The 72089-nt window shown below is 44.8% G+C and overlaps 1 protein-coding gene across 2 annotated transcripts; it reads left to right on the top strand.

Annotated features, from left to right (window-relative positions):
- Positions 1-47594: 47594 nt before the first annotated feature.
- DLK1 (delta like non-canonical Notch ligand 1) lies at positions 47595-57989 on the top strand. 2 transcript variants are annotated; one of them, XM_075615065.1, is made up of 6 exons: positions 47595-48089; positions 48291-48381; positions 52177-52240; positions 53485-53615; positions 55431-55572; positions 56764-57989. In XM_075615065.1, the coding sequence occupies exons 2-6, from the start codon at positions 48315-48317 to the stop codon at positions 57497-57499; spliced, it is 1140 nt and encodes a 379-aa protein (XP_075471180.1). In that variant the 5' UTR covers positions 47595-48089; positions 48291-48314; the 3' UTR covers positions 57500-57989. The 2 variants fall into 2 exon arrangements, with proteins under 2 accessions (XP_075471180.1, XP_075471181.1); XM_075615066.1 differs by lacking the exons at positions 52177-52240; positions 53485-53615.
- Positions 57990-72089: the final 14100 nt, after the last annotated feature.

The following is a 72089-nucleotide window of genomic DNA, read 5'->3' as shown; positions in this document are numbered from 1 at the left end:
TCAAAACACTTCCCTAGGTGTATATAACACTGCAATGCATCACAAAGCATAAACCCAAGAAGCACATCAACGAATATCAAGGCATTAATTAAATACATGATGTTTTAGTTAGTTCGGTACATACAGATGTAATAAGACCTCCTGCTCTCGGTGCTGAGAATGAACAAGCAAAAGTGCGCAGCGCTGGGGACAGTGTCTACCGTGATACAGCTGCAGGGGCTTCCCGCTGATTTATGTGACCCTTCCCCCCCCACAGCATTAACCCTTCAGTGTTGTGGTCATGTGACTGCGTGTGGCAGTGACACCGAGTACAGTAAGTCTTACTACATCTGTACATTCACGTAAGAAAGACAGCCGCCACTGAAAAACAGGAGAAACTACCGGAGAAGTCCCCGTAGGTGTATGTGATCATCTTAAAAAGGGACCGCAAAGGGGAGTTGGGATTAAGTCGTAAGTGGGTCCAGGCCAGGGCTGGCCAACTCCAGTGCACAAGGGCCACCGCTAACACGTCAGATTTTCAGGATATCCCTGCTTCAGCATAGGTGACTCAATCAGTGGCCATGAGAGACATTTAGCACCTCGCTTCTAATACATAAAAACTGGTCAATGCAGAAATATTTAGTAGGCAGACTTGTGCTGTGGTAATCTCCCGGGAGTATGGTATAGGAAGATAGGTGTTTGGATACCATTCATATCTATGATCTGTTTAAAAACCTTGGCTTCCAATGTGATTCACCCATGTAAGAATATTGGGTTAAAATCAATGGTGTGTGTATCTGTGCAGAGCTCCTCCGTCAGGAGTGAATGGATAGGATAATGCCCAGTCCTGTGCCCTTTGATACTTGGTTGTAGATATGTTAACAGTGTTAAATAACTTAACCACATAGAAATGAAAAGACCATACATTTTGCAGTTATCAATTTATCCCCATTTGTTAAATAAAAGCAAACAGTTTAATTGTAGTTAACGTCTATGTATGTCAAACTTGCGGATCTCTGTGGGAATGTCATACAGTATGTGTTTTAATTTGACAGCTGTTACATATTGTACACTATGAGGAAGAAGGCAAGCCACAGGAATTAAACATGTTCTGGAGCCAAACCTTATTCTATATTCTAAGATACGAAAAGAAATGTCAGTAATACCTCACATGCGTTATGACCCCTAACACGCTGTAGCAGTGGTGGTCAATTTCAGTCCTCAAACCCCCCCAACTGGTCATGTTTTAAGGATATCCCAGCTTCAGTAGAGGTGGCTCAATCAGTGGCTGAGTCGAAGACTGAGTCACTGATTGAGCCACCTGTTCCAAAGCTGGGACTGACTGTGCCATCTGTGCCGAAGCAGGGACTGATTGAGCCACCTTTGCAGAAGCAGAGACTGATTGAGCCACCTGTGCTGAAGCAGGGACTGATTGAGCCACCTGTGCCAAAGCAGGGACTGATTGAGCCACCTGTGCCGAAGCAGGGACTGATTGAGCCACCTGTGCTGAAGCAGGGACTGATTGAGCCACCTGTGCCGAAGCAGGGACTGATTGAGCCACCTGTGCTGAAGCAGGGACTGATTGAGACACCTGTGCTGAAGCGCCAAAAGTGTACTCAACGCTTCACAAAGAATACAGTACAGGGAATTATAATTATACAATAAGTGCAGCAAAATCAGACAACAGGAAAGGAAATCCCTGCCCTGAAGAGCTTACAATCTAAGAGGTTTAATGGGAAACTTACAGAGACAGCAGGTGAGGGAGTAAGTGCTGTAGATGGCAGTGCTTGGTCACAATGGGTGGTAGGAGTGACTGAGTGTGGGACAATAGCCATGAGTGCAGGCTATTGGGATGCTTGATTTGTGGGGTAAAATTTAAGGAAGGTCAGTGTTAATGAAAAGGTTAACACCATTTACAGAGAAAGAGGTGGCAGTGAGGCATGAGTGAGATCAGGTGTGTATGTCTGGCTTCAGGCTTAGGGGAGATCCCCAGCATCAAGGAAGGAGTAGATAGAGGGTGTGAATAGAGAATTTGTGTGGGTGTTTTTTTATAGACGGGTAAAGAAGCTGTTAGGAGACAGGTGTATAAATAATGGTGCAGTGGGGAGTGGGGAAGTTGGAGAGAACAGAGATGTTCACAAAGGATTAAGGAAACAGTAAACGGAAAAAGCAATAGGGAGGGCATAGTGAGATGCAGGAGGAGAGAGTTCCAAGGTACTGGAGGATAAAAGTGTACAAATTAATCACAGATGTTAAAAGTTAATGTCTCACAGTGGCTAAGTTGTAATGCAGAGTCCAGATCTTCCTCCAATCTTCACCTCCAATTTCAACTCCAAAATTAACTCTTGTAGACACTTTTGATGCACCCTTATGATGTGACACAGCCTTACCCTGAAAACCTGACCTGGTGGGGGAGCTTGAGGATTGGAGTTGAGCACCACTGCACTAGGGTCTACTTCAATCGACTAGACTTACAAAGTGGACTTTCTTGGTCAGTTGGCAGTAATTGGTGTTTCCACCCATCCATTGCTTGTCTTGTAAGTTTTTTTATTTATTGTTTTAGGAAGACACTGAAATCTCACTAGTGTAAACTAAAACCCACACAATAACCCGGTGCCTCCGCCTGGAGATTAAATACCCGAAGGCATCGGTTGTGGTTTTGTTCTTTCCTTCTCACCACCTGCTGATGAGAGGAGCAGCAAGAGTTATGTTTCCGTATTGATCTGTTCCTCTCTACTGATGTACAAATGTGTTTATATACTTACAGCCGTATCACTAAGATACGCCCGTTCCTCTGTTACTCAACTGCTAAAACTCTGACTCAGGCCCTCATTCTCTCACGTCTCGATTACTACAACCTCCTGCTGTCCAGCCTTCCTACCTCTCACCTGTCTCCCCTACAATCTATCCTAAACGCTGCTGCCAGAATCACTCTACTCTTTCCTAAATCTGTCTCCGCATCTCCCCTCCTGAAATCCCTCTCCTGGCTTCCAATTAAATCGCGTATCTCACACTCAATTCTCCTGCTCACTTTTAAAGCTTTACATTCTTCTGCCCCTCCTTACATCTCAGCCCTAATTTCTCGCTATGCACCATCCCGACTCTTGCGTTCTTCTCAAGGATGTCTTCTTTCTACCCCCTTTGTATCTCAAGCCCTCTCCCGCCTTAAACCTTTCTCACTTTCTGCCCCTCACCCCTGGAATGCCCTTCCCCTCAATACCCGACTAGCTCCCTCGCTATCCACCTTTAAGACTCACCTTAAGACACATCTGCTTAAAGAAGCATTTGAGTAGCACTGGATAATCATGGACACATGACACATAAAGCTTGGCCCCCTGCAGACGCACTTACTAGTATTCCCTCCTACTGTCTCTGTACGTTCTCCCTACCTACCAATTAGATTGTAAGCTCCACGGAGCAGGGACTCCTTCCTTAATGTTACTTTTACAGTATGTCTGAAGCACTTATTCCCATGATCTGTTATTTATATTATTAGTTATTTATATGATATGTATTACTACTGTGAAGCGCTATGTACATTTATGGCACTATATAAATAAAGACATACAATACAATACAATAAATCTGAAAGTTGTGGGGTTGTAGATGTGGCCAATCAGATTGCTCCGTATCCCTGCCCTGCCCCGCACGCCTCTCATTGGCCTGCGTGGCTCTATGGCTCTGACGTCACCCAACTGCCACTCTCTTCTCCTCCTCACCCAACTGCCACACACACACACACACAAGCACCCGGCCACTGTCCTCTTCACCCAGCTCACCTCCCCACCCTATGCCGCCCCCCACCCATCACCCCCCCAGCTCACCTCCCCGCCGGCTCCCCCCATCACCCGCACCACCAGGCTCCGCCGCTCTCTTCTGTCCCGCTCACCCCCTGCGGCCTCCTCCTTCACACAGCCAATTCTCGGTGAGGGTCGGCCAGTATGGAGCAGCTCGGGCCTGCTGCTGGCCTCTGGTTCCTCTGCCCTGCTCTGCTCCCGCTGCATGGCCGCTGTTCCCACTGCACTCTCGGCTCCTCCTGCCTCTGCCGGTGTACGTTGAGGATGGTGGCGGAGGAGGGTGGGGGGTACAGCGCCCGAGAAAGCTGCCGCTGAGTGCCGCACGGGACTGTGGGCGGGCGGGGCCTGCGCCCGAGAAATCCGCCGCTGAGCACCGCACAGGACTGCGGGGGGGGCGGGGCCTGAACCCGAGAAAGCCGCCGCTGAGCACCGCACGGGACTGTGGGGGGGGCAGGGCCTGCACCCAAGAAAGCCGCCGCTGAGCGCCGCATGGGGGGGTGGGGGGGGCGGGGCCTGCACCCGAGAAAGCCGCCGCTGAGCACCGCACGGGACTGTGGGGGGGGCAGGGCCTTCACCCAAGAAAGCCGCCGCTGAGCGCCGCATGGGGGGGCGGGGCCTGCGCCCAGAAAGCCGGTGCTGAGTGCCGCACGGGACTGACACCTCTATGTGTGTGTCTCACTGTTTGTGTGTGTGTGTGTGTGTCACTGTTTGTGTGTGTGTGTGTCTCACTGTGTGTGTGACTGTGTGTGTGTCTCACTGTTTGTAAGTGTGTGACACTCTGTGTGTGACACTCTGTGTGTGTGACACTCTGTGTGTGTGACACTGTGTGTGTGACACTGTGTGTGTGACAATGTGTGTGTGTGTGATACTGTGTATGTGTGATACTGTGTATGTGTGATACTGTGTGTGTGTGATACTGTGTGCGTGTGTGTGTGTGTGTGTATGTGTGTGACACTGTGTCCCCCCTCCTGTCCACTGTCCCCACCCCCCTCCTGTCCACTGTCCCCACCCCCCTCCTGTCCACTGTCCCCCCCCCTCCTGTCCACTGTGCCCACCCCCCCCCCTCCTGTCCACTGCCCCCCCCCTCTTGTCCACTGTCCCTCCCTCCCTCCCTCTGGGGGGGACGGGACAGAGAAAGAGAGGGAGCACAGAAATAGGGGGAGTGGAGGGAGCGGGAAATTTAACTCACGGGCCATGGCTGGTATATCAGGTAGTGCATGATATAAAGCTTAGCCCCCTGCAGACGCACTTACATGAACTCCCTCCTACTGTCTCTGTACGTTATCCCTACCCACCAATTAGACTGTAAGCTCCTCGGAGCAGGGACTCCTCTTCCTTAATGTTACTTTTATGTCTGAAGCACTTATTCCCATGATCTGTTATTTATATTATCTGTTATTTATTTGATTACCACATGTATTACTACTGTGAAGCGCTATGTACATTAATGGCGCTAAATAAATAAAGACATACAATACAATACAAAACCAGGTGATAGTACGCAGGCATATTGCTCGCATATTGCAGTGACAGAGTTTTAGGTACACAACATGAAAATAATTTAGGGGTCTCTGGGGGGGATTCACAAAGCTCTGGCCATCAGAGCTTGGTTGGCGTTAACTGCTATTCAAGTCAATGTCCATTAACGGTGATTGAGCTCCGATGCCTGTTATCAGAGTTTTGTAAATCCGTGTGTAGAGTGGCGGCCGCCCTGAGTCTAAAGCGGCCGCCACCGCGGGTAATTTAAAACCCCGTTCAGACACGGGCTTTTTTTTTCTTCTTTTGCCACCGCAGGCGCTTCCATTGTTCAGTGCATTAGCGCTGAATGGAGAAACAGGCCGCGCACGGCCGCAAGATGCAGCTGGCGCGCGGCCAATTCCGGCGTGAAAATTGAAAGAGCAGGGAAAAATGCGGGCAAGCTTTAGATTAAGCTTGGCCGCTGCAGTATGCATCAAGGATGTGATGCTACTCTGAAGCAAGATAATGCACCAGACTAATCAAAGAAATGTATATAATGTAATGTTTCACTGGGGGGGAGGGGGTTTGCTTTACTCTGGATCAGGAAACTAAATACAAATATGGAATAAGTATCTGACGTCTAAATGTAACTTAGGTTGAACTTGTTAGACATATGCTTTTTATTTTTCAACCTCACCCAATACTGTATGTAACTATGTACAAATATAGGATAGGTCTTAGGATAGAGATCAATAGGAGTTTTATTTGATACCTATGTTGCAATTGTTATGCCCCAAAATTGAGCCACTTTTGCTTTCGTACATAGACCTCCATAAAGTGAGTATTCCGTTTTCTGAAATAATACTGTACTGTAAACAATGCCACATAGCTAAGGATTGGCATTCAAGTAATTTAGGCTTCATTTTTTATGGAGGTTTCCTAACTTGGCATGTGTTTTCAGATGCCAGTTTATCAATATGTAATATGCAAATAGTTGAGCAATATTGCCCAGATATTTAAATCAGTTACAATATCTAAGGAACACATTTGTGGGCCAATCAATTAGTCGCAAATATCTGTAAGTGGGTTACCAAAAAGATAATCATAGTTTCTAGAAGTTGACTAAAGACAAAGCAATTACTGTATAAGAACATCTTTGGCCAGAACAAAGGTAATGGTAAAGTAAGATCAGGGTCCTTTTACAACAGGCCTGCACAACTCCAGTCCTCGAGGGCCGCAAACAGGCCAGGTTTTCAGGATATCCCTACTTCAGCACAGCTGGCTCAATTAGTGGCTCAGTATGACTGAGCCACTAATTGAGCCAGCTGTGCTGAAGTAGGGATATCCTGAAAACCTGGCCTGTTTGCGGCCCTCGAGGACTGGAGTTGTGCAGGTCTGTTTTACAAGGATTGGGTGCCAAATAGCAGCAAACTCTAATCAACCATAAGAATCCAGTTGCAGCAGATTTTTTGTGGAAGAAAATCACCCAATAAATAATAAAGCATATTATTTACCACAATTTGGGCCTCCAAGGATTCTGGAAGGCATTTAGATCCAAAACCACTCCCCTGAATACCGAAGCATTTGACTTTCGGCCAGTGGAGAGAGGCAGCTGTCCAAGGTACTGCAATGCGACTCACGTAGTGCTACAATGTATTCCTCACAATATCACCCTCAACTATCAAATGTCTAACCTAGGGGTGGGAAACTCCAGTCCTCAAGGGCCACCAACAGGTCAGGTTTTCAGGATATCCCTGCTTCAGTACAGGTGGCTCAATCAATGACTCAGTCAAAGACTGAGTCACCTCTGCTGAAACAGGGATATCCTGAAAACCTGACCTGTTGGTGGCCTATGACGGCTGGAGTTGGCCACTTCTGCTCTAACCCAACAGTACCACTTGTAATTAGCAAACAGAACAAGACTCATCTTAGTTTCCAAAATCAGCAAGTTAGGGGAGACTTTTCTGACTTGTAATCTCTCTGCAATATTTGTTTCCTTTTTCTATTTTTATCTGTCACTGGAAGATGTACTCTCACACCCCCCCCCCTCCCTCATCTCTCTCTGATCAAGCTGTATCTCGTCTCTCCTTCTGTCTAGGGACTTTGTGTGTTTGAAACTGAAACACCTGGCTGTGGCATCTCCTCCTTTTTTGTTTTCTCTCAAGTTATTACTGAAACCCTTATATACAGCACTCTGGCTTCCTTTATGAAGATGCATATTTAGCTCAAAGCCAATAGTTTGGTAACAATGCACACTCCACTCGAGTTTCTTTTCTTTTTAGATGGTGCCGGATTCAGAGAAATCAGCAGGCACCCTTTCACTACCATATATGCAATCAGGGCAACAGGAAAAGCTTTATCTGCCGCAAACAGAATACATTAAGGAACTATCCTGTTTGTGGGACAGAGCTTTTCTTGTTGCCAGGATGCATATTTATGTGAAGGGCGTGCAGTGGTTAAGACCAGCTAATGCCATGTGGATAGTTAACACTGTTAGTGCTGTTCTATGATAAAGTGGTCATTTTTACTCTAAATAGAACTTGACATTCTTGGTAACATACTGTACTGTATGTATGTTTGTATGTATGTATGTATATCTTTATTTATATACTGCCATCCAGGTACATAACGCTTTACAATACATGTGACATAATATTATAACACATAATGGGAATAACGTTCAGACATAAAACAATAGGAAAAGGAGTTACTGCCCCGAAAAGCTTACAATCTAAGTGATAAGTGGGGTTAACTTACAGAGACAGAAGTAGGGTATTCTGGTAAGGGCACTTACAAGGAGCCAAGGTCTATGCATGAGATGTATAGTATCTGTATCTCTCTTATATATACTGTATATATATATATATATATATATATATATATATTATATATCTAAAGGAAAAACAAACAGAAAACAGGTGCACTCTGTCACGACTGTGCTCGCCACAAACCTGGGTCGGACCGCGTGGCTGAGGTGGGGTTGTAAAAGCACCGACCTTAGACCACGCAGGCGGATCCGGATTGCGCAGTTCGTAGTCGTACGTAGCAGGATCAGGATAGGAGAAGACAGCATCGTCGGTGGACACACCAGGGTCAGGACTGGAGACATCAGGGTAAACGTTGTTCAAGCAGGAGTTCAGCAACAGGTAGTCAGGAGAGCCCCGCTTCAGCTTAGGAGCGCGGGAGTGGGTTCTGCGCGTGCGGCGACCATGGCCCATGGTACTGGTCTCAGGAGGTGGTAGACAAACCAGAGTAGCACACCGCCTAGCTGCACTGGTAAACCAGTGCTTCAGCGCAAGAGTCCTGAGCGGGCTGGGAAATCCTCCGTTTCAGCGCAGGAACCAGGACACAGCCTCTGCAATAGGGAAAGAGCAGCAGGCCCCAGGAACCAGGAAGCTGAAGAAACACAGGGGAAACCTCCGCTTCAGCACAGGCGACAGGAACAGACCGCTGCGTGAATATAGCAGCCGGTCACAGGAAACAAGGAGCTGAAGTAACAAGGAGAGTACTCAGCTTCAGCACAGGAAACAGGAACAGACCGCTGCGTGACACTAGCAGCCGGTCTCAGGAACCAAGGAGACAGACAAGACAAGGCTTATGGCAGAACACAGAGACATCCAGGAAGGACTATGCTCGGCAGGGAGCATTGTGGGAAAGCAGTACTTAAAGGTCAGAGAACCAATGGCAGAAGGGGCATGTGGCAGTATTGCTTTGGTGAGTGAATCCAGGCTGCAGTAAATATCAGGGGAAGTGTTCCAGGACTGCACAGACTGCAAGGTAAGGCAAACAGTAAACCAAGGAGCGGATTCCTTACAGTACCCCCCCTTCACGTGAGACCTCCGGGCGAACAAGACGACTCATAGAGTTGGGGGACCAGGAGTTGTTCCTGAACCGTCTAGGATTGGTGTTATAGTCATAGTCCAGAGACTCGTGGTCACTCCTTTGTGTACCCCCACCCCCCGGAGAGCACTGCGGCCAGACAGGGCCATCCATGGGTCTCGGGGACATCGAGTTGTTCCTAAAGATTTTTAGGCGGAAAGGGGATCCGTAAACGAGTAGTTCCTTGGTGAGTACTGCTGTTCTAGGATATGAGAGTGGTGGTAGAGATATCATTGGTACATGGCTCGCCCCGCGAAATGGCTTGGGAATCCAAGGCTGTGAAGAACCAGAGGGTTCCGGAGCAGAAACAGCAGAAGAACCCCCACTGGGAACCCAGTCTTTAGTAATGGGACCAGAATTTAGGATAAGCGGCCTTGATAGTTGATCGAATATACCTGGGCGACCTTCGGGACAGACAAAGTCTTGGCTGACCTCTGCATGTAGGAATTTGAGAGGGACTTCTCCTCCAGAGGTCTCCCAGGTAGTGGTCAGCAAGGGTATAGGGTGGATGGGAGCATTTCCCGGTATTGGTATGGAAGGTGACAAGGCAAGCAGTAAACCAGACATAGAGACCGAAATCTTGGGATACGTACAGAGTATTTCCAACTCAAAGGAAATAACAGGGGCAACAGAAGGTTCCGAGGGGGAAAACCATCGTTTCACAGAGGCAGAGAAGCACTCAGCAGTGGAGCTCCCAAATACTGGGGAACCCTCAGTGGGAGATAGTATTGTCTGGGGAGTAGGAATAGGCTTTGGGGCTTTAATATCAGAAACTTGAGAATCAGTCAGAGCAAGGGTAGCGGAGGGAGGGGAGCTAACCTCAGAAGCTGAAGTCTGTACTTCAGTGACAGGAACCTGAGAGACTACAAAAACAGCAGCGAGTAAAGGAATTGACTCCGGAGCTGGAGGCTCGGAATCCATAACAGAAACATCTCGCAAAGCAGGGGTACCGATAGGAGAACTAGCATCAGGAGCTGATGCCTGGGAATCAGTGACTGGTAATGGGAGAGTAATGATGGGAGTTAAAGAGACAATAAGCTGTAAGTTGGAACCGTGGAAACTCTCAATAGCAGAAACCTTTGAAGTAAAAGGAGTCTTATCCAAAACTGCAAGGGCCCTAACAACAGGGGTGCTTGTCATGACAAAAACAGATTTAGGCGTGTTTACTAGTGCAAAATTTCTGATAACGGGACTCCTAGCCAGTGATGAGGGTGTCAGGGTTTGACTAGTGAGAAAATCAGATATAGTGATAAGTGACTTAGAATCAATCACTGAGGTTCTAGGTTTGCTGGACATGTGTGAGAAAGTACCCTTTAAGACAGGAATTTTAATTTTTACCCCGAGTAACCCAACGGTTGCTGGAGCACGTTTAGCTGCAGTGCTGAGAGACTGAGGTTTAGCAAGGGCAGTAAAACTAAATAGCTCAGATTTAAACACCAGGACTTGTAATATAGGCAGGGTGGTCTCAGACTGTACTAAGGGGGTAACAACAGATATGCTGATCCCTGGAGGGTTTGCATGGGCAGAGAAATCAGGGGAACTAACAGCAAGGACGACCTCTATAGAAAGAGATTCTGAATCTGAAGGGAGGTTTTTACCTCTCTGAGTATCAGGGCCGGCAAGGCAAATTTCAGAGAGAGGGGAAACTGTGTGCAGGCTTCTAGCTAGCACATATGAAAAAGCGTCGCTTTTGAGTGAAAACAGTGTGTCAGCAAACCCTCCTGGGAACACCACATGAACCCCAGGAGGGGCATACTGACCACTGTACGGTTTTAACCCTAAGCTTTGAGAAGGGGAGAACACAGACAGTACACGGGGGTTAATCATAACTGTACTGGTCTCTGAAGTGGGTATTTGGTAAGGAGTGTCTGGGAAACCAGAAATGACTGCATATTCCACGATGTGGGGACTATGTGCTGAAGCAGGGATCATTGCTCTCTGGGTGACAGACTGATTCAGCGAAGTACCCGGGAATGGGAACTCTGCGACCAAGCTTAGGGAAAAACTTGGTAACTGAATATATTTAACTGGAATCAGAACTTTAGCCGAAGTTTCAGGGGGCACAGCAGCTGAGACTTGAGCTGAAGCAGGGGTTTTATAGCAAAAACTAACTAAGGATTCAACAACCTTGGGGAAGTCATTTAATGCAATCTCTGTTGTAGGACTTGGGGACACATTCTCTGAGGCTAGAATGAAGGCATTAGCTTGGAGGCAGCAAGAATTTACAGGAGTTAATGCAGACAGTACCAGAGAGTAGAACATAGAGAGTTTTTCCTCTGTAATAGGTGAGACAAGGGATCTTTCCTCTGGAGCTAGGGACGTGACCATGGCTGGCGGGGAACAGGGGGTTACCAAAGGGGACTCAGAGAGCTGCCCCACAGGGGTTAATACAGGAATGACCCTGGGAACAGAACTTAGAAATTCAAACTGAGTATGTGGAGGTAGGAGGGATTCGTTTTCTGACAGGGAAGGCATACAGAACTGCCTAGCAGGGGTTAAAGCAGGAAAAACTTCAAGGGCTGAAAAGGGAGATTCAGAGTTAGGAATAGAGGGAAAAAGGGACTTGTTCTCGGATACTAGAGCCTTAGTGTTGGCTAGAGAAATATACATATATTCCAGGGGAACTTCACAGGACTGATCAGCAGGGGTTAACGTAGACGTATCATTGGTGTCAGAGTACCCGGGTGTACAATCAGGGCTAGGGACCGTGGCAGCTTCTACGTTAGGGGGCAGTGATAGTGGGTCAGTTTGGTCATCTCCTGGAGAGGGAGATACGTCCCCAGGTTTAGCGACAGGACTGGCAGCACAGGTGGACTGCCAAGCGGCAGCGTAGCTGGCGAGGAGAGGGTCCTGTTCCTTTATGCAAATGTCCAAAGTCAGGGAAAGTACACGGAGTGTGTCTTGAGCATGAACCAACATGAAGAGAGGGCCCTGTTGTACTACGGGAATGTCCAATGATAAGGCCAAGGCAAAGAGTATATCTTGGGGTTGTAAAAGCACCGACCTTAGACAGCGCAGGCGGATCCGGATTGCGCAGTTCGTAGTCGTACATAGCAGGATCAGGATAGGAGAAGACAGCATCGTCGGTGGATACACCAGGGTCAGGACTGGAGACATCAGGGTAAACGTTGTTCAAGCAGGAGTTCGGCAACAGGTAGTCAGGAGAGCCCCGCTTCAGCTTAGGAGCGCGGGAGTGGCTTCTGCGTGTGCGGCGACCATGGCCCATGGTACTGGTCTCAGGAGGTGGTAGACAAACCAGAGTAGCACACCGCCTAGCTGCACTGGTAAACCAGTGCTTCAGCGCAAGAGTCCTGAGCGGGCTGGGAAATCCTCCATTTCAGCGCAGGAACCAGGACACGGCCTCTGCAATAGGAAAAGAGCAGCAGGCCCCAGGAACCAGGAAGCTGAAGAAACACAGGGGAAACCTCCGCTTCAGCACAGGCGACAGGAACAGACCGCTGCGTGAATATAGCAGCCGGTCACAGGAAACAAGGAGCTGAAGTAACAAGGAGAGTACTCAGCTTCAGCACAGGAAACAGGAACTGACCACTGCATGAGACTAGCAGCCGGTCACAGGAACCAGAGAGCTGAAGACAACAAGGAGAGTACTCCGCTTCAGCACAGGAAGAGACCGCTGCGTGACACTAGAAGCCGGTCTCAGGAACCAAGGAGACAGACAAGACAAGGCTTATGGCAGAACACAGAGACATCCAGGAAGGACTATGCTCGGCAGGGAGCATTGTGGGAAAGCAGTACTTAAAGGTCAGAGAACCAATGGCAGAAGGGGCGTGTGGCAGTATTGCTTTGGTGAGTGAATCCAGGCTGCAGTAAAAATCAGGGGAAGTGTTCCATGACTGCACAGACTACAAGGTAAGGCAAACAGTAAACCGAGGAGCGGATTCCTTACACGCTCATAGTGTAGTAAGGTTAAAATGTTTATATGGGACTGGAATAAAATATGAACTGCGCACTCACAAACGGATGAAGAAATAATCGCATGTATGAGATATGGTCTCAATCGCCAACAATTGTAGCAGGAACTCAGCTGAAACTCCGGAGTAGGTACTGTCACGTCGCTGTACAGGAGGGACCAGTTGATCGTGGCAAACACTCCATGTGTCGGAAACAGGATACAGAGACCTCTCTGCTGTTCAGACGTTCCTCTCACCATAGAGAGCTTCCGGGTCAGCTTCGTCACTCACACCACAGTAATCGTTGTGATGCAAATCAGTCCCGATTGTACAGGGATAGGCGCTCCGTTTGTGAGAAATTATTGCAAGTCCAATACAGTAAATAAAATAAATAAATATACTCCAAATGATATTGTCATGATAGAGAGGATTTGGCCCGGGATTAAAGGGGTTACACCCCCATTGGGCCACCCTCTACTCTCATCAGGGAAGCAAGGGGTTAACTGGACTGGGGTCCAGTAATGTGTTTTTGCCTTGCTTCAGCCATCCAACTGTTTATTCCCCTGTATAAATGTATTGTTTCTGGGCCAGTGTCTGCACCACACACACACTGGGGCTTAAGGGGTTAATGAGCTGCAGTTTAGGAAAATACATTAGGATGTATGGTGTCTTTTCAGAAATATCTGGGCTTCAAAAGGCTTGATTGAAGTGGGTGTGAAAAGTACAGAGGGGGTTTGGTCTATGTTAACACATCTGGCTGGTAGACAGCTAGGACCCAGGCTGGGGCATTGGGTGTGAAATATAGCACCGGTGACAAATGTTCACTACACAGGAGTCCCTGCTTCAAAGGATTTCTTGATGGGGGCCAGGGGTGCGGTACCCAAGGAGATATCAGAATGAGTGACCTTATTAAATATAAGAGTATTATGAGATGTCCTCGGCTGAACATGCTAAGAGTTACATATGTGTAACCGGGGGACCGAGCCGCAAATAATGATTACAGACACATGATGTTTAGCCGGAACTAAGAGCCAGATATTAATATCTCTCTTAATTTTAGTACTACACGGTAATATTTAGTCTTATTGGGAGCGTCATGCGTGCCGGAATGTATTAATATGACTCGCGTGCCAGTAAGTAAAACTGAACTGAAGTTATGAAGTTATTTAGATAGGAAAAGCAGTTTTTAAATGTCCTTGGGTGGGAGGAGTTTTACTCTGAGGAAAACTGTCAACCTCACCACTGATTTATGAGAGGGGCTGGGTTTAGGTTGTGTTCAATGGGAAATAATTGTATAAGAACCAGGCTCAGCCTATGGTTATTGTCCTTCATGTCTTCATGTGTCTTCATGTATGATCTTCATGTATTACTGTGATGTCAACATCTGAAACTGAATTATGGAAGAAATGGCCCATCCTGTATCCTGATGGCTTTCTTGTCCTAACCTTTAAGTAAGTGTCCATATTTTGTCTGTTATTTGTATATCTCGTGTGTTCACCTTTTTCAAGGAATAAATTATATTTTATCATATCTCAGTCTCGTTCAGTTCAACCCAGTTATATTTGGTGGTGTATTATTATAGCCTGTCACAAAGCTAACGTCACAGGCTTATAATAAAACTGGTGGCAGCGGTGGGATTGAACTGGACCTGTATTACAGTGTACTGAGGGATACTGTAATATAGTGGGAACTCGATGGTAATTGCGAGTTCCTGGGACTAAAGATATTGAACACACAGTGTACAACATATAACACAAGATATGGCACCTCCTCACTGTTCCCCTACTTGTGAGAAGCATTGCCTCCAGAACCAAAGTGCTGGCCATCCGTGTGACTGGAGCCGGGCACCGAGACCGGAGGAATGCATCAAGTCGGCGCGGGGACCAGCAGCCGGCAAGGCTGAGAGAGAGGCAGCGATCGGTGAGCATGAAACCCGGAAGGCTGAGCAAAGATCCACCGCTGCAGCCGCCATAACCATCAAACTGCCCGGAGAGCAGGGAATGGACCCAGCTCCGGGACAGCAGAGACTTGTGGAGGGAGCGGGTGGTCTCGGAGGCCATGGAAGTCTTGCACCAGGAGAGGTAACGGCCGTTGTGGTGGCCCGTCCATTTTCCCTGAAAGAGCTAGCACTGGTGTGTGCATTGGGCAAGACGTTTTTCCCGGCGAAGTGGACCCAGTTCACGGCATTGGTGCTGCATCGACCCGCTTACCCCCTCCCAGAGCCCAGCGCTCAAGCAACTCCGTTCTGGACTCTGTTGCCCCTTGCTGGGGTTAGTCCACCGGCGGCGGAAAAGCTCCGGAATGAGCCCGGCGCTCGAGCAACTCCGCTCTAGACTCCGTTGCCCCTTGCTGGGGTTAGTCCACCGGTGGCGGAGAAGCTCCGGCAGGCGCCGCGGCACTGCCAACAAACGGGCCACAATAATGCCCGGTGCCCGGGCCGTGCATGGTCGGGCGAAGAAGCCCCTCAGGACCAGCGCTCACGAGCTGCGGACAAGATGACCCAGTTAGCGGCATCCTCTGATGGTTCCCGCCCAGCCAGGGCGACAACCCTTCACGGGATGAGTCCTGGAGAACCTGGCCGGGCTGCATCGGCAACAGCGGCGGAGAGCAGCGGCCATCCACCTTATCCCGGCGGAGAACCGGCAGCGGCAGAGAAGAAGCCGCCACTCCGGCATCCTGCCAGCGGCAATTTTATTTGGGGGAGGGTTGGGGTGTCCGGGAGGTGGGTGTTTCACATTGTTTGGCTGAGTCGGCAATACCCAGCGATGACAGGAGCCCCACAATCCACGCCGGCGACCCTGCATCAAAGCCGGGTACTGCTGCGGCAGCTACCCGGGGCTTGCCCATGGCGGCGACAGCGACGGCGACGGCGACGGAAGAGCCGTGATTCCGGCAAAGTGCCGGAGCCCTTTCTGAGTGGGGGGAGGTACAGGGATTGCGGGAGGGGGTTATTTTACCTGGTTTGGCGGGAGCCATGTTCCTCCACAAAGACCTGGGACCCTTGTCCTGCACTGTTGTACCTGTACCCAGCCCGGGCGCTATCGCGGCAGCAGCCCGTTGCTGCCCAGAACCGATGATGCCGGCGGCGGCCACTCCAGTCCCCCTGCAATCGAGAACATTGAAGGCGGCGGTCTCTGCGGGGACCAGCGAGGTAAGCCAGACCAAGTCGCAGACTGACCCTGACTTATTTTTCCCTATGACTGCACCACGTTGTTTCACTATAGGGGTGACCGGGGGTGGCAGGAGATAGGGGTACCAGGGGAGGGGAAGGAAGGGCAGCTTGTAGGGCAGCCAGGCTTCCCCATTACCCTGGCGGAGCAGCAAGGGGACTCTCAGTTAAGAGCCCCACTGTTGCAGCCTTGCTATGGGCTGGAGGTATCAGGGGTTGTGGCAAAGTTAGACCACCCCCAGATTCCCTGCCAGCCAAGAGCTAAGGTGGGTGCATCTGCACCAGCAACCCTGAGCTCATCCCCGGTAATGGGGAGGCAGTGCCAGGGAGATGCCCTCACTCAGGTGTCCCTAGGATCCAGGTTAGGATTAGCTAGAGAGAAGCGGAGTGAGGGGAAGCTGCAGGTAGGTAGCCAGCATCAGATCTCGGTGAGAGAAGAAGGGCTAGTGGTAGCCAGGGAGGGAAAGCAGCAGGTATGGCAGCTAGAGTTCCCCATTACCCTGGCAGAGCCTCAGGGGGTTTCTCAGATCAGCAACCCCCTGTTGCAGCCTGGCTATGGGCTGGGGGTATCATGGGCAGTGGCCAACTTGTACCACCCCAGGGATACCTGCCAGCCAAGAGCTAAGGCGGTTGCATCTGGAGAGATGCCCCATGAGCTCATCCCTGGTAAGGGGGAGACAAGGTCAGGGAGGTAGGTGCACTCAGGTAGTTCCAGGGTCTGGGTTTGGATTGCCCAGGGGGAGAGGAGTGCAGGTGGGCTGCACGGAGGTAAGCAGCAGGGAATGGACCCAGCTCCGGGACAGCAGAGACTTGTGGAGGGAGCGGGTGGTCTCGGAGGCCATGGAAGTCTTGCACCAGGAGAGGTAACGGCCGTTGCGGTGGCCCGTCCATTTTCCCTGAAAGAGCTAGCACTGGTGTGTGCATTGGGCAAGACGTTTTTCCCGGCGAAGTGGACCCAGTTCACGGCATTGGTGCTGCACCGACCCGCTTACCCCCTCCCAGAGCCCAGCGCTCAAGCAACTCCGTTCTGGACTCTGTTGCCCCTTGCTGGGGTTAGTCCACCGGCGGCGGAAAAGCTCCGGAATGAGCCCGGCGCTCGAGCAACTCCGCTCTAGACTCCGTTGCCCCTTGCTGGGGTTAGTCCACCGGTGGCGGAGAAGCTCCGGCAGGCGCCGCGGCACTGCCAACAAACGGGCCACAATAATGCCCGGTGCCCGGGCCGTGCATGGTCGGGCGAAGAAGCCCCTCAGGACCAGCGCTCACGAGCTGCGGACAAGATGACCCAGTTAGCGGCATCCTCTGATGGTTCCCGCCCAGCCAGGGCGACAACCCTTCACGGGATGAGTCCTGGAGAACCTGGCCGGGCTGCATCGGCAACAGCGGCGGAGAGCAGCGGCCATCCACCTTATCCCGGCGGAGAACCGGCGGCGGCAGAGAAGAAGCCGCCACTCCGGCATCCTGCCAGCGGCAATTTTATTTGGGGGAGGGTTGGGGTGTCCGGGAGGTGGGTGTTTCACATTGTTAGGCTGAGTCGGCAATACCCAGCGATGACAGGAGCCCCACAATCCACGCCGGCGACCCTGCATCAAAGCCGGGTACTGCTGCGGCAGCTACCCGGGGCTCGCCCATGGCGGCGACAGCGACGGCGACGGCGACGGAAGAGCCGTGATTCCGGCAAAGTGCCGGAGCCCTTTCTGAGTGGGGGGAGGTACAGGGATTGCGGGAGGGGGTTATTTTACCTGGTTTGGCGGGAGCCATGTTCCTCCACAAAGACCTGGGACCCTTGTCCTGCACTGTTGTACCTGTACCCAGCCCGGGCGCTATCGCGGCAGCAGCCCGTTGCTGCCCAGAACCGATGATGCCGGCGGCGGCCACTCCAGTCCCCCTGCAATCGAGAACATTGAAGGCGGCGGTCTCTGCGGGGACCAGCGAGGTAAGCCAGACCAAGACGCACACTGACCCTGACTTATTTTTCCCTATGACTGCACCACGTTGTTTCACTATAGGGGTGACCGGGGGTGGCAGGAGATAGGGGTACCAGGGGAGGGGAAGGAAGGGCAGCTTGTAGGGCAGCCAGGCTTCCCCATTACCCTGGCGGAGCAGCAAGGGGACTCTCAGTTAAGAGCCCCACTGTTGCAGCCTTGCTATGGGCTGGAGGTATCAGGGGTTGTGGCAAAGTTAGACCACCCCCAGATTCCCTGCCAGCCAAGAGCTAAGGTGGGTGCATCTGCACCAGCAACCCTGAGCTCATCCCCGGTAATGGGGAGGCAGTGCCAGGGAGATGCCCTCACTCAGGTGTCCCTAGGATCCAGGTTAGGATTAGCTAGAGAGAAGCGGAGTGAGGGGAAGCTGCAGGTAGGTAGCCAGCATCAGATCTCGGTGAGAGAAGAAGGGCTAGTGGTAGCCAGGGAGGGAAAGCAGCAGGTATGGCAGCTAGAGTTCCCCATTACCCTGGCAGAGCCTCAGGGGGTTTCTCAGATCAGCAACCCCCTGTTGCAGCCTGGCTATGGGCTGGGGGTATCATGGGCAGTGGCCAACTTGTACCACCCCAGGGATACCTGCCAGCCAAGAGCTAAGGCGGTTGCATCTGGAGAGATGCCCCATGAGCTCATCCCTGGTAAGGGGGAGACAAGGTCAGGGAGGTAGGTGCACTCAGGTAGTTCCAGGGTCTGGGTTTGGATTGCCCAGGGGGAGAGGAGTGCAGGTGGGCTGCACGGAGGTAAGCAGCAGGAGTCATCAGCAGGGGCTGAGGTATGCAGCCTGGTCTGCAGACAGGCCCCTTCACCATGGACTTGGTTCACCAGGCACGGGGTGGGGGGCAGAGGGAGGCAAAGGAGAATGCCCGGCGGCCACTGGGGAGCCCTGCTCAGCAGGATCTGGACTTCACTATCCACTGTGGCCAGGACAATGTACTGGACAATGCCGGAGGACAATTTTGCCAGGCCAACCCCTCAGGACTTATTGAGTGCTTCAAGGGTGCCAGTGGTGTCCCAGTGCCAGGGGAGGCAGCTGGGGCACCAGGCACCCATTGAGCAGGGGAGGTGTCATGATAAAGAGGATTTGGTCCGAGATTAAAGGGGTTACACCCCCATTGGGCCACCCTCTACTCTCATCAGGGAAGCAAGGGGTTTACTGGACTGGGGTCCAGTAATGTGTTTTTGCCTTGCTTCAGCCATCCAACTGTTTATTCCCCTGTATAAATGTATTGTTTCTGGGCCAGTGTCTGCACCACACACACACTGGGGTTTAAGGGATTAATGAGCTGCAGTTTAGGAAAATACATTAGGATGGGTGGTGTCTTTTCAGAAATATCTGGGCTTCAAAAGGCTTGATTGAAGTTGGGTGCGAAAAGTACAGAGGGGGTTTGGTCTATGTTAACACATCTGGCTTGTAAACAGCTAGGACCCAGGCTGGGGCATTGGGTGTGAAATATAGCACCGGTGACAAATGTTCACTATACAGGAGTCCCTGCTTCAAAGGATTTCTTGATGGGGGCCAGGGGTGCTGTTACCCAAGGAGATATCAGAATGAGTGACCTTATTAAATATAAGAATATTACGAGATGTCCTCAGCTGAACATGCTAAGAGTTACATATGTGTAACCGGGGGACCGAGCCGCAAATAATGATTACAGACACATGATGTTTAGCTGGAACTAAGAGCCAGATATTAATATCTCTCTTAATTTTAGTACTACACGGTAATATTTAGTCTTATTGGGAGCGTCATGCGTGCCGGAATGTATTAATATGACTCGCGTGCCAGTAAGTAAAACTGAACTGAAGTTATGAAGTTATTTAGATAGGAAAAGCAGTTTTTAAACGTCCTTGGGTGGGAGGAGTTTTACTCTGAGGAAAACTGTCAACCTCACCACTGATTTATGAGAGGGGCTGGGTTTAGGTTGTGTTCAATGGGAAATAATTGTATAAGAACTAGGCTCAGCCTATGGTTATTGTCCTTCCTGTCTTCATGTGTCTTCGTGTATGATCTTCATGTATTGCTGCGATGTCAACATCTGAAACTGAATTATGGAAGAAATGGCCCATCCTGTATCCTGATGGCTTTCTTGTCCTAACTTTTAAGTAAGTGTCCATATTTTGTCTGTTATTTGTATATCTCGTGTGTTCACCTTTTTCAAGGAATGAATGATATTTTATCATATCTCAGTCTCATTCAGTTCAACCCAGTTATATTTGGTGGTGTATTATTATAGCATGTCACAAAGCTACCGTCACAGATATGCCCTACGCGTTTCGTCTTGTGGACTTCGTCAGGGGTTATATATATATAGCATCACAATGCTCACTGTGGTGTGAGTGACGAAGCTGACCCAGAAGCTCTCTATGGTGAGAGGAACATCTGAACAGCAGAGAGGTCTCTGTATCCTGTTTCCGACACACGGAGTGTTTGCTGCGATCAACTGGTCCCTCCTGTACAGCGACGTGACAGTACCTACTCCGGAGTTTCAGCTGAGTTCCTGCTACAATTGTTGGCGATTGAGACCATATCTCATACATGTGATTATTTCTTCATCCGTTTGTTAGTGCGCAGTTCATATTTTATTCCAGTCCCATATAAAAAATTTAACCTTACTACACTATGAGTGCGCCTGTTTTCTGTTTGTTTTTCCTTTAGATATCTTCAAGGGAGTGGTGTTCCCCTCAAACAGGCTGCAAAGACTCTGGAGGACAGTGTTCTGGGACTGGTTTTTGTATCTTCTATTTTTATATTCATTTTTTGATTGATATTCATTGTTTTTATATATTTTTTTCATTTTTTAAAATATATATTTTTTTTAGTACTTGATATTTATATTGTGTTCATATACTCCTCAACCTTTTTTGTGGTTTACTAGTTCAACACAGTTATTACCAAATATATTTTGTCAGTTTAGCCATTAGCAGGCGCCACTTCTCTGTTCCCTTTTATATATATATAAATATATATATAAATATGCTTTTGTATATATATATATATATATATATATATATATATATATATACACAAAAGCACACGCTTCATAGCGCATAAATGTGTATTTAATTAGAACAAGGGGATAGACAGGGGGGGGGGGAACAAGCACACTTACAAAAGTAAACAATAGAGACAGCATGTGTGAATGTTATATCACCGCCAACGTGACTGCTCTGGGATCCAGCTGCCACAGATAACGAGCCCACAGCATGAGCAGAGGAATCCAGTCGTAGAATGTATACTCCGATGTTGGCGTGATGCAGCTAATGTGCTGTATAAAACTATTAGCAGAAAATCCTTGGGTCTTCACATGTGCTCCAAGTCTGCTCTGACCAAATCAGACTCCTGCGTAATGACATAGTGTCCGCTCCACGTCCTGACGGAAATACACATTTATGCGCTGTGGAGCGTGTGCGCTTTTTGTTTTCTTTTCTTTTGAGGTCCTTGTGACTGGATGTGGTTCATCTCAGAAAGCAGCCTGGACTCCTTTAATTCTAATCTACCTTGATAGATTTGAACACTGGACATTCACTTGGAAGAGGGGTTCTATATATGTTCTATGTGTTGTTTGTTTTATTATGTTTAGCTTACTATTGCATTGTTTGATATTCACTCTACATTCATTAGTTAATTACTAGTAAGGTTTATTAATCACTAGCTGAGAGACCCGGTCGTTGCCCGGGATGTGAATCCCTAATAATTGCTTTGTGGGTGGGTGAATCTTGGGTGGGGGGGGGGGGTGAATCTTGGGTTTTCGTGAATCTTTTAATTCTTTTGAATCTTGGGTAGGTGGGTGGATGAATCTTGGGGTGAATCTTGGGTGGGTGTGGGGGGGTGAATCTTGGATGGGTGTGAATCTTGGGTGGGTGGGATTGAATCTTGGGTGGGTGAGGTGGGGGGGTGAGTCCCCCCCCGTCCCAGGTGATCGGTTCCCCCCCCCCTGTTCCCGGTGCTTGTTTCCCCCCCCCCCCCGGCGGTGTTTCTCTCCCTCCCCCTTGTCCCCTGCGAGTGTTCCCCCCCCCCTCTCCACCACTCCCCGGCACTCCCCGGTGAGGGGAGAGAGAACGGGGCCCGCGGGTAGTGAGGAGAAGCGACGTGTGCTACTTCCACCCTCCCCCCCGGCGCACCCGGAGGGAGGTGAGCTGCGGGTGAGAGAGTGTAAATATTGGTGGCACCGGAGGGTGTACGGTAGGGGTGAGGGGGTGGTGGTAGTGGTAGCAGTTGTTTGCGGGGTGGCATATGGGTGTCAGCAGCGGACGGTGTGCGTGAGGGGGGGGTGTGACCAGACGGTGTATGGTGTGCTGGCGGGTGACTGCACTGGACGGTGTTGGTGAAGGGGGGGGGGGCGGGAGCGGGGGGGTTTAGTGTGGGGGGGTGGTGTTGGGGAGGGGAGCACGTGGCAGTGCATGGTACCTGAGGTGGTGTCAGTGCCGCAGGGGAGGTGAGAGCTGGTGGTGAGGCAGTGATTGTGCTGAGTGTGGAAGTTGGGTTTGTGAGGTCAGCGAACCATGCAGGCCAATGAGAAGCGTGCGGGGGCGGGGCCGGGCCACGGACCAATCAGATTGGCCAAAGGGTGAGTGACAGACCAACGGACCAATCAGATTGCCCATAAGCACAGCAAATATACAACGTTTTCTGCAAACAATGTTTTCATTTTTATAGATATAGATTTATATTCACCACTTAATATTAGACATTTTTTAGTCACTATTAACATTATTTCGTTTCACTCTATTGGCACTACTTTATTTTCTATGTTGCTTTATATAGATATATATATAGACATATATAGATATATATCCCGAAGTCAGAAGTCAGAAAATCTGTGATATGATCCTAAAAGAGGCATAGAATACCCTTAGGCTTGCTAGTCTTGTTCATGTGCCTTGATTTGTAACAATGCTGTGCATAAGTAATATAATTAAACAAATGACTATTAACTTCACATTTTGCTAATTGCAGTATGTTGGCTTAATATATAGTGATTCACTCACGTCCTATTACATCAGTTTGATGGTTTAACACAAGATAAATGTTCTGTCATTATGACCTGGTTTATATAACAGATAGAATTGCTTTGGCTTATTTCAAATAATGTATTTATTTCAGTAAATAGATTTTCTTCAAAATATTTCATTATATCTGAGTGCAACGTAAAATGTGGATAGAGCACAGCTTCCAGACTCCCTGCAATGTGAAGCAGGGAAAACAAAACCAGGCCACTCCGCAGTAGTTTCAAATTTGTATTAGCCAACTAACACATACAGGGAAAAAAGGGGACAAATAGAACGCACCTACGCGTTTCGTACAGAGGTACTTTATCAACGTAAAATGTATCTGATCTTTGTACAAAGGATATGGATATTGATTTTATTAAAATATATTATGTGATGTAATTCCTTTTAGTGCACAATCTAAAAAATAAAAAAACGTTCAATGAATTCTCATTGGATTCGACACTTTCAGTGCACCTGAGAAGTTTGCTGCATTGTTCTAGAACATCAGCATACTGTATACCGTATTTATATGTATGACAGTTCAGATGCATCTCAAAATAAAATTATTTGTCAGTAATAATGAACTTTTCTTGTTGTTTTCTTGTGGATTCTGAGACACAAGACTGATGTAGAATTTAAAATCACACAGCGAAAATAGTCACTGGTATGATATACAAATTGATTTACTGATTGATTGTACATAGGAATTGGATCTACATGCATATATCAATCAAAATTTAAATTTATAAGCTGACTAGCTGAGAGACCCGGCGTTGCCCGGGATGTAAATGCGTAATAGGTAGTATTATTTATAAATCGTGGAACAATAGGTGAGGAGGGGGGAGGAAAAGGGGAGGAGGGAGAGGAAAAGGGGAGGAGGGGGGAGGGAAAGGGGAGGAAAAGCTCTGTCTGACAGAAACAGACACACAGGGACTTACATCGCAGATATATGGAGAAATAGTTGGTTCTGGGAATGCACAGCAAGAGCAAAAACTGGCATATAGAGTTAGGTGGGAGACGGATCTGGGAGAGGCCCTAGAAGAGGAGGACTGGTCGGCCATACTAGAGGCGGCTGCCAAAAGCTCTATCTGTACGACTTTGAAGGAAAATGCATATAAAGTATTGATGAGGTGGTACCTCACCCCACTGAAATTATCAAGGTTTTTGCCAGGATACTCTCCATTGTGTCCCAAACAATGTGGAGAATCGGCCGACCTGTTGCACATGCTGTGGTCATGCCCTCGAATCTCATCTATTTGGGAAGAAATTAGAAATTGGATCCAGAGGATTTTCGACCTCACAATTCCCCCGGATCCGTGGCTGTTCCTTCTGAATAGGCCATGGCTGGGTCTCTCTAAAACTGGAAATAAATTAGTTGCACATTTCGCAACAGCAACGAGGTGCTAGATCGCAGCTATGTGGAAACAACCCGAGATCCCAAACATCCCCAAGATTCGAAATCGAATGTGGTACATATGCCAGATGGAAAAATTAACGAGTTTAGTTAATGACACTGGCGCCAAATACCTAAAAGTCTGGACGCCTTGGTTGGCACAGATAGATATCCCAGGGGTCGAGGTATCCACAATCTGGCAATGATAGTTATAAATGCATTTTCACTCAAAGGACGAGAACACCGCCTGGGCTGACAGGCCACATACGGGGAAGCAATATGATATAAGAGGCCCAACAGCCAGCCCGACAGGGACTGAGGGATGATGCATGTGGCGAACTGAACACCAACCTCATTACAAAAGCAGGAGGTGCCCGTGCCCCCGGGGTCATCACCCCCCTCCTCCCCCTCCCCCGATCCTTCCCTCTCCCCTCTCTCATCCCTTCCCCCCCTCCCCTCCCCTCCCTTATCCTTATTTTATTTTACCCACAAGCGCAATTACCCTAATGTACCGCATAATGTAAAGCTGGATATATATCAATGTTCATATTGCACAGGTACTCAGGAGAGAACTTAGGTATCGCATTGAAATGTTATGCATGAGATATTTATTTTATATGAACTGTGATACTACATGTGCTGAAAACTCTTTACAATAAATTTGAAGTTGAGAAAAAAAAAAGTTGTTTTAAAAAAAAATGCTACAAGTATTTTCTCATAGCGCAGAACGGATTTATTTAAAAAAAAAACACATGTAGGACATTGCTTGCTCTGCAGCTTTAAGTGTGGTCAGTTTTTACCACTGATTCCCCACTTGATCTATTCCTTATTCTCATTCTACACATTGCTTCTATTTCCCCAAAACACGTTTTCTTTCATAAAGAACCATTTTTCTTTGTCGAATTTGATCATAGTTGACTTGACAGGAAGCACAGTTTATTGGACGTTATAATAGTTACTTTGGAAGATACGAGGGCATAATTCACGTCTCGGGAGAGACCAAGGCTCATAATAACTACACTGTGCTATGTCATAAGGTACATTCCAGTCCATTCAATGTGCCATAAGGAATTGCACAATGGGCCTTGAATATATCAGAGTACAGATATAGGGCTCTATGCACAAAGCAGCGAAAAGTTTTTTTTCGCCACAAAATGCTTTGCTATTCAGAAAGCGCCGATAAGTGGCCAAAATCTGCATTTTTTTCCCCCGCTAATGTGTTTAATAATGGGCAAATAATCTATTATCCCTATTTGGATAATAGTTATTTTGCACATTATTGTACTGTAGGTGTTGGAGGGGGGGATGTATGTATTGAATGTATAGGCCAGGTTTATTTATTTTACATTCAGGGTTTGTTCCTTGATTCTGCGTGAGACCTCTGGAGACCACCTGAGGTATCCTCGGGTTTCTCATGGGTATCAGGCTGGTGGTTCCACAGGTGACACCTGCGGGGAAGAACCGGTGGACCCACATCTGTGGGGGCACCACGGACTCATAGTCTGCGGGGAAGAACTGGTGGACTCACATCCGTGGGGGCACCGCAGACCCATAGTGTGTGGGGAAGAACCGGTGGTCCCACATCCGTGGGGACACCGCGGACCCGTAGTGAGCACTCGTGAGTCCCCAGACCCCCATAAGAACCACCCGAGGCCCCGCAGGCACCTGTGGGTCTGACCCGGGGCTCCCAGACATCCGTGGGCCTACCGTGGGGACCCCATTGTGGCCCACGGTGACCCGCGGAGACCACCTGGGGGCCATGGCACTTGGCGGGACCCACCAACAGACATCCAGAACCTGTGTGAAACATGTTGCTGGTACCCTGTAGGTCTGTCAGGTGACCCGTCAGCCCGCCGGGGACTCACGTGGGTTTGGGGTATGAACCCTGTATGTAAAAGGATAAATCAGGTATTTATGGGGGGGGGCACAGGGGGTGGGTTATGTATTTAATAAATATAATGATGTTTAATGTGGGGCTGTGCATTGTTTTTATTGTGGATACTGGGGGTGGCGGGAGGGGGTATTGGCCCCAAGGGTATGTGGGTAGGCCTCCCGGCTAGGTAGTGGGTGAGGGTGGTTAGGCCTCATGGGGTAGGGGGTTAGTGTGGGAGGGTATGTAGGCATCCCGAGTGGTGGGTGAGGGTGGGTTAACCCCTTAATGACTGTAGCGGTTATTAACATCTATGGTGATTAAGGGGTTAGGGGACATTACATTGGATGTTTTCATTCTTGTATCTGTTTTGCAGCAGCGGAGGGGGCATGACCAGGATGAAGATGAGGATGGCCTTCATCGTGGCAGCCGGAAATGGGTGAGTGCAATATGTATTTAATGTATTTATTGGTGTTTATGTATTTTAAATACACAGAGGGTGTATGTTGTTTATTGCAATGTTTATTGGGGGCAAATGTCCCCAATAAACATGCTCTTCTGCCTTAACCCCTTCATTGCCTTAGCGGCTATCCGCTATGGTAATGAAGCAGCATTTATGTATTTTATTAATATTGTGCGCAAGCAGGGGGTCCCCTGAGCAGAACCGCATTGATTTCTGGCTCAGAGACCCCCTGCTTCCCGAGTTACAGGCCCCGGTTTGGGGCATCGGTTACAGTGTCGCCGCCATATTTATAGCGGGCACGGCGTGTATGGGATGCTATAATGATGGCGGCGACACTGCCACCCGATGACACATACCGGGGCCTGTAACTTGGGAAGCAGGGGGTACCTGGTCCACAAAGCAATGCGGTTCAGCTCAGGGGACCCCCTGCTCAATGTACAATATTATTAAAAATACATTCATGCTGCTTCGTTACCATAGCACATAGCCGCAAAGGTAAGGAATGATTGTTTATTGATATGGGTCTTTTATTCATAGTGTAGATGTGCAGAGGGTCTCCGGAGCTGAACCGCTTTGGTTTTAGGTCCGGGGACCACCTGCTTCCCAAGATACAGGCCCCTTTAGGGGGTGCCGGTATCCCTCTGCTTTGTTTACATTCCGTGGTCACGTGATCGGGACCTTTAAATGCAGAGGGATACCGGCACCTCATAAAGGGGCCTGTATCTCGGGAAGCAGGGGGTCCCCGGACCTGAAACCAATGCAGTTCAGCTCTGGAGACCCCCTGCACATGTACACTATGAGTAAAAGTTGTTTTGATATGTTTTTATTTTGCCGATGTTTGCGCAGAGAGAGCGGCGGGTCTCTCTCTGCTGCAAACACATATCGGCAGAAACGGCCTATCGCCAGGCTATCGGGAGCTTGGCTCTTTTATCACCGGCTCATCGGCGTTTTGCTTTCGCAGAGATTCGACAGGGATCGGCATGGATTCGGCCCTTACTGAATACTGCGAGGGCAAATCGCCAAAATCATGCCTATCGGCAACACTTGCCGAAAGCATTTTTCCGGCGCTTAGTGCATGAGGCCCATAGTCAGTTTTACCTCCCGTTAATGTGGCATAATGCATGATACAACACCGTAAATATTGCATGTGTTAAGGCGATCACGGACACATTGTTTTCAATAGCTACCACTGTAAATCTAGTGGTAATGCGGTAGCATTAACGAATTGTGTTAATGGGAGTAAGAACGCCTTCTACAGCTGTAGCATTTATCAAATGAATTATGAATACACTCTTACTTGTGAGTGCTTAGTATTTCAGAAGGACTAAGGGCTCTATGCAGTAAGCGCCGAAAAAGTGCAATCGCCAAGGGTACCTTATCGGCATGATTCTGCCGATTTTCCCTCTCCGTATGCAATAAGTGCCGAATCCCTTCCGAATCAAGCCGAAAACATTTGCTCCCAGTCTGCTGATGATTTGCCGATCACACACAGGTGTATCGGCGTGCATGGCGAGGTGGTGTTAGGTTCCCCAATGAAACTTCTTGCTGAATCTGCCGAAGCAAGCATGTTTTGGATTGAGCGGCCCATTTAAAGGCAGCGTGTATTTTTATTCATTCTCTGTGTTGTTGGGAGAGAGAGAGAGAGAGAGACACAGAGCTGGCCGATTTACATATTTCATATTGACTGAGACAGTTGTGGTGTATTGTGAGAGGTTTGTCCTGTGTTGTTTTGTTTACATCTTTGTCTGGTTATCACTTTGTAAGTGTTCAGTGCGATTGTCTTTAAATTTCTTTTCTGTTCTTTGTGAGTGCTAGAGGTATGGCTGCAAGTCGTGGGAAGAGTGATGCTGGTGTGAGTTATACTGGTAGTCGTGTGAGTACGCGTCTGAGTGAACGTAGGATTCAGGGGAGTGCTGTTGCTGCGAGTGCGAATGGTGTTGCTGGGAGTGCGAGTGGTGTTGCTGTGAGTGCGAGTGGTGTTGCTGTGAGTGCGAGTGGTGTTGCTGTGAGTGCGAGTGCTGGTGGTGGCTCTGTTGCTGGTGCTGCTGGGGTATCTGGTGGTGGGGTGGTTGCTGGTGGCCCGCTTTTGGAGTCTCTTCCATTGGAAGAAGGAGAGTCCAGTCAGCAGCAGCCAAGCTCTGGGCCTGCACGTATTCGGAAGAAACGTCTTGAGCGGCCACGTAATCCTCGGTTCAATGAAGAGGAAAACAGAGTTCTTGTCACAGGGATTCTGGAGCACTATGACTGTGTGTATGGGCATTTACTAGGTAAGTCTATCTTTGCATTGATTCTTCAAAGACATGTTATCCTAGGTCATGTGAGCTGTCTTAATATCAAAATATTATTCTATAATATCTATCAATTAAACTTAATTGTTACACACATATTCCTTCATGCTTTAGAACGACCATAACAATCAGTCTAAAAATTTGGGCAAAGTTCATACAATATTCATGTAAGCTTCCTTACATTTGTATGTTTACACGTAAATGCTCATGTGGTACACATATTACACCTAAACCAGCATGTTTGGTATCTCTTGGAACAGGTAGCAGTTTAGGAAACTGATCGTTTTTATAATAATAATTAACATCATATATTTTGTATGTATTTCAAGGGCGGACAAGTTCAGCATCAAAAAAAGAAATGTGGGAACAAATAACCTTGGCTGTGTCTGCGTGTGGGAATCATGTCAGGGACCGGGCGAATTGTCGGAAGAGATTCGATGATATCAGGGCAAACTTAAAGAAAAAAATACAAGCACAACGGATGCATGATTCTGGCACTGGAGATGGGCCGCCAGCACAATCTCTAATCTTAACACCATTGGAGGAGCAGATGCGGGAAAAATTTCTTCCTGTCGTCGTGGAGGGTTTGGCCGGGGACAGAGATATCGGAATTTATTCTGCTCCATTTCCACCAGGTGACAAATGTTACTGTACTAGGCGTGTCGTAGGTTACAGTTCTTATCTATATTTCCGCTGCAACTTATACTTTCTTCCCAATATAAGCATACCTACATATATGTCTGTATATATGTCTCTCTCTCTATATCTATCTATCTATCTATCTATCTATCTATCTATCTATCTATCTATCTATCTATCTATCTATCTATATTTATATCTAGTTGTCCAACAAAAAGTAAAAATTAATATATATGGTGGCAAAAAGTGCCACTGAGTGCGCATTTGCATGTCATTTCCCAGAATCCCTTGCTGCAGTGGAAGCGCTGTATGCTGGGCGATAATGGGGAAAGACAGGGTTGCAGACCTGTCTAAGACATGCAAATGAGCATACAGTAATATTTACAGTTGCTTTATATATATAGATATATATCTCTATGTGTGTGTTTGGAAACATGTATTGGCGTGGATGACATCATTATGAGTAAACATACACAACTTGACCTGCATGAAGGGATTATGTGTAATGATCTTCCAAATAACACACACTGCAACCTTCTACCTTACAAAGTATTCAACATGTTTGCCCTATAGTTGAAAGCAGAATGTATGTGTGAATCTTTGTACAAACAATGGGTTAACATGCATAACCACAAAGCACATCCGCACTCATTGTTTGTCACAGTAATGTATAACTTCGTTATACTGTGTCTGTGCACACAAATGCCTAATTCACTTTTTCATGTATGTGTCGATACATATATACATATATACATATAATATATATATATATATATATATATATATATATATATATATATATATATATATATATATATATATATATATATATATATTGTGACAGAAACCAGGGGATGGTAATAAATTCCGTATATAGGGCTCCCAGGATACTAGACAGTTTCTATCCTGTTTAGCCTGGGAGTGCAGCCTTATAATACATACACTCCATCCCACAGTTTGGCAAGCGCTGGAACTGAGGGATGAGAGATCCAGACCAGAGTTTGTCTGCTGCCTGATTTCTGTCACCTGTCATGCTAATTAGGAATCAGGTATGAAAGACTGATTTCCTGTTTGCTCTGGTCTCCCCACAAGAGCCAGGAGGCTGGAAGGCTGCTGAACTACAGAGGGGAGAAGCCTCTTCCCCAAACAGGTTCAATCTTTCTGTTCATTTGTGTAAGACTGCAAAAGTACCATGTTTTGATGTTGGAAGTGGAAAAGCCACTTCCAACCCTGAGTCAGGGATATCTAAGTTAAGTTATCGCTCAGGTGAGCATCTTTTGTTTTGATCTGTTTTCTGTTGTATGCACTGTGGCAGTCTCAGTGCCTGGGACTGAATAAACCAGGCATAGCCTGTTTAAAGGAACAGTACGTGACGCCTCATCATTTAACCTACCCTAAAAGACCGTGTTCTAAACAGTCCCGGACAAACGACGGAGCCCCGGAGTAAGCCGTTTGTCACATATGGTGGAGAATGCGGGCAGAGCACTAGGGGGTCTGCGGGTTGAAGAACTTTGAAAAAAAAAAAAAAAAAAGTTTTTTTCATCCTCTGCAAACAAGATGGAAGACGTGGTGGGTGCGCTGGTACGCAATGTCGCTGCCCAGAAAGACGCGAATGAAACCCAGCAACAGCTGTTAATAGCCCAGCAAGAAACTAATGCAAACCAGCAGCAGACGAATGCAGCCCATCAACAGCTGCTAATAGCCCAGCAAGAGATTAATGCCAACCAGCAACAGGCGAATGCCAACCAGCAACAGGCGAATGCAAACCAGCAACAGACGAATGAAGCCCTGCAAAACGCGAATGCAAACCAGCAAGAGACAAACCGCTTGCTGAGAGAGGAGCAACAGCGGTTCGCTCAGGGCTTACAGCAGGAACTCGAGATCCTGAGGGGGACTATCAGTAACCTTCCACTGGCAGCGGCAGCCCCAGTTCCGAAAATGACCAGGGCAAGCCACTACCTTCAGAAGATGGGACCCTCGGATGATGTGGAAGCCTATCTTCTCATGTTTGAACGCACGGCACAGAGAGAGGGATGGCCAGAAGCTGAGTGGGCTGGTCTAATCGCACCCTTCCTAAGCGGCGAACCCCAGAAGGCTTACTTTGATCTAGAGCCAGCCGAAGCTAACGTCTATGCAAAATTGAAGTTCGAGATCCTCGCCCGCCTCGGCGTAACCACGGCTGTTCGCGCCCAAAGGTTTCACGCATGGTCCTTCACGATGGATAAAGCCACCCGAAGCCAGATGTATGACCTCATCCACCTCGCCCGGAAGTGGCTACAACCCGAGATCAACTCAGCCAGCCACATCGTGGAACGGTTGGTCATGGACCAGTTCTTGAGGAAACTTCCCTCTGCCTTACGCCGTTGGGTCAGTCGGAGTGACCCCCACAATGCGGATGAGCTTGTGGCCCTCGTAGAAAGGTACAATGCAGCAGAAGAGCACCCGCAACCCACAGTCGTGGAGCAACCCCACTACCCGAGGTTCCAGGACTCTTCCAGAGACGGTAAAAGGGTACCGGGGTTAAGGGGCGCTGAAGAGCGGCGACCACCTTCACGCAGCACCAGCAACAGTGGTTCGCACACTAAGGGCAATAGCCAACATGGGGAGCCGGGAAAAGGCTCTAAGTGGGACACAGACTATGTACCTAAATGTGTAAATTGTCATGAGAGGGGCCACACAGCAAAAATCTGCCCACTAAATGATGAGCCCATGCAATGCAACAGCGTGGAACCTTATTCGCTGTTGTCCCAATGTATGGGCCCTAGACCAGAGGACCCCTTGAATAACCATCTGTGGGCATTTGTAAAGGTTAATGGTAAGAGGGTTCGGGCACTTCTTGACTCTGGGAGCATGGTCACACTAGTGTCCGAATACCTCTTGCCCATTAAGAAGAAACAGGGAAACAGTTCACAAAGAGTGGCAATTTGTTGTATACATGGGGATAATCATGAATATTCCACTGTTGATGTTTTTTTTGAAACAGAGTTTGGTTCTTTAGATTTCAAGGTGGGTATTGTACCCAAACTGGCACATGATGTGTTAATAGGGACCGACTTTCCCCATTTTCTAAAAATGTGGTCCCCCGCTCAGAATAGCGCCCAGAGTTCAATAGCGGACCATAACGAAGTATTAGAAGAAACAAATCCTTTCCCTTTTTCAGAAATGGAGGTTGACGAGGGCCCAAATAAGAAGGGGGAAAAGGAGGAGTGCTGTAAAATTCCCTTCCCCATCACTACTTTGGTAGGGAATACCCCAAATCAAGATGTTGAGCAGACACTTACCACCCCAGAACCGGATAAGACCCTCGCTGACCTAGAGGTCAGTCCTGGGAGTTTTAAGAAGGCCCAGTGGGAGGACCCCACATTAGCGGTAGCAAGGGGAAATATACGGGACCAGAATAGTACTCCTGGCCAACCAGATAGGTCACTTGCTTACCCCTACTTCGAGGTAGAGAACGACCTAGTATATCGGGTTGATAAAAGGAAATCAGTTACAACTAAACAATTGTTGGTACCACGGACATTCCGTAACGTAGTATTACACCTCGCACATAGTCATCCATTGGGGGGACACCTAGGGGTGGAAAAGACAAAAGAAAAGGTTCTCCGAAGCTTCTATTGGCCTGGGGTTCTGGCAGAAATTACGAATTATTGTTCCTCATGCCCAGAATGTCAGATCACCGCCCCGTTCAAGGCGTACCGCAGCCCATTGGTACCCCTTCCCATAATAGAGGTACCATTTGACCGGATTGCTATGGATCTAGTAGGACCCCTAATAAAGTCTGCTAGGGGACATCAGCATATATTGGTAATATTAGATTATGCCACCCGATATCCGGAGGCAGTTCCCCTACGTAGCACCTCAGCTAAAAACATAGCAAAAGAGTTAGTAGTTCTGTTTTCCCGGGTCGGGATTCCTAAAGAGATTCTATCTGACCAGGGAACACCATTTATGTCCCAAGTAACGAAAGAGCTATGTAAACTCCTAAAAATCAAGCATCTCAGAACCTCAGTCTATCATCCACAAACAGATGGTTTAGTGGAAAGGTTCAATAAAACCTTAAAGAGCATGTTACGGCGGGCGGTTGATAAAGATGGGAAAAACTGGGATTGTTTGTTACCGTACCTGTTATTTGCCATTAGGGAAGTTCCCCAATCATCCACAGGCTTCTCCCCGTTTGAACTATTGTATGGCCGACACCCAAGGGGCTTACTGGATATAGCCAAAGAGACTTGGGAACACGAGGTTACCCCTTACAGAAGTGTAATAGAGCATGTTGCCCAGATGCAGGACCGCATTGCTGCAGTCCTACCCATAGTGAGGGAACACATGGAGAAAGCTCAAGAAGCACAGAGGAATACATATAATAAGGGTGCTAGGGTCAGAATTTTTTCTCCAGGTGATAGGGTACTAGTTCTGGTTCCCACCGTGGAGAGTAAATTCCTTGCTAAATGGCATGGGCCATATGAGGTCTTGGAAAGAGTGGGAGAAGTAAATTATAAGGTAAGACAGCCAGGTAGGAGGAAACCTGAGCAAATTTACCATATAAACCTACTCAAGCCCTGGAAAGATAGAGAAGTCTTGTTAACCCTAGTACCCCCAGGTCCGTCAGAGAATCAAGAAACTGACCCAGAGGTTAGCATAGCTGAAACACTGTCTGTTCATCAGAAACGAGAGGTTCAGAATTTAGTGAAAAGAAACAAAGAAATCTTCTCTATACGGCCAGGTAGAACTAGCGTAATTGAACATGACTTAGTCTCTGAACCGGGGGTCCGAGTTAACCTTAAACCGTACCGAATCCCAGAGGCCAAAAGAAAGGCTATAAGTTTAGAGGTTAAAAAAATGCTAAAACTAGGTGTAATTGAGGAATCCCAAAGTGGGTGGAACAGCCCTATAGTCTTAGTCCCAAAGCCAGATGGTACAACAAGGTTTTGTAATGACTACCAGAAACTAAACGCGGTGTCAAAATTTGATACTTATCCTATGCCCAGGGTAGATGAACTTGTAGAGAGACTGGGCAAAGCCCGATATCTCACAACCCTAGACCTAACAAAAGGGTACTGGCAGGTTCCCCTCACAGAAAGGGCAAAAGAAAAGACAGCCTTCTCAACCCCAGACGGCCTCTTTCAGTATAAGGTGTTGCCTTTTGGCTTACATGGAGCTCCTGCCACATTCCAAAGAATGATGGATAAAATTTTAAAACCACATGCTCGGTATGCTGCCGCCTACCTGGATGATGTGGTAATCCATAGTGAAGATTGGCAATCCCACCTTCCAAAGGTCCAAGCTGTGCTTGACGCAGTCCGGTCTGCTGGACTAACTGCTAACCCCGCTAAATGCACTATTGGTCTGGAGGAGGCCAAGTATCTGGGATATTCTATTGGCAGAGGTTTACTCAAACCCCAAACACTCAAAGTGGAGGCGATACAAAATTGGCCAAGGCCAGTTACAAAAAAACAAGTAAGGACCTTTTTGGGCTTAATTGGGTACTATAGAAGGTTTATTCCCAATTTTGCAACTAAGGCAACCCCACTAACTGACCTCACAAAAGCAAGAGGACCGCTAATGGTAAAGTGGTCCCCCGAAACCGAACAGGCCTTTAGAAGCCTGAAAGAAGCTCTCTGTGCCCAACCAGTGTTGGTCACACCTGACTTCTCCAAAGAGTTCGTAGTCCAAACCGACGCATCTGAGGTAGGGCTGGGGGCGGTACTCTCCCAGGAGTCTCAAGGTGAGGAGCACCCCATCCTTTATTTAAGTAGGAAACTAAATCCCCAGGAGAAAAATTACTCCATAGTAGAGAAAGAGTGTCTCGCAATAAAGTGGGCTGTAGAGACGCTCAAATACTACCTGTTGGGGAGAAAATTCCGGTTGGTCACAGATCATGCACCCCTTACCTGGATGTGTCAAAACAGGGAAAAGAATGCTAGAGTGACCAGGTGGTTCCTAAGCCTACAACCCTTTAAATTTTCTGTGGAACACAGGTCAGGGCACAAACATGGCAATGCTGACGGGTTGTCAAGGATGCACTCCCTAATATCCATGGTCGCTCATCCCTCGAGGTCTGAGCTGGGGGGGAGGATATGTGACAGAAACCAGGGGATGGTAATAAATTCCGTATATAGGGCTCCCAGGATACTAGACAGTTTCTATCCTGTTTGGCCTGGGAGTGCAGCCTTATAATACATACACTCCATCCCTCAGTTTGGCAAGCGCTGGAACTGAGGGATGATAGATCCAGACCAGAGTTTGTCTGCTGCCTGATTTCTGTCACCTGTCATGCTAATTAGGAATCAGGTATGAAAGACTGATTTCCTGTTTGCTCTGGTCTCCCCACAAGAGCCAGGAGGCTGGAAGGCTGCTGAACTACAGAGGGGAGAAGCCTCTTCCCCAAACAGGTTCAATCTTTCTGTTCATTTGTGTAAGACTGCAAAAGTACCATGTTTTGATGTTGGAAGTGGAAAAGCCACTTCCAACCCTGAGTCAGGGATATCTAAGTTAAGTTATCGCTCAGGTGAGCATCTTTTGTTTTGATCTGTTTTCTGTTGTATGCACTGTGGCAGTCTCAGTGCCTGGGACTGAATAAACCAGGCATAGCCTGTTTAAAGGAACAGTACGTGACGCCTCATCATTTAACCTACCCTAAAAGACCGTGTTCTAAACAGTCCCGGACAAACGACGGAGCCCCGGAGTAAGCCGTTTGTCACAATATATATATATATATATATATATAAATTAGTGATAATCTATGTTACACCTATAAACAGGCCATTACTGCCTCATCAAGTCTTGCATGGAAGATTGTGCATTCAAAGGCGAACATTCATAATTTGCACAAACCCATTTCGTTATGCTTAATTAAAGCTTTTTTTTCGCTTCATGTAGTATACTGAGAGCATAAATAGGAACATGTACCATATGGTATTTAATTGTGTTCATATGTAGCTCAGTTCAGATTTTTATTTCGCTCATGTACCGGTGTGTGAAACCAGCTGCAATTAATATGTAATCACAGCATAGAGAACACAGGGGGTGGGGTGGGCACCGAGCCAGATCACAGGGTCATGTTACGGTCAAGTCTTGTGGGATGGCTTACAGGTGGTAGAAACAAATGAAAGGTCAGGGTGCTGTCACGTCTTGGGGTAGGGACTACAGTTGTTAGAAGCTGACAAGGTGAACAGAAGTTCATCACATTCATTTGAAATGGTAATTCTCTGAAGACTTTCACCCACCAGGCCACTATATATGAAAATGTAGGTTAGTCATTCGTTCACTCCTATCTTCTTTTTACCTTATAGATACGCCACATTATCACACCAGTACTATCTGTGAGCTACACACTGCATGTGTTGATGAGTGTCAGCCACATTGAGCGCTACACCTGCTTCTCTTAAATGTTCAGACAGATCACTAAAAACATTCATTCACATTTCCACAATTAGGTACTGAATTATAAGCAGAGTCAACTTTGCTGTCATGGTAGTGATGTACATTATTATTGTTAGATTACTACACAACATATGCAGTGTATGTACAACAGAACACTTAATTTTACTACGCATTCCTGCATGAACATTGTATGTTGTATGGTTTTAACAATAAATGTGCCAATTAGGTTCACATGTACATTGATGTTAAGATGGATAATGTACAGCTTGCCAGAAACATATCATTGTCATTTCGTTATGTGATGCTGATATTTAGCCATAAATACTCCCACTACACAAACTTAATGTTAATTATGTACACATGTCAATAAAATTCTTATGTTATTCTTCTATATAGTTGCTCCTGAAGCTCATGTGTCACCTGACACTGAACATGTCTCATCACCTGGCTCATCCAGCTCATCTTCAAGCATGGAAGGTGAGTGTATGAGGTGCAGCACATCTAATGTGTACATTTGTAGATGTTAATTTGCCATGCTAAATAAATGCCTTTCACATGTAATTAACTTCACATCAGTTATTGTCACAGAAGATGTAGTTTTTCCTGACAAATGTATTGTGTGTGTTGTAAACTATCAGCTAGGAGTTGTGAGGTTACAACAAACTTTCATTCATTCTTCTTTCACACTGAGTCAAAACATCATTGTTACTTCAAGCATAAACTTTTAATTTGACACAAATTAAAAATTATGGAAACATGTTATGTGTTACACTATGAGAACAACAATCATTATATTGAAAAATAAGTGAAAGTTCCATGGCAGTTCATAATGTCTTTCTTTATTTGTAGAACCAGATGTTGCCACTCAAGGACAAATTCACTCAAGTGACCATGAAGATGTTCCCACTCCTGGATTAACCCAGCATTCAAGTCCTCCTGCTCGTGACACCTACTCAGCTATTGCAGCTTCTGAAGAAAGAATCCTGGGTGAAGAAAATCGTCGCCATTCAGAAATGATGTCAGTGCTTGAAAGGATGATATCACTGCAGGAAAGGTCAATATCACAAATGTCACAAATTGAAAGAGTCATCATCCAAGTTCCTAAAGAAATCCAAAATGTAAACAGGACATTACAAGCAATAGTTGTGAATCTAAGCCAAGCAAATCAGGTGCGAATTACTGCTAGAGAACAACAATTCCACTTTACCCCATCTGAGGATGGATCTTTACATGCTGCTACTTTTTCTCCAGAGTCATCAGTTCTTCATTCCCCAGTTCTGGATGATACCGGTACAGTAGGTGCAAGTTCTGTGCAGGTCCCTCTCAACATCCAACTGCTTACATCTGTTCAAAATCAGGAACGGACACCTACAAATGAGACACGAAAAAGAAAGTTAGGGCAACAATTACTACTAACCAGCTTTTGGAAAAAGATTAAAACACCAAAACAAGAAACTGCTCCACCATAAGTCATGCAATGTTTAGCAACTGGTTCACAACTGCCACAGGCCACACCCAGTGCCCCTGAAGTGCAACAGCCCACACCCAGTGCCACTGAAGTGCCACAGCCCACACCCAGTGCCCCTGACATGCCACAGCCCACACCCAGTGCCCCTGAAGTGCAACAGCCCACACTTACTGCCACTGAAGTGCAACAGCCCACAAACAGTGCCACAGAACTGCCACAGGCCAGTACAAGTCGTACAGTTAAGGCCAAAGTACTTGGCAAAGGGAAAAGGCAAACACAACAGCCAACAAGCAGGCCGGTGACTCGCTCTCAAAAGGATAAACAAAAATAAATAATCACATTCACTAAATGTGTTGGTGTCCTGGTGGTGTTTACTGCAGACTATTTCATGCATAGTGTATGTATGATCATGTACAGATGCTTGATAACATTCAAGTATGTCCTTGTACACATGAATGTTTAGAAATGCTCACTGACTGAATTAAGGCATATTTAATAACATATGAATATGTATTAATCATCAGTTGATTAATGGTACAACATTATTACACACTTGCCATGTTAATAGAAGCTGACATTCACTTGCTCTTGTTCAAGATGAGATGTATGTGGGTTTGTTTGGTAATGTAGATTTCATGCTAATATTATTGACATACAACTTTAAGTAACTACCCATATAACTGCATACATTTGGATGTTGTGTTTTCTGTTAACTCTAACACATTACTTACCTTAATCTTCTTTCATAGTTCATAATGTTGGCATGTGATCATGTATGATTTTTGGTTACAATAACAGATCTGTAAGTGTGTATGAATATATCTTTATTATCTCTGTATCTCTATGGATATATGTATACACACACACTGTGTGTGTGTGTGTGTGTGTGTGTGTGTGTGTGTGTGTGTGTGTGTGTGTGTGTGTGTGTGTGTGTGTGTGTGTGTGTGTGTGTGTGTGTGTGTGTGTGTGTGTGTGTGTGTGTGTGTGTGTGTGTGTGTGTTTACAAAACTTGATTTAATCTCGCAATTTTGCAGGGTTCTTTAGATGCTAAAACGAAATGCTAAAAAATCTGCAAATTTGGCAGAGTACCCGAACTTGTGCGAACATTTCGCACTTATCTGAGAGGGACCATGTTTCAAATTCATCTGTGCAGATTTTTTTGCTACGCAGCAAATAGTCCCAGTGACCAGCAAAGCAATAACACATACACACACAATTCCAGAAGTATTGGCAGAGGTTCTCAGGAGAACAGGCGTTATTGTGAACTACATTTATTCACAACCTATCCTTTCAATTAGTCTTCATTTGTTTCAAGTTGTCTTATGAAGTTGGCATTCAGAATGAGAAGGCTGATGGACAATAACCTTTTCAATGCCCTATTTCATAAATTTCTTTGTAACAGTCTTTTCATCATATTGCTACCCTTTGCTTCTAGTATAAATATCTCGTAGTAACAGTCTTTTCATCCTACTGCTACCCTATGCTTCTAGTATAGAAATCTCTTAGTAACAGTCTTAGTAACAGTCTTTTCTAGCATAGCAATCTCTTGGTAACTGTCTTTCCATCATGCTGCTACCTTGAGCTTCCAGTGCAGTAATAAAGTTCAAAACTGAAAAAAACCTAGCCTTTAGCTATCTATACAGTGCACGGACTATTATTTACTAAACCCCTAGTAGACTGTCAAGATGGAAAAAAACAAACAGCACAAAAAAGGATTCTAAGTGCAGTAGTTTTACTCAAAAAATGTATCCTCTGCATTAACGCTGGTGGCACTAACCAGATTTTTCTGTATATTAAAGCTTCAATAAGGTCTTTGGGTCCATGCTCGTTTGCCTGAGCTCTCAAACTCAGTCCTTGTGCACCATAGTTACATAATGACATAGTAGATGTGGTTGAAAAAAGACGTTCATCAAGTTCAACCTACGCTAAATTTAGACAATAGATACTTTATCCTATATCTGTAATAACAGTATATTGATCCAGAGGAAGGCAAACAAAAAACCCCAGTGAAATATCATCCAAAGAGGTCTCATAAGGGGAAAAAATAAATTCCTTTCTGGCTCCAAGAATTCTCAATCAGAGTTCTCCCTGGAACAACATCCTTCCCATGTTTACTTATTTGGTATATCCCTGTATACCTTTCCTTTCTAACAAGATGTCCAACCTTTTTTTTTTAACAAATCTATTGTATCTGCCATCACAGTCTCCATGGGTAATACATTCCACATGTTAACTGCTCTTACTTTAAAGAACCCTTTCCTTTGTTGCTGGTGAAATCTCCATTCCTCCAAACAAGGAATGACCTTGTGTCCTTTGTACTGCCCTTGGGTTGAATAGTTATTTTGAAAGCTCCTTCCGCAATGTCACTGCTACTCGTCTGAGATTCTCCTGCTGCCCCTTTCGTCCCTCCCTTAGAGCTTGTCTGTATCATGTTATTCAATGCCAAAGCATTTCATGACAGGGTACTTCACTTCATCAGTCCTTGTGGACTGTGTCGGCATCTAGATTGGCAATTGATTGATTATTTCTTATAGGCAAGCATATATCTCCGACACCCGGCACATCTTGGCCAAATGCTGAATTTTCGAGTGGCCGATCTGGCTGACCGTTCCGACAGAGCAGCCAATCCAATCCAAACAGAAATGGATCCCCCTCCACTTCCGTTTTCTTGTTACCAGGGTTTGAGCGCATCATGTGATTGCTCTAGAAGCAATCACGTGAGGCAGAAGTGCCAGAGGTCCGGTGGACACCCGGCACTGAAAAGGTTAAAGGAGCATGTGATTAGAAAAGTTTGATTTGATATAAAAATATATGAACATTGAAATTCCAATATGGCAAGTCTGCGTCTCCAAGTCTCTGCATTGGTGAATGTGTCAACTGCATGGAATCCATTGAAGTGGAAAATGCAATCACTGCTCACCTTCAATACGTATTCATCCACAAGACAACATTTTTACATATAGTGAAAGGTCAAATTCATTCAAACCCATTAATAGATATAGTGATGGAATAAACCTGAATCATTTTATGTACAAGGACTCGAGACGTATATTTTGCTTGCAAACCCTCAGTATTTTACAGTAAATGACTCCAATAACCTGTAGTCAATAAAATGATACATATGTCAAGTGTGATCTTCCATCGTGACAGCGATCCGCAACATACTTGTGTCTGGGGCAAAACTCCTGAGCAAGAGAGCGCTCCACCCAATGAACAGCATTGACTGTGACAACTGTCCAACAAAACTGCTCAAAAGTGCTCACAACTGCTCAACTCAGAACAGGGGCACCGACAGATTCCCCGGGGACCGTTATGACTGAGCCACCTGTGCTGAAGCAGGGAAATCCCGAATACCTGGCCTGCTGATGACCCTTGAGGACTGGAGTTGGGCACCCCTGCACTAGCGTATTGGACATCTTCCTTGTTAGAGATGTAAGAACAAGTATATTAGGCATAAAGACCAATCACACCACCATGCTGGTTAATAAGACATTCATGCGCAAAATTCCCAATTAATATGGAAAATGGAATGTGGCGTTTTGTGACAATCATATGCAATACGGTAAAAAGCTTAAAAACGTGTAGGCATATAAACCACAAATGGGGCGTATAATAGGGAATTATTGGATTAGTTGTCAAAAAAAAAGGAAGAGGATAAAAAAGTTATAGAATCCATTGGTCAAATGGTGGTAGTAATAAGTGGAATGGAGTAACCCTACGGATGCATTTACATACCACTACTTATATTTACAAGCCAACAATTCCACTCCCTTTAAAATGGTAAAGGAATTTCCGATATGATCCTACATATTCTCCATAGTGGGCTGGCCTGGAGACAGGGGGGAAAGTGCCCCCAGGCTGATCAGATTGTAAAAATTGGGGTCAGGAGTAGAACAGGGCTGCTCTAACAATGCAGATTCTAACCACCAGATGGCACTGTGGGGCCCTCTATATCTGCTCCTCCCTAGACCTCCTGGACCCTGTATATGGTGCATATATATTGTGTATTTGAACATACACGTGTGTGTGTGTGTGTGTGTGTGTGTGTGTGTGTGTGTGTGTGTGTGTGTGTGTGTGTGTGTGTGTGTGTGTGTGTGTGTGTGTGTGTGTGTGTGTGTGTGTGTGTGTGTGTGTGTGTGTGTGTGTGTGTGTGTGTGTGTGTGTGTCATATCCAGCACTCCAATACTCAAGGTAGTAACCGCTGGTGCTAGTGCCATATAAATGAACAGTATGCAATACCAGTGGTGACCTGGTAAAAAGGCAACAGCACTCAGTAATTCAAAAAAGACTTATATTAGTATAAAGCAATACTTGCACATGTATCTGACGCTTCGTTCCCTTGATAAAGGTCCTGTTCCGGTGCATGTATATGGTGCAGGTATATTATGTAATACATTTGTGTGTGTGTATGATATATACAGTTATACATTTGTGTGTATGTATATGGTGTACAGTATGTATGGTATATAATACATGTGTGTGTATGTATATGATGCATGCATGGTCAGTGGCGTAGCTAGACATTTGCAGGCCCCCAGGCAAAAAAAATCCCCATTAATATTAACACTGACTAGAATTTTTTCTCCTCATCCTCTCCCTGATCCTCTACCTCAGGGTGCACGTGAGACTATCTGCGGGGGGCGCGGGGTTTACAGAGGCCCTGCATGCTTCCCGAAGGCACTTAAATTAAATGCCGGGGAAGTGGCAAAGGCCTCTGTAAACTTCACTTACCCTGGTTCAGACGGCTTCTGGAGACGCGTTGCCATGGCAATGTGACCTCATGACGCCAATAATGCCAGAACCAAGTTAAAGGGAGGGGGAGCGCGTAGAGCGGGACAGCCGGCAGGGGAGCGCTTTCTCCTGTGCCCCCTGTTCTATCTCATCATCCCTCATCTCTCCCCATCCCTCCTCATCATCATCTCTCCCCCTCATCTCTCCCCTCCTCATCATCATCATCTCTCCCCCTCATCTCTCCCCTCCTCATCATCATCATCTCTCCCCCTCATCTCTCCCCTCCTCATCATCATCATCTCTCCCCTTCATCTCTCCCCTCCTCATCATCATCTCCTCTTCCCCCTCCTTATCATCATCATCATCATCATCTCTCCTCACCCCCATCCTATCTCTCCACCCAAGCTTCTCTCTCTCCTCCCTCCCCCCATCCGCTCTCTCTTGCCTCCCCTCCCATGTACACACAAACACTACACCATATACAGATACCAAACATGCAACATTAGTGTAACACACACATACCTTATACAAACACACATTTATATTCAACATATAAAAAACCCACTAAATATACAACGTATACATGCACATAATGCAGGAAACACATATATGCATTACAAATACACACACACACACACACACACACCAACACACACTTCTAAACACACACACACACACACACACTTACCAACACATACATACACACACCCACACACACTTACCAACACCGGCATACACACACACTTACTGTACCAACACAGACACACACACACACATACACTTACTGTACCAACACAGAGACACACACATACACACACTTCCCAACACAGACACACACACTTACCAACACAGAGACACACGGAGCCAGGAGATGCAGAGAGGAGCTGCTATAGAGTGCTCTGTAGTGCCACCTGCTGCCGGAAGTGGTTAAGCAAGAAGACCTCCACCCTCCCTCCTCCTGTTCTGTGATCTGCTCTGCACTTCGCTGCCGGCATCCTCCCCTCTCCTCCTACCCACTCACTGCCCTGAGGAAGGTCCCTTTACGAGGACCGAAACGTTGGCGGCCCTGTGTTTCATAATACACTTTTTTGATATCATCTTTACGGTGTGCTGTCTTTTTTGGTCATCAGGATCCCCTGGTTACCACACGTCTATATGCTGCATATGGGACAAGCATCTGCCTTCTAACCAAACCGTGAGTGCAAATCTCCATACCATGACTATATATATATATATATATATATATATATATATATAACAATAGCAAGAATGTTCAGGGCACTCAAAGGGAAAAAGTAAAAGGAAAAAACTTATCTGATCAGTCGTGGTGCTCACAGTGCGGCCAGGATCACCATCCAGCAACAAAAAATATATAAATACCCAATATCAAAGAATCTGCAGCACTCACAAATTCAAAAAATACAATTTAATGAAGTAACACAGGCATCAGGAGGTAATCACAGAAAAAAGAAGCAACGTTTCGGACCTTACGGTGCTTCCTCAAGGGGGAGCTTGAGATCTGACCGTAATGTCAGAAATGTTGCTTTATATATATATATATATATATATATATATATATATATATATATATATATATATATATATATATATATATATATATATATATATGATGCATGTATGGTATATAATACATTTGTATGTATTTATACTGTATGATGCATGTATGTTGTGTGTTTATGCAATAAGGTGTATGTATGAAGTGTGTATTTATGGGGCATACATAATGTACTGTAGGTGTGTAGATGACACTTCTGGTGTATATGTATATGGTGCATGTATAATGTGTGTGGAGATTTAAGGTACGTGTGTATATGGTGCATGTATATTGTGTGTCTGCCTTGTGGTACAGTGTATATCTAGCAATTGCGCATGGTGTTTATATCTGATTGAACTGATGTTACAGTATATTGTGTGCTGGCCGACTGATTCCTGGGCCAGCTATTTGGGCTGCTTCCCGGCCCAAAACTTACCAGCCTGAAGAACTACCAGTGGGAAAAGCTCATCACCACACATTGGGATTTACTGAAGTGAAGAAAACATCTTTTCAAGTGTAACATCGCTGCTTTGAAGTAGGTGAACTGTGTTCAGATCCCATTTTCAACTCCTTGTGACCTGCGCCTCAGGCATTAAAATGATCCTGCAAGCTGTAAATGGCCCCAGGCTCCACAAAAGTCCACGGGCACGCTACATATATTGTTAATATAGGGAATATATATATATATGTTTGTTTTAACCCCTTCAGCACTAGAGGAGCTTAATGTAGAGATGCATAAATACACTGAGCCGCAGGGCTTTACAAAGATACTATAGAAGGCGTACAAAAGGGAAGAATAATACAAAGAAATGCATACGACATACAGCAAAAGTACACATACAGTAGGGGAGAAAGAATCCTACTGTGACATACATAGTGTCTAGCGTTAATGTTACTGTAACCTGGGTGAGCTGCAGCGGGACATACACAACGCATCAGCGGGAGGCGCCACCATCTTTTTGAACCAGCCGCACACGAGCAGGGAGCGGGGCAATTGCACTATTTCCCTCGCGGGAGCGTGGCACGAGGTTGTAGTAGCATCTGCTTCATCTGTATCATAGAACAGGTAAGGCCGCGATCATAGTAAGCGCGATGGCGCGTGCGTTTTCACTTGCTGCGCAAACAAAGTGCAGCAGCTGATACGGGCCGGCCATAGTGCGCACGAGCATGGGCGTGACGCAGAGCGGCCGCGCGGCAGATTTTTCAAAAGACAAAACATTTTGGTTTTTTTTTTCACGCGACGGCCGCGTCACGTGAACGGTTAAGCCAATGAGGGCAAACCAGCCTGGTGACCCATTCGCCACTCCTCCGCCATGCCTCCCCATTGCCTCCATCCAGTGCACCCATCTCTCGGGCGACAGGCGCGCACGGCGCCATGCGCTCTGTTGTGCGGGCGCCTACTATAATCTAAGCCTAAGGCAGAAAACTGAGACGTGGCTAATACTTGCTTCTTTTGAAAAAAATAAGTGCATTGTTCGTACCGGTGAAGGCGCGTGACCATACACGCAACCTCAACAGCATGACAGCGCCTCACGACTCAACAAAAGCCTGCAATATGTTAACACTAATACCCCTTTATCATATACTCACTGATCAGAAAACCAAGCTTTCAATTATATCCAACACACTGCAGAATGGTTTTTGTTGTCAGTGACTTTGTCACTGTGTCCTTTAAAGTGGAACAGAAATGCAATAAGTTTAAGCACAACTCATTTTCCAGGCTGATATGGTAAGCATGTCTAGTGGTCCATAGCCTGGGTACTGTGTCAAGTAGCAGGGGTTTAAAGCAGAAAAACATGTGAAATCCTATGCGTGTTTTTTTTAAAATAAAACAGTTATTTAGTATTATTTTTTTAAATTCAATTCTTAATGCCATTTTTAATGAGCTTTAATATACTGAGCATCATTTCATTTCCATAGCAGGCTTTAGCCTACCTGCACAGCAGTGCAAGATCTTCAAAACACTTCTTCCTGTTTGTGATAATTTGTTGCCAATATTCCCAGCAGTTTCAGCTGCAAACGGTAACAATAGCTAATATTCCCTTAGTAATATAATAATACATTGTAGCTGCTGAGTTACACTGACTGAAAGATTGACTGCAACTGAAAGGTGGCCATTTAGTTAGGCACACAATAAGGATTTTTACAGATCTATAACAGGCGCACTAAACGAACGTAAGATTGTAGAATTATACATTGGCACATGCTTTACATATAAAAATAAGAAAAGGGGCGTGGGGTGTGGAATGTAGTATTGCTGCTTTTTAAGTTACACACAGAATGATTAGGGGGCAGTAAGCCAGGCTACCATTAGCAAAGAGCACACAAATTATTGCTGTTATTATTTGCTTTCAGCTGCAGGTTCCCTATATACAGTACTGTATTTGCACCGTTCAGCTAAGCAGCACTTAAAAACATAGAAATGTGGATGTGTATTGCATGTTTAACCTTTTTACTGCCAGAGCAGACAGCAGGGCATTGTCTCTGGTTGGAAAGAGGTTAATATTACAGGTGTATGCAACATTATGAAGGTGCAGTTTTTAAAGAATATTAAAAAATCCACTTCATGTTTTCCCTGAAGCTTATTGAATGACTAACAGCCTTGTAGTAGGCGTGCTTCTCCTTGGCTGTGGAGAATGAGACTGCGAGTTCAATTGTTGCAGTGTGGAGCTGGATTGTTGCTGGGTGGAGGTGCATTGATGCTGGTTAAAGATGTAAATGAAATGGTGCCAATATTATTGCAGGGCTCTTACAGGACTAGGGAATGGCTTTGTTTCCCTTGGGAATTCTGCACATGAATCAGGCATGGCTGGGTAATGCCAACAGTACCCTTTACTATCTATACCACTGGATGCTGAACTCACTGGAGCAAAAGCATTGGTCCTCCTGATGAAATTCTGAAAATAACCCTGTTAGATCTCTGGACAACATTGCTATTATTTGATCTGCTTAACACTTTTAGTTGTAAAGAGAATAACTGGAAAGAAGCATTTTTGGGGGGTGTCAAATGTGAAAAAGGTGAATAAAGAAGTTTAACTGCAGCCACCTTTTGATCCCTCACAGGCGGCGGTTATAGTGAAGATGACTGATGAATGTCTGAAAATCATTTAAGTGGTGGGAACAGCAGTTAAGGTTAGTATTTCCCTGCACAGTAACATGCTGCATTGAGTGTTGGTTGCATTCTATTAAATGTATGAGTATCCAGGATACAGGCAGATGAGAGATGTACAGCAGCCTTGCTACAGTTACCTTGTTCACAATCATCTCAAAGCCTCAAATGAAGAAGAGATCAGTTTTGCTTCCTGCACTTGTAATGCATGTGTTTTGTTTCAGGCATTCTCTTGGGGAAAACTAGTGATGGATCTTCCAGTTGCATGGTTTCTTTGCTTCTTTGTGTCTTGCTTTCTTGCAACAGCTACTCAAGGTACAGTAAGGGTTTGCTAATGATCATTGTTTTACTTGAAGTATTCTCCATATTTGCATAATTTGTGAATAACCCCATATGGGACAAGGATGTCTTCTTTCTACCCCCTTTGTATCTAAAGCCCTCTCCCGCCTTAAACCTTTTTCGCTGACTGCCCCACACCTCTGGAATGCCCTTCCCCTCAGTACCCGACTAGCACCCTCTCTATCCACCTTTAAGACCCACCTTAAGACACACTTGCTTAAAGAAGCATATGAATAGCACTGTGGATATTCTGAACACAGGATACATAAAGATTGGCCCCCTGCAGACGCACTTACCAGAACTCCCTCCTACTGTCTCTGTACGTTCTACCTACCTACCAATTAGACTTTAAGCTCCTCGGGGCAGGGACTCCTCTTCCGAAATGTTACTTTTATGTCTAAAGCACTTATTCCCATGATCTGTTATTTATATTATCTGTTATTTATTTGATTACCACATGTATTACTACTGTGAAGCGCTATGTACACTAATGGCGCTATATAAATAAAGACATACAATACAATACAACATCATTTACCATATACGCTGCTTCTGCAAAAAAAAATTCTCTCTTCATGTTCGACTTTCCATTTGGCTTTGAACTTTGCTCTTTCTTCTTAACTTTGCCTTCTCGTTTCTGATTAGCAGTTTGCTTTGCGTTTAAGCTGAATGGACAATGTTGAGAACTCACACTTATTGATCTTCTGTAATTAATGTTGGTAATGCCTATGTATGCATAATATTGGAAAATGATAAGAGTGATAACAGAATCCCTGGGTGTAAAGAGGAATCAACAATAACAATAGTAATACAATTTTTTTTAAATGTATCTAAAGAACAGGTGTTCAATAAATCAGATACAGATGTAACAAACGTCATTGCGGAATGTCGCGTTGTAATGCAGAACATCAGAGATTTTCCAGAGGATTCAATGGCAGTAATAATGCAGAATATCACCCCATACACACCTGCGGGTGCAATAACCTGTCCTACATCAGTATATCACAGTAAAGGGGAATCATTTTCTATATTCCTTCTACAGGATAGGTTGAAATATAATTCTCAAATTTGACTGATACAAGAAAAAAGTCGAATAATTGCAAAAGAGTACATAAAAATATACAGAATGTACAAAAAACTATAAACTAAGAAAAACAAACCCCTAAAACAATTAGTTACCCCTGATAAAGTCTTTATAAAGGGTTTAACCGTTGTGCTCCTTATGCATCTATATCAGCCTGTGTAATTAACTGGTTAACGGGGGGGGGGGGGGGGGAGTAGGGGTTTGTTTTCTTTCAATCTAACCTTTCAGGAGGAATATGGGAAACTCCATCCCTTTATTGTTGTTTAGATTTCTGCTTAATTATGCACGTTCTCATTTTTATTCCAATACCCGTAGCCTCTCTGGATCCCTGATTTATTTTGACTGTGCAGTAAATAGGATGTGCCAATTCCTGTGAGATGTAGCTACTTTTCATTCAACTTCTAGGAAACAGCACAAAGAAACCGCAGGATTTAAAATATTCATATGTACCATATTAGTGGCTTTTATGTTGAAAAAGGACAAACTTACAGCCTGTCTAATGACCAAATCTCCTTACTGTTAAAATATTCTTCCTGCAGCTAACAGGCAACATGTGCCACTCATCAAAACAATATATTTGTAGGTGAAAAATGTTTTCGGCAGCTCTTGATATTCACTTTGATTATTTTTAATACTTGCTAATGTTATTCTTTTTGGTTTAAACATTTGCATTTGTCAGTTTTGACACGTGAGCAATTGTTTTTTTTTATTATTAGTTCATTAACATGAAACATCTGGTATTATGTGGAATCACGGTAATTTCAGTCACTCGTATTTATTTTGGAAAGCTCATTTTACGATATACTGTAATGGTGATGAAATAATTTGTTGTAAAATGATTGTGGAAAAGTCAGACGAGATCTACTCAAACAGAACAGATGCGGGGTCATAGTTTGAGCATCTCTGCGGACACTCAGTTTATCCTGGACTTCTGCAGAAAATAGAGCCATGCATTTACTGTAATGTAGTGTATTAGTTATTGTCATGCAATTTATTTTTGTTGTGCCATTGTTTAGACTTGTACTGTTTTTAGTTGGTGTGGGGGCTTCATGGCAACAGCATATATATCACAAATTTGTATTCTTTTGGTTAACCTGAAAGAAAATACATGGGCGAAGGTGACAAGCCACAAAAAGAGAGAGGGAGAAGGGGAGAGAGAAAAAAAAGATGGTGAAAGAAGGACAAAGAAAGGGAGAGAGAAATAAGGGAAAAGGGAGAGGGGGATGGATAGAGAAAGAAAGAAAGCAGAGAAACAGTGAGCAAAAGAAGGAGAGAGGGAGACATGAGACTGGGGAACAGTTGGTATTAAATATGGTTCCCTTGATGTCACAAACCAAGTAAACACCATAAGGAAAGGTCAGATGGACAGGATCCTGATAGATTCAAAGACAGTACCTTACCTTGACTACTAGTCTGTGCACTTTATATGTGCTATCCACACAAAGTTTTCATCATCAGTGTCACCTTTTTAAACACTATAACATGATTGGTCTGGGTTTCAGAGATCAAAAAATGGAACCCTTCTATTTCATATTAGAAAGTAGAACTGCCATTTGTAGGACATGTATGTCATTGCTATAGCAGGAAGGTCAGTGCTAATAGGGAATGTGATACCATGAATGCAATGGTAAAAGTATAGTGAGAAAAAAAAGTATTTATCTAAGCTATAAGTATGCCATATAAATATATAGTATGCATATATTGTAGGCAATGCATCAGTCTATCCATCACTGCTCTAACTAGCTAAAGGCTCCAATACTCAACCAATAGTAGCAGGATGAAGACAACTATATCAATAATATAGTTGTATTCCGTATATGGCATATATGCTGAAAGGATTTATATAAACACGTTCATCTCCATTTATCCCTACTAACCTCTGGTATAATAACTACTCATTAATCTATTGCACTCCCAACTAACCACATAATTTATGACACAATATGGAGTCGGGAATAGAATAAATGTTTTATGCTATGGTCCATCATGGTGTATCCCACATACTATACAATGAAACCATAAGGATTTCATAAGTAAAAAAATTAAATATATATATAATTAAGTAGAATTATCTGTGTTAGTCCAGTTGCGATAGTGCACAGTAAATGAGTACTTCAGTATTAGGTGAAACCTTTTTCACAGTAGTTCAGTACTAGTCTGCTCGACCCACAGATTATGCCATCACTAAGTACCTATCTAGAATGTGGGTGATCCCTAGCAGTTTGAATGAATATGGGTTATTAAGAGCCATGTTCCTATACTCTGTCTTTCCTGACATATCACACAATGTAGAAACAAACACATGTTTTTTTTGTTGCAGGATTATCCAGAGTTAGGGGAAATATTTTCAGAACTTACGACCACTGCTCAAACCAGAATGGAATGTGCTTAAGTTCTAACATCTGCTGTAATAATTCAAAGATAAGATACTTTCAACGAAATGCCATAAAGGTCATGTCAACCCGATACTGTGTCACTCAACCAAAGTCCCTTCTGGGCAATTGCTGTCATAACAATTGCAGGCCGGAGAACAATTACTGTTATCCCCCATCCCTATCTCTATTTGGCTCTCACCACTCTATTACACATCCTTACTCTCTTTTGAAAACTGCTACCTTTGCAAATCTTGGACAATTTTGCACTGATGCGATTATAAACTTTTCACAGATACGCATTTTTTCTTATAGGATTTGACTGTCAGCCTGGCTGTCATCCTATAAATGGGTTCTGTGAAAGTCCTGGAGAATGCAGGTAATGCTATGTATACAACGGACCTCACATTGCAGATACATTACATTATAATAGACATGATTTTCTATGTTAAGATGTTATGGATGACCATAATGGATTTGATAATGATGGCATGCTGTAGTATTAGCATTACTGTTGGTCACTACTTTAAGTCATACAGCATGTGAGACTTGACAAAGCACACTATATACAATGCCACTACCCAACATTGGTCCAAGGGGTAAGTAATACAGAAAAAAGCGAGGACAAGTCTGTATGTGTGGCCAACACAAATGGACAACAGCTTTAGTAGAAACAGGAATCCTCACAAGGCAATACAAAGTAGAGCTCAACTCACAATATTCTTAATGCTGTGGCTTCCATTTATTTGAATGTACAGTGGACAGTGCAACATTTCAAGTCCCATATGGACCCATATGGATGAAAGGTCCATATGGGATCTCAAAATGTTCACTCTCCACTGTTCCTTCAAATTAATGGAAGCCACAGCATTAAGAATATTGTGAGTTGAGCTCTACGTTGTATCATCTTGTGAGGATTCCTGTTTCTACTAATGTTTTTGGCCAAAGAGTAAGTAAAATATTATGGTGTTATGGCCCTGGGTACACTTTAGTGCCGGGGTTCTTAACTCCAGTCCTGACGATTCCCCTAAAAGGTCAGGTTTTCAGGATATCCCTGATTCAGCACATGTGGCTCAATGAGTGGCTCAGTCGAAGAAGCAGGGATATCCCGAAAACCTGACCTGTTGGGGGGTTTTTCAGGACTGGCGTTGAGAAGCCCTGCTTTAGAGTGTAGAATTTTTGTTAAAGTCCCTGGAAATGCAAAAAGAATATATCAGTTATATTTGTACTCATTCTTATCAGAACCATTCTCTTTCAGCCCACATACATTCCCCATTTTTCGGACATTTGAATAATATTCCATAAAAGAAGCAACAAACGTTTCTCCGAGTCCTATTAGCAGTATATCCAGTTTTCCCCATGCACAATGAATTTCACTCATCTCTGATTATAATCTATAGATATGCAATGAAATAGATAGTTACAAGACTAACACTTAGGAGGAGTTACTGTCTCCAATCGCTTGTATCTGCACGTCCAATAATTACTTCGTTTTAGATATCAACTTTTTACAGCTAGAATATTCCCTTTGTATAATCGGAGAAATGAAATGTAAATAATGTGTTTCACACTGTATGGGCTAATAGAGAATAATAGCTTGATCTTCCTTTGCTGTTGTTGCAGGTGTCAGCCAGGCTGGGAAGGGCAGTTTTGCAACCAATGTGTTTCGTTTCCCGGTTGTTTGCATGGCAACTGTACCCAACCATGGCAATGTGTCTGTGAGGAAGGATGGGTTGGCAGCCTCTGTGACATTGGTTTGTGCAAACAATGGATTAAATAGGCTCGATTCATCATGAAGTATGCATTTAGTATGCACCTGTGAGGGGGTGAAGGGGTTAACTCCCTCTGCCAGGATCAGGAGACCACACCATGGCAGACCTGAGAGCGTGGGTGTGATCTCCTTATCCTAGCGGAAGAAGGGAGTTAACCCCTTCACCCCCACACATTACCATTGTGTCCCCTTCCATTTACACCAAAAAATGTGAACTCAAGCCAGATTTTGCTTGGCTAAATAGTGCCAAATCAATATACTTTTAAGTTCTATTATATTTTCTACAGTGCGATATTCAGAGTTGAATGTTAACCGTTTCAAATGCCAGAGGGTCCCGCCACCGCTGTGACCAGGGACCGCCCCCGCACTAGCGATCACGTAATTGCCCTCCTGAGTGCTACCACGATCGCTTCATGTTTCTGTTCATGAAACAGGAAGGGGATTGTCCCACCCTTCCGTCCAGTTTGGGGTCAGTGCGGCATGGGGACACCCCCTAGAAAAGGAGAAAAGCCTGATGACGCACGGCAGCGGTGGCCAACTCTAGTCTTCAAGGGCCACCAACAGGCCAGGTTTTAAGGATATCCCTGCATCAGCACAGGTGGCTCAATCAGTGGCTCAGTCAATGAAAGCCATCTGTGCTGTCCGCATGCCGCACTGACCCCAAACTGAATGGAAGAGTGGGACTCACCCCGTCAAAATTTCCCTTTGGTTGCCACCTTTCATGACATACTGTACTCTATGTGTATAGGACACTGAAGGGGTTAGCAATGTACTATGACATTATAAACATAGATATTTACAAATAACTCCCTATTTCTGCTTCGCATGTACAGTATACCACTAAATAAGAAAAGCGACTTTCAAACTATTTCTTGTATACTGAATAAAAGTAACTAATTCCATATTATGCTCAATTGCTACAGTAACTGGATTATTGCCCATAGTCGTGCTAAATAAAACCAACAGCTCCACCTACAGTTGGAAATCAGAAAGATTCAAGCATGTGGTTGATCTTTTCACACAGATCCTTTATTTTTCTTAACAATAATGATGACAAACAATGTCCAACTGTTATTTCTCTGCACTTTCCGAAACATTGTGACTGCTACTTGTAAGTACCACTCCGTATATTTGTATATTCAAATAAGTTGTTTATTTTTTAGCACATTGTTGGAGGTTTTCTTCTGTTTTTCTCTAGTGTTTATGATGAATCTATGAATCACCATCTACCCTGTACCAGCACCTGGTTATAAATATTTGCTAATCAATAGGTATTGAGTACCCACCACTATCCAATTATTGTGCAATTGTTCTATTTATCAGCCATGTGTTCAACCTCTGAGAACCAACATCTAGGATTTTAGCTTTTATCTGTGCGACTTCATTGAAGTCTGAGACTGTTGATGCTAAAAAAATCAATGAGACCAACTCCACATAGTGAAAATCCCAGTGAATAAAAATTGTCATTTTATGCTGTTCAAATTATGTCTACTTTTTAACATTAAGCTGTCTTATCCTATCAACATATTAATGTCTCACAGCTTGGGCATTTGAGATGGTCACACTAACAGACAAGATAACAATGAAACATCCATCAGTTTCAGTTTTGCATGAATTGTATCTGATGCTGGAAGGTAGAGACTAGTGATGATAACACGAGAGTTAATCCGAATTACTGCTGTGCGTGGCCTATTGAGACTTCATAGCCTACGATGTATCACAGTTTTCTGAGACCCTTGAGCTCTGCACTACAGCTTATGTTTGACTATAAGTAATTATGCATATTACGTTAATACAGATATCCATCCGTGTTCTGCCAGACCCTGCACCAACAACTCCACCTGTATCGAAACTGGAGATGGCGGATACATTTGCCTGTGTGCCCCAGAATTTACGGGAAAAAACTGCCTTCTTAAAAAGGGGCCCTGTTTTTCAAATGGGTACCTACTAACTTTCAACTTCCCTCTTTGTAATTTTGTTCCTATTGTAGAAAATGATTACCAAAAACAACACGTGTGTTTGTTTGTATGTATGTATGTATATGTATGCATGTCTATATGTATATATGTATGCATGTATGCATGCATGCATGCATATACTGTATATGTGTGTGTGTATGTGTAACTGCAGGGAATCTCATAAATGTTGGAGAAAAGTGAACCTATGTTACAAGTGAACATAATGTAATGTTTTTCTGATATTGGTCTGCTTTTTCCTAAAGTATTAATCCGCTTTTGTTACTTTTTTGCCCATTACTGACATTTCTTGCAATAATATAATAAGTAACCATTTGTTTAATGATCAGCAACAAATTGCAGTTGTAGCTAGAAGCTAAACGTTGCTGATCCAGTTAACAATGTTCATATTGAAATAGAATGCAGCATGTTCTAGATCAGGCACCTCCAGTATTGATGAAATATAAATATATTTCTTGCATATGGAGAGATGGTGCACATGCATAATTATGCATAATTATGCATAGCACTTCCGTAATTACATCACTGTAAAGATCATCTCATACTTCGGCATTTTACACATGAAATATGTATAATTACCCGTCTACTTGAGGATCTATTTACAAATTTATGACTAAATTTATCATGAACTAAATTGCACGCAGAGACACAGAGCTGGTGTTTTGCATATAACAATGCCAAATCCTTGCAGTTGCTGATACAATGAATATGATAATATGACCAGCTGTTCTGTTTGGAGGCCGACTGTTCTGTTTTCTCATTAGTCCTTCAGATCGTAATTTGCAATTCAGATGGAAGTTCTGTTTCTTAAACATTCTACCCTCTGTATCACTCTTCAAAATATGTTGTTCTATCCTGAGCTATAATAACTATAAATACACATATACATCATACTTGCTTTACTTTAACAGTAGATGTAATATTGATAGTCTAACACCTGTTTTCAAGAATGATACATATCAGCATGTTTTAATGAACGTTCTCAAATAGTGTACCAATACTCAGTTTGACTTAATATTTTCGTTGCCAAAAGAGCCAGCAATATAAAGGCTCCCGTTGGCAGCAAAAGGGTTAATACCGCAGCATATTTATTTTCCAGGTCCTTGGCATGGTACGCTGCTTCAACACAATTTCTGTATTTGTATCGTTCTTCAGGTCTCCCTGCCAGAATGGAGGGACGTGCATTGATAACAATGGTTTTGCAACCTATGCGACTTGCCAGTGCCCTACTGGCTTTGCCGGTAATTTCTGTGAACTGGATACAGACAATTGCAACCCCAATCCTTGTACAAATGGAGGAAGTTGCATTGACCTTGGGTCTGGCTTCCAATGTCATTGCCCCGTGGGCTTCACTGGTGGATCTTGCAGCGAACTCACTTCACTTTGCAGGAGCAACCCATGCGCAAATGGAGGGATATGCCACGATAAACCAGAAGGATATCAGTGCACATGTCCGCCCGAATATACAGGGAAAACCTGTGCGTACCTCAATAAAAACAAAAGTGTGCGTGTGATTAATACTGCAGATAAACACACCTATAACTTCTCTCCAAACACTTATCATAAGTCCGTGCAGCATCGAGGTCATGAAGTTCTAAAGATCACAGTTAAGGAAACAATTCACAATATAGATCCTCTCCTCAACCAAAGCCAAGTCATATGCTTTATTGTGCTGGGCCTACTTACCTGTCTTATTATCCTGATCACTACTGGAATCGTATTTTACCCCAAGTGTGAGACGTGGCTCGCCAATGCCAAATACAGCCACCTGCTGCGCAAGAAGAAACATTTCTACATGAAATCGAGCAGTGAAGGGGACCACGACGTTAAAATAATTTTCCCAGACAAAGTTAAGGTTGCAAACTGCAGTAGGAATTACACTTCTATTTAAGGTTGAAATGAAGTGACATGAAATTAGCCCGTTTTTTTTTAACGCTTAACTCCAAAACTTCGGCCTCTGAAGTGTCCAGCAAACTACTGCTACTTCTAGACTGAAAGTGTTAGTTGTGTGGATATTTGTGCTGTACTGTGATACTAACTATTACTAATATATTAGTGTTGCTACTACCAGTGAAATGTTTGTTACCAAACTGGTTGCTGCCAGAAGATATTCGCAATGCACTGCAGATACAGATAAATTCTAATCTTTGTACAAATGGAGGAGGTTGGGCAGATATTGAAAACCCCTCTGGTAGCAGAGGCCTCTAAAGAACTTAACAATATAGATGACATTATAAAAAGAGAGTTTGATAAAATAAAAAAGAACAACTATTTTTCTGTAAAAAAAAAACACTAAAATTTGAATGGAGCTTTTACTTGGATGTGATTTCTGTCAATAAATATCCCAAAGCTTGGTTTTAATAAACAGTGCTTTGAAAACATTTGACTTCCTTGTTTCATTACACTGTGCGAAGAAGAAACAAAATATTTATAGAAGGGTATAAACGAGCACTTTTACATTGCCTCAGGTTTGGTAGATCAATACAAGAATTACACTTGTGTTAAAAACCCCACTAAGTATCTAACGATGCAATATGTCAATGTACAGTTAAGATTGGATTTTGCATGACAACCCTTTGAACAGTCAGATGTAGTGTCAACATGGCTTATATGACCCTTTCAACCCACCATTCAGCTCATTAGGAGAGATAAAGTGCTTGGGTTCTGCAGGAAATTCTCTGATTAGCCTCCCTGGTCCATTCTGATCATACATGAATCAGATGCTGAATACCATTATCCATACCACAAAGACAGCACTGTTACGCCTCCAGACCTACCATACCTACCCAGCCAGCATACCTGCTCACTGTGCCCTAATTAATGCCTGCCCTGCAGTGGCGGATTAAGACTTCGTGAGGACCTATATTAGGATAAAGATGAGGCCCCTATAAAAAAAAATTAAAAAAAACCATTGTCAAAAGAATGATTAATAAAAAAATAAAGATTTTTATTTCAGTAACTACTTTTTCACGACAGGAAATAATTTGATTATCAATTTACTAAAAAAAAAAAAAAACTAATTTCAAAATGGAAAACATTTTTTTTTCTTGATTTTCGGAAAGCGAATTTATCGATGATATCATCAAATGATTAAGCTCCGAAGTTTAGCGCTTTCAATGCGCAGAATGCTAAGGGCAGGGAGCTTTTATTGCCGCATGTTCGTTCATTAGAACATTAGCTCATTTTTTATCCCTTTTAGCCTCTATAAATACCTTTCTCCTGAGCAATTGGTTATCATCAAACTTCTAAATAGATGCAATCTTGCTTCAGCGTAGGGGAAAGTGAAGCGAATCATATCCTGGATGATGAGTTTATTATACAGGTCTTGATGGCAAAAAAATTCTTTATATGGATACTTTTCCTTGATATAGAGATTGAACGGATTTATTTCTCCAACAAGGTTATGATCAGCATCTGCATTTGAATGAACAAAAATGCCTTAGTATTTGGTGACCCCTCAAATTGCGAGGCCTTAAGCTGCAGCTTATTTAGCTTATACTTAAATCCACCACTGCTGTCCTGCCGCTATGCCCTACTGTGTATCAGGGGGGCTCAACTCCAGTCCTCAAGACCCCCCAACAGGTCAGGTTTTCAGGATATCCCAGCTTAAGCACAGGTGGCTCAATCAGAAGCTCAGTCTAGTTAAGGGGGCAGAGAAATTGTTAAGTGTGTGTTTGGCTAAAGAACACGTATTTGGGTGAGTGCCAGCAGGCTCCCTCCTCACTGGAAAGTGCTTGTGATGTCGAATATTTACATGAGTACACAGGTACGATGGAAGCGGTTCTCCCTTGTACAAAGAAGCTTGTACTGTAGCTCCAGCGTCACTGAGGCCAGAAGTTGTGTCAGTCAGGAGAGAGAAAGATCCAGCCTGAAGAAAGATAGGTGGCTCCTGATTTCACATAAGCTATTACTATGTGTGAGAGGTGGGGGAATTATTATGTTTTTTGGGGGGGGGGCTATTTGTGGGTGGCGGGGGGGGGTTGTGTGTGGGGGGGAGGGAAGATTATGTATGTGGTGGAGGAGGGGTTATTGTGTGTGCGGGAGGAGGCTTTATTATGTGTGTGGGGGGGGAAGGGAGAAGTTATGTCTATGGGGGAGAGAGAGAGATGGGGACATGAGGGAGAAAGGTGGGAGACAGGTGGGGGCATGGGAGAGAGGGGTGGGGGCAAAAGAGAGTGAGAGATGTGATTGCATGGGAGAGAGAGGTGGGGGTGTGGGTGAGGGGAGTGAGAGAATGAGACGGAGGGGCGAGATGGTGTGAAATAGCAGGGGGGGGGTCTCACAAGGCCGCAAAAACTGGGGGTGGGGGGACCAATGGGAACTCTAGTCCTGGGCCCCGGAAAAGCTGCCTGCGGCCCTGCACCCGTGCCCTATGTTATTCCTCCACCAATTCCCTAGCTTGTGATATTAAAGTTTGCAATTCTGTAATTTCCTCCTCCTTCACATTGATTTCACAAAAGTCGTGACATCAATGCTGGGAAAGATCAGATATCAACCTTTAATAAGGATATTACCAGACATTAATTCTGAGGTGAGCGTGGTGAGGCATACAGTAGTCATACAGTAGTCATCGCCTGTTCAGTAATGCCAGAATAAAGGAGTGAATTAAAGACAGAGTGGGTTAAATAACACAGTCAGTCAATTAGTTGTATTTCTCATCCTATACTGTGGGATACATATTATGTTGCTCTTATTATTTTATTTGTATTCAGTCCAAACCATATACTGTATTGTATGTAGAAATTCACTCTGCAGTTTTAAAAGACAGAAACACATACAGTATTTTATAATACAGGAATATCAGCTAAAAACATACAAACAAGCATAAGACGGCATCAAAGAGTGCATTTTAAAAGTATTAGAGAAGACACTGAAACCGACACTGAAACAGCATAAATATATGTTCAGTAAGTGCAATGGGAATCTCAGTAAATCTGCCATCAATTTCTATGTTTCTATCTTAGTTTGAGTATACAGTAGTGTATTCATTATTATACGTGTAGCACACCTTCCCCCACCCCGTGGGAGATATGGTGGCTAGTGTGTATGTGCTGCTTTACCTAGCTTTACCTGAGCCTCCGCTGCTGGGAACCTGGGGTGTACCTGTTCCGTTGGTCGACAGCGCCCCCACCTGCGCATAATCCTCACAGTGTGGGATAACCCCTTGCAGGACAATAATGAATAGCGAAAAGTATCAATCCTCAGCAGGGGAATCGTGCAGCCCTATTGGCTGTTGGCAAATATGTATTGCCATGACACTATGCATCAAGGGGGCTATAGTTCTCCTAAGAACCTCTTGCACGCCTAACAGCTCTTCTGCGCATGCGCAACCTACTGCGCATGCGTGCGCAACATCCATATGGCGGCGATCTGTACCCGGAGCCACCGAAAACCTCCGTGGGGCTCTGGCGACCCGATCGCCGCTCCAGCTCCACACTACACGCGCCCTGCTGCTGCCTGACAGCAGGTTCGCCTTGGTCTCTGGCGGCACCTGCACCACTCCATATGCCCTACCCTACGCAGCGCTTCTGCAGCTTGCCATCAATTCCCCCGATGTACTGGAGGTAAGGGGCCCAGGGGGAACCCTGCTATAAAGGCTAAACCAGGGGGAGCAAACATTTTACATGGAGCCCCCCCCACATAATTATGCCCCTTTACAAAGCACTAGTAAGACCACACCTTGAATATGGAGTACAATTTTGGGCACCAATCCTAAGAAAAGACATTATGGAACTAGAGAGAGTGCAGAGAAGAGCCAGCAAATTAATAAAGGGGATGGACAATCTAACTTATGAGGAGAGACTAGCTAAATTAGATTTATTTACATAAGAAAAGAGGCGTCTAAGAGGGGATATGATAACTATATACAAATATATTCGGGGACAATACAAGGAGCTTTCAAAAGAACTGTTCATCCCACGGGCAGTACAAAGGACTCGGGCCATCCCTTAGGGTTGGAGGAAAGGAAATTTCACCAGAAACAAAGGAAAGGGTTCTTTACAGTAAGGGCAGTTAAAATGTGGAATTCATTACCCATGGAGACTGTGATGGCAGATACAATAGATTTGTTCAAAAAAAGGTTGGACATCTTTTTAGATGGGAAAGGTATACAGGGATATACCAAATAAGTATACATGGGAAGGATGTTGATCCAGGGATTAATCCGATTGCCAATTCTTGGAGTCAGGAAGGAATTAATTTTTCCCCTTAATGGGGTTTTTTGTTTGCCTTCCTCTGGATCAATAAGTAAGTAAAGATATTGGATCAAGTATCTGTTGTCTAAATTTAGCATAGGTTGAACTTGATGGACCTATGTCTTTTTTCAACCTCATCTACTATGTAACTATGTAATTTGTGATATTAGTCGCCCCCCCCCCCCCTGCCCGATGTAATCCATATCACATTACTTTTTTTTATTAAATCGGTATAACATTTTAAAAACAGTAAAACATGACAAATGTTATAGGTTTGTTTCTAAATAAATCAGCATAAGAGTATAAGATAATACTGACTGCAAATTTTGTCTCCCTCCTTCCCCATCCTCTACCTGATCCTCTCTCTCCCCATCCTCATCTCCATTCTCTCACTCCTTATCTCCGCTCCCCACCTCATCATCTCTCCTCATCTCCTCTCCCCCTCCAGCTATCTCCACCTCCAGCTCTGTCCCCCTCCTCCATGCCTACCTGTGGAACAGGGTGATGATAGAGGCGGGGAGATAAGCAGAGGAGCAGCCGGAAGAGGAGTAAGAAGTTGCACAGCGGCGGAGCAGGACGTCCGGGGAGGAACGCGCTGTAGCAGCATAGACACTGGAAGTAAGAAAGACCTCCGGGTCGGATCGCTGGAGCACGCTCCTCCCCGGCTGCCCGGCTCTGCCTCCATGCACCTCCTATCTGCTCTGGCGACCTGCCTCCACCGCTGCTGTGTAATCTTTTTCCGCTGCCATCATCTCCCCCCACCTGCCACTATCACCACCCTGCTTCACAAAACCTTGCGCCCCCCAGTTTGCACACCCCTTGGCTAAACTGTTAAAAATTACAGGAAATATTGAACTGCCTGCTAACTGATTGGTCAACTTTCCTGGCATTACTCATTCAGTATTGGCCTGGGATTTTTGGAACCAATTAACTTTCACTTATCATACAGTAAGTGAGGTGATTGGATAGGAGGCACCAGCCAGGCACTGATTCCTCCCCATCTCTGCCTGCGGAGCGCTCTGCATAGGAGACAGTGAGGAAGAGAGTTACTGTCTGTGTGAGACTAGGGGGCAGGGCCACTGACAGATTTCTTGGGGCCCAGAACTAGAGTTACTTCCGGGACTCCCCTCTCCCTCCCCCCCCGTGTTGGCGGGATCGCAATCCCCCCCCAATTTCACACCTCAGTAGCCCCATCTCTTTCTCCCCACTCTTCCCATGTATTTCTCTCGACTCCGTCTCACTCCCTCTTCCTCAATCACCCCCTCTCACTCCCCTCCCCCGCCTCACATGTATTTCTCTCCCCTGCGTCTCACTCTTACTCCCTCTTTTCCTCACTCCCTCCCCCCCTCTCTCCTCTCACTCGGCCCCACCTTCCGTCAATTACCCCACTCTCACTCAATCCCCCCCACAAAATACATATTAAAAAGACCCGCTCCCCCAATACATATTAAATTACCCCAGTGCTCCCCAATACTTAAATCTAAGTTATATTTGAGAGTTGTCTAAATACTATACATCCCAGATTAATGAATCAATAACCAAGTTAGAAAGTATTATGATAATATGATGTAACATTTAAAAGTGGGACTAGATGATTTTATTGTTTTTTCCCCCCCGTAAAATAGGGGGGTGGGGGGGGAACATTTCATAATCCTTTTCTGCCAAAGATATCGTTAAAAGGTCAAGTCAATAAATGCAGCACATGGATTTACTCAAATCTACAGTATATGGATGCGCTAAACAGGACCACTATTGGAAGTAAAGATGTCAGTAAGAATTAGTGAGATGTTGCAAGAGTGAGTCAGGGATTAATTACAGTTATATCTCCCCCTGTGGTGCATGGTACTTTGCAGTTTAATACCCAATAATTGACTTTTCATTCTTTAATGTCAGTGTCCTCTTAAAGGACCAACTCAAGTGTGCCATTTTGTTACATTTATTTTATTATTGTTATTTTTTATATATATACATAGGATTGAAGCAGGGGCTCTCTGGAGCTGAACCCCATTAATTTCAGCTTCGGGGATCCCCTGCTTCCGGAGATATTTACCTCCGAAGGGGGAGCTGGTATCGCCTGCAAGTTTAAAGTTCACAACTTCACATGGGCCAATAGGAAGCCACACCGGATAACGTCATGGCTTCCGATTGGCCCGCAGGATGCGGGAGCTTTGTAAAGCATGAACCCCTGACTAGCAGCTACCGGCACCCCCTAAAGTGGTAAGAATGCGGAAGCAGGGGGTCCGCTCTGGAGACCTCCTGCTTCAATCCTGTGTAAAAAAAATAAAAAGAAGCAACCAGCTTGGATTGCCGCTTTAAGGGTAACCTCAGTGTGTTCCTGAGCACAATGTACAGGTATGTGATTGATCAATCTTGCAGTCCTCGATGTCCTACCTGTATACAAGGCTTTCATTCAACCCTGCAAGTTAATCTTCTGTCTCTGTTTGTAGCTACTGTACCATTCTTAGGCCGCACTTGTAGTGCTGGCGACGGCGACGCGACTGATGATGTCACCCGTCGCTGTCACCACCCGCGAAAATTATAATTTAACTTTCAGCGACGTCGCTAGCAACGGGGTCATTGATTGGTTCAGAGACAGTCACATGTGGCGACAGTCTCTGAAAAAATCAAATTTACCCGGCTTCCAAATTTTTGGTCACTCCGTCGTGCTTACTATAAACAATTGTTTTGTTTTGGAGCGACGTCGCGTCACCACCGCGGGCACTATAAGCGCAGCCTTAGGCTACGGCCCCAGTGCCTGTGCTGCGCGCGCGCCTGTTAGGCTGGCGGCCCGTGCAGCCGAGTTCGCCGGTCTGCAGTGAGCTTCAGGGGGAAAGACAGAGTGGGGGGCGTGATGGGGGAGTGACGGGGGTACGGCCGTGACGTCACCCGGCAGGTTCACCGTCATTGGCTGAACCGCTGGGGGGCATGGCCTAGTGCTCCGCCGCGAGTCCTGATCTCAATTTTCTTGAGATCAGGAGTTTCTGTCGGCGCTGGGCAGCGGCCGCTCCTCGCAGCGGTCACGACCCCATTGGAGGGCTGCTCATGTCCCTGCAGCGTCCGCCACAGTGGGCGCTGCAGTAGCTAATGGGGACCTGGCTTTATCTTTCCCTGCGCATGTGAATTCCAACTCCAGATGGGACAAACTCCTATGTGGAATTAAAATCTGTTGGTGCACCTTTTTATTTGTATAATAATAAAAAAGATGACAAAATAAAAAAAATACATAAAATAAAGAAAAAAAACACAGGGATTACAAGTTTTTTTCTTTCGCAAAAATGAATAAAAACAGACAGCAAGTTGTTGAAATGTTTCTTTCGCTATAAACCCCTCAGAAAAGTATAAAAGATGCGAGAAATTCATATCCCAGAATTATTTGCACATCTGCAGATGCTGAACATATCTTTAGACATGGATACTCATGGACTGTCTTCTGCGTCCAGCTGAAAACTGTCCACTTACATTTTTGGCCATGATGCCTGTTGTTGTTCTGGAGCACGAGATATATATATATATATATATATATATATATATATATATATATATATATATATATATTCCCAGAATCCCTTGTTGCAGTGGAAGTGATAATGGTGAAAGGCAGGGTTGCAAACCTGTCTAAGCATGAGCATACAGTAATATTTCCCTTTGCTATATGCTTTACTGTGGAGGGTTTTTGTCACTTTTTGTACCCACCATAACTTAACTAAGTGTGGTGAAACCTATCTCTGCTTCATTTGGCAAAGCCAGAATAACCAACCCCACACGGAGGAAACCCATTAAGGTCGAAACTGCTGTCTGTGGGTGGGTTTACTGGCTATGCACCTTAACCCAACCTGTGCTCAAAGCTGCATGCAGCAAGCTTAAGCTTATAGGGGACAATGTTAAATGATTTTGAAGCGAAAGGTGGCACTGTGTGCTCATTTGCATGTAATTTCCCAGAATTCCTTGCTGCAGTGGAAGCACTGTGTGCTGGGTGATAATGGTGAAAGGCAGGGTTGCTGACCTGTCTAAGACATGCAAATGAGCATACAGTAATATTTCCATTTGCTATATGCTTTGCTGTGGAGGGGTTTTGTCACTTTTTTTACCCATCATAACTTAACTAAGTATATATATATATATATATATATATATATATATATATATATATATATATATATATATATAAATATATATATATATATATATATATATATATATATATATATATATATATATATATATATATATATATATAAATAAAAGCCTCCAGCACTCCCAAAAGTACAACTAGAGAACCAATGGGATGGTAAGGTTATTTATGTATTGGGACATATGAAAAAATCATCTCTCCCACACTACATCAAATGTGTAATATCATATCCCCACATAAAAAAGTCAAGATTCTATCTAAATGAACATTTACAGTATGTGAAATGACCATAAATCCAAAAACACCCCATCAAAATGCAATACAAAAAAACAATAAAATGAAATAACCCAACTGGACAGTAACACAAGTAACCTGACTGAAAGACTAAACATTTAAAACCAGAGACAGAACATGAAACACAGACAGAGCTCAGTGCACATCCAATGACACCTATACACGGTACAGTGCCTAAATATATATATATAGATATCTTTTGAATAAAATGGTCTTTTAGTTTAACATTTTGGCCAAAGTGTTGTAAGCCCTTGAGCCCCTACATGGCAGACCACATCTCAAGGGTACCTAACACTTATATAAATTCTTAATAACCTGTACATTACCAGGAAGAATGATTTATAATAAATCTGTCAAAATTAGTTGCATAGTTCTAAGTATGATTGAAGCTCTTATTAACCTGTATATTACCAGGAAAAGCACTCTGTATTAGATTTGTCGCAATCAAACTGTAAGCAAGTTCCCCTGAGAGTGGTAAATGCAATGGAGTCAGCTTTTAACCATTAAAAAGTGGGAGGGGGTGAGCTTCAAACTAGGGAGGAGGAGCCACCCTCCAAATCAGCCATGACCAGAAAGACTAAACACACAGAAGACCACAATACAAACATCAAACAAAAACACACAACATCTTTGCAAAAATACCAGACATAAAATAATGGTTAAATGTATTATGATAAAATAATAATAAAAATAGAGGGGCTACGTTCTGAGCTCCACGGCCCTTCTTCAAGCCCATTCTACACCCTCTATGTGGTACTTCCCTATCAAAATATATACTGGCAAATATGAGAGCAACACATAAAAAACAGGAGTAGGAGCAGTTAGGCTTTCATCCGATGGAATTAAGCAAAATCTCTGTGCCTGTGATGGTCTCTGGTCAGTGTCCGATTCCAGCATCTGTAATGGTCTCTGGTCAGCATTGATTCCAGTGTCTGATGGGCTCTGGTCAGCTTCCGCTTCCAGCATATGTGATGGTCTATGGTCAGCTACTGCTTCCACCGTCTGTGATGGTCTCTGGTCAGTTACCGCTCCCAGTGTCTGTGATGGTCTCTGGTCAGCTTCCGCTTCCAGCGTCTGTGATGGTCTCTGGTCAGCTTCCGCTTCCACCATCTGTGATGGTCTCTGGTCAGCTTCCGCTTCCAGTGTCTGTGATGGTCTCTGGCCAGTTACCACTCCCGGTGTCTGTGATGGTCTCTGGTCAGCTTCCACTTCCACCGTCTGTGATGGTCTCTGGTCAGTTACCGCTTCCAGCATCTGTGATGGTCTCTGGTCAGCTTCCGCTTCCACCGTCTGTGATGGTCTCTGGTCAGCTTCCGCTTCCAGCGTATGTGATGGTCTTTGGTCAGCTTCCACTTCCAGTGTCTGTGATGGTCTCTGGTAAGCTTCTGCTTCCAGTGTCTCTGATGGTCTCTGGTCAGCTTCCACCTCCAGCGTCTGTGATGGTCTCTGGTCAGCTTCTGCTTCGAGCGTCTGTGATGGTCTCTGGTCAGCTTCCACCTCCAGCGTCTGTGATGGTCTCTGGTCAGCTTCTGCTTCCAGCATCTGTGATGGTCTCTGGTCAGCTTCCGCTTCCAGCATCTGTGATGTCTCTGGTCAGCTTCCGCTTCCAGTGTCTGTGATGGTCTCTGGTCAGCTTCTGCTTCCAGCGTCTGTGATGGTCTCTGGTCAGCTTCCACTTCCAGCATCTGTGATGGTATCTGGTCAGCTTCCGCTTCCAGCGCCTGTGAATGTCTCTGGTCAGCTTCCGCTCCCAGCGCCTGTGATGTACTTTAAGAGTTAATGGTGAAAAGCAGGGTTGCAGACCTGTCTGGGATAGGCAAGTGATCAGGGGCGCAATAAGAATCTCTGATTGGAGGGTGCAGTGTTTACCTGCCCTCCCCATCAACGTAGCGTCGTCTTGTGACGCATCATCATCATGATGTCACGTGATGGCACGTTGTCATGGCAACATGTCGCCTTGTGACATTGCATCACCATGATGATGCAACATTACATGACGCCGATTAGGAGGAATGCTCTGTTACAGAGGCCTTGCTCTCTCCCACGGCAATCAGTTTCATTGCTGTGGCGAGGAGCTACTGCTAGGGATATTTTTATTTGCAATAGCAAGATCAGACCACACAGATCCTAATGAGTGGTGTGAAATTCTGCATCTCTGCGTCACAAGTGGCGTAAACTTTAATTTACTGTACTTAAAAAAGCAGCAAATTGAGTGTCAAAACAAACTTCTATTTGAACTACTTTTACTTTGATACATTTCATCCAGAGTTTTCAATAATTAAGTATAATTTAATAAAATGCATATATAATATAAATATTATAATCTAAGTCAGGGATGTGCAAACGTTTTTGTCTGCACCCCCCTGCCTGCTCTCCCCCCCCCCCCTTACCTTTCCTCCAGCATCATGTGACGTCGCGTAACCATGCATTTCACCCCGCAGCTTCATTTGACTCCACAGTTTCATGGCGACGCATCACTAGAAGCAGCCAGAGAGAAGGTAAGAGACATTCACAGGCCACACATGCTCCCCCGGCATTTTATTTCAATGTTGTGGGGAAGAGCATGGGGCCTCTGTAAGAAAATTTGGCGGGGGGGCACACCCTCCAGTTTGCGCACCCCTGATGTAAATGATAAGAAATACATTTAAACAAAGTTAAACTTACTGCTCTTATTTGATCATTTGAACTGAATGGTACTTTAAATGCTTAAATTGTTTAACTCTCCTACCAATGTATGTATGTATAATTATTGTTGTTATATACAGTAATATTCATATTTTTATATATTAAAATCTATAAAAGTCTACAAAGGGAAACTAGCCTATTTCAGATAATAAAAATTACAGAAAGTAATAATAATGAAAAAAGTATGCAACTCAAAAAAGTAAAAGATACCTTTAGCCTACAGTACATTTATATCATTATTGTGCATTTCCACATGATGGCAGCATTTCAACACCAAACTATTATGTCCCCTAAAATGATAGCAATTTGTTTAGTTTGCATTTAAAGAGGCAATGCAAGTGGCACTTTATAAAAAAAAACTCCTTTTTGTTTTAATATATGCAGCCTTTGATTACCTTTATTGAAAACTAATTACCTAAGTTCTCCCGTAATCGATCTGCAAAAATCCTGCTTCTTAGGGTTCACTAAATGGCTGCCTTTCAGTTTCAATCAGTCCTTCAGTCAGTGTAACTCAGCAGCTACAATGTATTCTTATATTACTAAGATAACATTATCTATTGTTTGCAGTTCAAACTGCTGGGAATATTGGCAACAAATGATCACAAACAGGAAAGAGTTGCACAGATCTTGCGCTGCTGGGGAAGTGTGTTAAAGCCTGATGTAGAAATCAAAAGATGCTCAGGATATTAAAACTCATAAAACATCCCTTTCAGAGTTGAATGGGGAAAAAAATGCAGTAGGTACTATCTAATACAACAGAACTGATTTATTTTAAATACTCACACATAGAATACTGCATGGATTGCCCCTTTAAGTAGAGATATGCACAATATTCACAAACAATAATGGAGAACCAAGCTACTTTTTCAGTTTATTTTCCCATGAAAAAATGAGCAAAATGACACAATTCGCCAAAATGAAAACGTGACTTAAGGTCACGTCATCGCTGCAGTAACTTCAAATAACACGCTGTTATGTAACTGTTGGTGTCACTCCTATTCAAACCTTGAAATCGGGCATTTCCTTGAGCGGGCAGAGGAGAGGTAAGTACCACAAGGCAATAATGCTATGTCATTTAAATCCTACCTACCGTACTAGTGTTATACCCATCCATACCCTGCAAAGTCCTACTTCAGAGTTTGGACAGGAGTAACCTCAAGTTTTGTTATAACTCAACTAACGTAACATCATTGCCATGCGTTAACCGTAGCGGACTTTAGTGAGATGGGGATCATTTGCAGATCACTGGTGGTCTCAAAGAAAGTGAGTTAGTGGTCTCATTTCATTAATGTTACATTCATAAAATAAGCAGGGGTGAGCAAACTGGGGAGGGCAAGATTTTTTTTTGGGTGGGGGCGTAACGCGCGAGGCCTCTGTAACTCACTTACCTGAATTCTGTCGGCTTCGGGCGAAGCGTTTCCATGGCAATGTGGCATCAACTGACGCCGGATAAAAGGTAAGGGGGGGTCCAACACTTGGGGAGAGCAGGCAGGGGGGAGCAGCGCAGACAGTTTGCGCATCCCTGATATAAGGTATGTCTAAAACCAGGGACTTTGTTAGGGCTGTTCTATAGAGTGTGCAGCTGTGCGCGCGTGCGCGTCCCTGTGTGAACGCGCGTGCACATGCTGCACGCTTTTTGTGTGTATGCTGAGCTGTGAACTGTGAGAAGGTACTGTGTGTTTATGTGTGTTTGTGTGTGTGTGTGTGTATATGTGTTTGTGTAATTTATTATTTAATAAACACACACACACATATACATACATTTCAGCGCCGGTAACGGCGCGAAAAGATTCTTTTCCCCGTCTTCCCCGCTGTCGGACGGATGCACGCTCACTACCGTGTGCGCGCGCGACCCTTGTATAGAAGGGCTGACTAACCTCAGCCAATTATAAGTGCCGCGCGCGCACGCCGTAGCGCACGCGGCCTCTACATAACAGCCCTTACTTTCAGCTCTGGGGACCCCATGCTTCCCATCTATATAAAAAAAGGGGGGGGGGTGGTCGGATCAAAAAAACGATCAGAGGGAATTGAACCTTATAAACAATGTGCAACATGATGCTGATTAGTTGAGGTATATAGCAGTTTTTAGAAGGCTCACAATTCCAGCCATTTTTAACTGGCTGCCAGATTCCCACCCGCACACCCCATATAATTCTTTTTCTCAAATGCTGGAAATTCCACAGTCAAAAACATGATAACGTTGAAAAAAATAAAAGAAAGAGTAATGGCAAACTGCCCCCAAAAAAAGATTGGAGCAAGTAATTGGGACTTCGCCGTTAAAGGCCAGTTTCTGGTAAGTGAGAGTGATTCAGATCCTGAGTGACTCAGCTCATTTACTGTACATGGGAAAGTTGAAACAACTTGGGGTCTTATCACTGAGACAGATGTCTGGCTTTGTAACACCTACACAAACTGTGAAACTGTGATAAAACCTCAGTATAGAATCCGGTATCCTAATTTGTATATAATTCAGCCCCATTATAATACTGTAAGAGAATTAAAGCTGCATTATGACTGTCATTAACACCTTATATCTCATTTTGAGCCAGACCCACAGAGATCTCTTACCTCAGGGCTTATTACACCACTTTGCCAATATCAGAAACAGACTCTTTTTTTTTATTGAGGGTAACGCATGTCCACACAGCAAATTATATGCAAAAACAACTGTCGTATATATAATTAGCATAAGATTAACACCTTTTTGCAACAGCAAAACCTTGCGTTAACTTCAAAGAACATTGCGTATCCCCCTGAGGAAGTTGCTTGCTAGCGACGAAACCTGTAGGGCCTTTCCGATTGGTGGTTACAGTAATGATGTCACTGCCTTTAGCCCCATTCTCTCTTCCCCCGCCCCCCTCCCCCCCCGATTGCGGACAACCTGAGAATCCTGAGCCTCTCCCATACATCCCTGGGACATTGATTAACATCACGATCAAGCCCAACAGCGGCCGCCCAGACTGATGGTAGTGCAGGGAGCTGATTCATCCTGTGTGGTCCCGCAGTCAGAGTAGAGCAGAGATTCCAACCTGTTATCAGGTTTTTCAACCATGCGATTGTATCATGTTTGTTTGTGTGTGCATTTTTAAGGTTTCTTCAATCTAATATATGTATTAAACGGTAACACACCATGGGGCATATATATATATTAATCACAGGATTGAAGCACGGGATCT

The sequence above is a fragment of the Ascaphus truei genome, chromosome 9, assembly GCF_040206685.1.
Source record: "Ascaphus truei isolate aAscTru1 chromosome 9, aAscTru1.hap1, whole genome shotgun sequence".
Lineage (NCBI taxonomy): Eukaryota > Metazoa > Chordata > Amphibia > Anura > Ascaphidae > Ascaphus > Ascaphus truei.
The sequence above is the reverse complement of the archived record's forward strand: the minus strand, read 5'-3'. Positions and strand labels throughout refer to the sequence as shown.

Excerpts from the sequence above, each read along its gene's own strand:
- DLK1 (XM_075615065.1), top strand. The coding sequence starts at position 48,315 with ATGGATCTTCCAGTTGCATGGTTTCTTTGCTTCTTTGTGTCTTGCTTT. Across the intron at positions 53,616-55,430 it reads TGGCAGCCTCTGTGACATTG|ATATCCATCCGTGTTCTGCC; the intron begins GTTTGTGCAAAC and ends ACGTTAATACAG. Across the intron at positions 55,573-56,763 it reads GGGCCCTGTTTTTCAAATGG|GTCTCCCTGCCAGAATGGAG; the intron begins GTACCTACTAAC and ends ATCGTTCTTCAG.